At 36.6% G+C, this 72089-nt stretch overlaps 1 protein-coding gene and 1 long non-coding RNA gene across 7 annotated transcripts; one reads left to right on the plus strand and one right to left on the minus strand.

Moving 5' to 3' along the window:
• Window positions 1–13057: 13057 nt before the first annotated feature.
• LOC141621661 (uncharacterized) lies at window positions 13058–14125 on the minus strand. Its single transcript, XR_012532550.1, has 2 exons — window positions 14083–14125; window positions 13058–13345 (listed from the first exon to the last, which is right to left on the minus strand). It is a non-coding gene; the product is annotated as an uncharacterized LOC141621661 (long non-coding RNA).
• Window positions 14126–28923: 14798 nt separating this feature from the next.
• Window positions 28924–56868, plus strand: LOC141623732 (uncharacterized). Of its 6 annotated transcripts, none has more exons than XR_012533558.1 (5): window positions 28924–29259; window positions 29753–29871; window positions 31435–31490; window positions 39490–39579; window positions 56556–56868. XR_012533558.1 is itself a non-coding variant. In XM_074439881.1 (4 exons), the coding sequence occupies exons 1-3, from the start codon at window positions 29084–29086 to the stop codon at window positions 31455–31457; spliced, it is 318 nt and encodes a 105-aa protein (XP_074295982.1). In that variant the 5' UTR covers window positions 28924–29083; the 3' UTR covers window positions 31458–31490; window positions 39490–40198. The 6 variants fall into 6 exon arrangements, 2 of the variants coding, with proteins under 2 accessions (XP_074295982.1, XP_074295983.1); XR_012533557.1 differs by lacking the exon at window positions 56556–56868 and adding an exon at window positions 48664–49226; XR_012533560.1 differs by lacking the exon at window positions 31435–31490 and adding an exon at window positions 49613–49787 and having other exon boundaries at window positions 28925–29259.
• The last annotated feature ends 15221 nt before the right edge of the window (window positions 56869–72089 follow it).

Here is a 72089-nt window from a genome sequence, read left to right on the forward strand (position 1 = left end):
GATAGCGGGAGTATTGACATCAACATTATTGACATCAACATTAGTGACATCAACATGATCGTAAAGCGATGGTACCGATAATGTAGGAAACGGTTCCCTCATCCTCTTCCCTCCGACACACGATCTATTCTTTCCTCACCTTGTATGCTTTCCTCACCTAGTCCCTCTTCGTCGCTTTCGCACGGACCGGTGGTTTTATCACCGACAAACGGTTTCCATGACGACGATGAATGTACGGGTGAGTGACCAATGGTTTTTCGGCAATTGCTCGATTCTTCCACACACAGTTTCGGAGATGGTGGACGGACGATTTGGAATCATTGGAGTATCGGGTAAATCAATAACAATTGGGGTTTCGGCTAGTTCGACAACTGGTGTTGGTGTTGGCTGGGGACCGAGGATCAATAGACTGTCTTCTTGAGAAGACAAAAAATGATCGTCGTCGCTGACCTCCACCGTGGGCAATCGATGGGGTTGGCAATCTTGGTTTACTGACGTTTCGAATGGGTTTGCTTGTCACTTTGGGATCCGGTGCACGAATCGGTACAAAAGTGTCATCCATAATTTCCAATGCCGCACGTAAATCAGCGTCGGACCATCCACCCATCCTGTCCACATCGTCATTAACAACGTGATCATTCTCCACAACATTCGCTGAAATGGATAACGTGTTTCCAACGATATTATTGACCACGTTGTCCAAATTCAGTTCACCGTCCTCATCCTTATTAGCATCCTCATTATTACCCATCTCTATATTTTCCTCCTTATTCCCATCGGCATTTTCTTCATCCCCAACATTCTCATCAAACTCATCCTGTTGGGATGAAATATACCCGTCCGCAATACCATTAACAGTTGCCACCATAGTAGAGACCGCTGCTGAGGAAGGTAGCTTGATCGTAGCTTGAATAGCAAGAGATCTGTAGCTAGCGAAAGCTGCAGCCGCTACCTTTGCGGCTTCAGCAAGTTTGTGAACAATCTCACACTTACTGTCACTAAGGCCATCAGTTTCCTTGTCACCGCAATGTGGAATATCGGACCTATATCCGGTTTGCCTTCTTCAATGGTTGATTTGGGTGAACATGCTCAAGCTTTGGACCGGTGGCCGAGGTGCGGGTGCGAGTGTGTGGTAGCTCATGACAAGGGGAGGCTCCACAAAACCTTGACCGAAACCTTTTTGCCTTCAACTCTGTTTAATTCTTTTTGCAATTTTTTCTTTCGTCCAATTACAACAAGTTGGAAACTTTCTTACGACCAATCTTGATTTGTAGACGAAACGGTCCAAGTAAATGTACACGAGCACCATAATGGGTCCACCAAAAAAATTATCTCCTTTCAAGCGTTTGACATCTCTCCACTCCTCCTTTTGCCAAGACTCAACTTGGTCACCAACTTCATTTGTTGAAATTGCACCAATTGAATTCGGAATCGTGAAGTATCACCTAAACTTTTTAAAATCCTCAAACTTGCGCGATTCCCTTGCACACCACCCAACAGAGACGAGAATATGTAAACGATGAAATTTCGTTTAAAGTCATCTCCACCATCTTTCTGCATGGATAATTTGTTCAAGACGTGGTGATCATCGATATATTTGTGTGGATATTGCTTTCGGAAGTTTTCCAACGTAGCTAAATAAGCAGGACACTTATCCACATGTGACGGTTCCTCAACAGGTCTTGAACCCATTGGAATGCTCATGCAAAGATGGATGTCCTCCTCTAATACAGGGAGTTTTTTGTCAAATAACCATCCCTTTTCTTTGGGTTGTAATTTGACACTAGCCAATAAGCAAGGTCCCCGGGAACCTTGTCTGTTTCAATCATTAATGACCGCCAAAGCCCATGTCTTTTATAGCTTGAATCGTTGATCACTCGGTGGATTTTTCGTATCTTTCAGAAAGTTGTACAACCCTTTTGGCGACATTCGAGTCCTCACCGTAGGCGGTCCCTCCGTACGCACCCTTGTTTTTTTCTTTGGTGGAGGAGCGGCGGCTTGCTCAACAACCTTTGTGATGGTCGCTTCATCTTGTAGCCTGTTTCACAATAATCATCTTTAGTGTCACAAAATAAGCTGAAAGGATACACAAAAATAAGAACTAATATTTATATAGTCTATTTTGGGGGATAGGACTCGAGATTCACAAAATAACTCTCCAGTTTCACGAAATAACCTCAAGGATTCTTTTCAATAAGACATAAGATTTATATAGTCTGAATGTGAGGATAAGACCTGAGATTCACAAAATAACTCCCCAGTTTCACAAATTAACCTCTATGATTCACAAAATAAGGCATAAAATTTATATAGTCCGAATCCTGGGGATAAGACCGAGATGCACAAAATAAACCCCAGTCTCACAAAATAAGCTATAGGATTCAAAAATAAGCTATATGATTTATAGTCCAAACTGTTCTTGATCCAACGCCAAGACCAAAAGACACCCTAGGAGGGGACGGGTGAACCCTTTTTGGGGGACGGGGTTAAAGTAGGGGCCGGGTGCCCTAAAGCGGGACGGGGGAAAGGGTTTAGGGTTGGGTTAGGCGGATCCGCTACCACGGATCCGCCTAACCCAACCCTAAACCCTTTCCCTTGTACATAGTCATTCGACCAACGCCAATACCAAAAGACACCCTAGGAGGGGACGGGTGAACCCTTTTTGGAGGACGGGGTTATGATGGGGTAGGAAATGTCAACGGGCATGAAGTTATTATTGAAGTTATTATTGAAATTGTCATTTGAAGTTATTATGAAACAATAAGGAACGCAAGGATTCACAAAAAACAAAGAACACAAAGCAAACTTCATTAATAAAACATAGTAGTCATACATTATATTTATAAACTATCGACAATAGAACACGGCAAACAAGATAGCAAGTTCAATGCCGAAAATTACAAAGATAGTATTTTAGGAAAAGGGATACAAATGTAGGCTATAGGTCCATAATAGAAGGTAAATCAATAGAACATGCGTCTATACAATTGCGTAATAAGTTGACAGCAATAGCAATTGCAGTGGCTCGTTCGAGTAGACATCATCGGAGGTAAAGAACGTAAGTTCTCATAAATTGTAGCGCGATCAATAGCATTCAGAAGGTTCATGGCACTTGGATGGTTATATTGGTGAAAATGAAGGATGAATTTAGTGACATATTATCAAAGACAAACATTTGCACGTTTGGAATATTAGGTTAGCACCCCTATGAATAATTAGAATACCCTCCACATGGTTGATTTCAAGAGAAAGCCAATATGCAGCGGTTACACCGGGAGCATTGGGATGAATAAGAAATAATCGAGACCAATTCCGACACACAATAGCCATATTTGCCTTGTCTTCAAAGGCATCAAGTTTAGAAAATATATTATGCATAACTCCTTGAATATTGAAAACAGAATGTTGTGAGTGATAGCGAGGGGAAGATAATTTAACTTCGCCAAATCGCTTCCTTAAAAGACAAACCGATTGCGTTTTGTTTTTTTGACAGACATAAGTCTGCACGAAATGACGATTCGTCTTCTTCAAAAGCATTAACGACACACCCTTTGCACCAAGACTCCATAATTCACTAAAAATAATAATAGGAACGCATAGTAGGTTAGTAACTAAATGAATAAGTTTCACAATGGCAGATCTAGGTTTCACAACAACTACTCCAAGATTCACAAAATCAAGTATACGATTCACGTAATTATGAATCAACATTACAGCATCGAGAGACAGAACAGAATCTCATCAAGTGCATGCCAGCTAAATTATTATGAAAGTTGTATTCGAAGTTATTATGAAAGATAGATGCTCGAGGATTGACAAAATAAAAGGAAAATAAACTTGATTAATAGAACATAGTATTCATACATTATGTTGATACAACATCCGAAATATAAAACTACTGATTACATATTTATACAAGGGTGCCTTAGCAAGTATACAAACGTAAGATTAAATACTAACGGTGATAGACCTAAGTACACCGACCGACAACTAAACATAATAGGTTCATTTGAAATATAATTTAGTAGCTACATCCCTAACACGCAAGGGTACAACTTTAAGTCCTACAATTTGTGTTCATAAGGTATTCTTGTCCTCATATTCAGCTGCCAGATGCAATTCCTTGTGTTGTATTATAAGGGCATTGTAGGCAAGCTTTCTTTAGATGTACAAGAAAGCAAATATATCAAAGATGAAGATGAGGACGATGAAGATAATCGATCCCTCCAAAACAAGTCTTTCTCATGGCATATATGTTCTGCCATATCCCACAATTTGGTGTTGCTCATTTAGCCAGAAACATCACAACTAGAAGGCCGGGCTAAATGAGCAACACAAATGTCGGGATATGGCAGAAAATATAGGTCGTGAGAAAGGCTTGTTTGTAGGGATCGATCTTCATCGTTATCATCTTCATCTATGATACATATTCTTTCTACTAGTACATGGAAAGAAAGGTAACCTAAAATTCCGTTTTAATACAACCCAAGGAATTGTACGAGATGAGGCGAGTTTGAGCATAGTAATACCTTAAGAACACATTTGTAAGACTTAAAAGTGTACCCTTGCGTGATAGGGAATGTAGCTACTAAATTATATTTCAAATGACCGATAATAGTCCCTCAACAAGCCAAGTGTCCGGCAAGAAAGCATATCCATGTAATGAGCTCAAACTCTGCCTCTTCAAAGATATCGACTACCCGACCCGTACACCAAGTGTCCATAGTTGGCAACGTATACGTGACAGACAGAGCAATTGACCTAGGCATATAAATAACTAAAACAGTTGAGACAAAAATAAATGAAAATAACTAAAACATAATAAGTAATACATTTCATACACATACACAAAATGTCATGTTTCGTATAAGTACATTCCGGATAAGTAGGATTAAAAGCCATATCAAAACAAGGTAAAGCATTCAGATGAAGTTTTACAAATGACCAACTATGGACAAAGTGGTCTATAGGTTTCGCAAGATAAGGTCTATGCTTCAGACAAGCATTCACATAAACTCATCATAAAAAGATGACAATCATGAGGCAGGTTTGACTTCGCATTATAATGAGAATGATTCGCAAAATATTCCACCAGATTCACAAAATATTCCACCAGATTCACAAAAACGACTCCAAGATTCACAAAATTAACTCGGGTTTAACAACGACACATCAGTCCAATATTCACAATATCACCTCCAAGTTTCATGATACACAAACACAGGTTTAACTTCCTGCATTATAATGAGAATGATTCACAAAATATTCCACCAGATTCACAAAATATTCCACCAGATTCACAAAAACGACTCCAAAATTCACAAAATTAACTCAGGTTTAACAACACATCAGACCAATATTCACAATATCGCCTCCAAGTTTCATGATACACAAACACAGAACTATGTCGCCATTGCAGAATCAACAGAGCACCACAACAACAACAACAAAAAAGCACAATATTAACAAAAACGAAACATATTAAGCAATGAACAATGAGAAAAACCTAATAAACAAAAATTGACGAAGTAAGTATTGAAGAGAGCGAACATGACATACAAATAGTAGATCGAAAATGCTCCGAAATTGATTTTGTTGCGTTCGTACTGATTGGATAATTCTTCGAGGATGATTAAAACCTGCATTATAATGAAAATGATTTAGTAATACATTATCGAAAAAAATAGTAGATTGAAAAGCTTCTGAAAATAGTAGATCTACAATAATTGATCGAAAATGAAGAAAAATAGTGATACGAACGAGAATATCACATACCTAGATCCGAAAAAGGACGACCGAACAGAGATGATGATGATGATGACGATCGCGATCAAAATATCAGATGATGAACTGCGTGTGATTCAGACGATGATGAACGAAGTTAATCGAAAAACGGTAGTTGTTGAGTGTTGAGAGTTGAGTAAATGCGTGAAAGACAGAGACAGGGAGAGAGAGAGAGTAGAGAGAGAGAGAGAGCAAACTGTCGTAAATGAAGTTGTTGGCTGGCATTTGCTTTGAGTGTATGATTAAATAGGGACACGTGGCAGCATCTGGTGCGTCTATAGTTATTAGATCTGACGGTTTAGAAGGTGTCTAGCCGCCTCACCCTAAGAAGGGTGCCTCACATGATTCAATCTCTCTCTCTCTCTCTCTCTCTCTCTCTCTCTCTATATATATATATATATATATATATATATATATATATATATATATATATGTTATTTTTTTCTAAGTATATTATTTGTCCCACATTGAAAAATAATGTAGGTGTGGTGAATATACTACATATAAATAGTTGAATTGTCCCACATCAGATGATTATCAAGGTGGAGTTTCCTAAAAATTAATTTTGGAAAGTTTTATAAATAATATTTTTGGATGCAAAAAATAAAGTGTAGAATCTTTTAATTATTATAATTTATTATAGAGTAAATTACAAATAACTCCCTTATATAACCATCTTTTTTGAAATAACTCTCTTTTATAAATTTTAATCCAAATAACTCCCTTATAAAACTTGTTTTTCAACAAATCAATGCCTCTTCACCGAAACTAAATCTATTTTTTATAATTTGATTGATTTACCCTTCTTATAACATAATCCCTACATCACTACTACATTTTCATAACCTGTGAACAACTCCAAATCTCTCTTAAATATAATACACTCAAATCATACACTACGAACGAAGAAGAATCAAGCATAAATTCGTTGTTTTGTCTTATTTTAAAGAACAAATTAGTGAGTAAACGGGCAGAATTGTAATTTAATATCTCATATAAGTGAAAAATGAAGGAAAAACGAATTTTTGGCCGGAAAATTTAAAAATAAGTCTCATTCCGGTGAACAGGCATTGATTTGTATAAAAATATGTTTTAAAAGGGAGTTATTTGAACAAAAAATTATAAAAAGGAGTTATTTCAAAATAGTCGGTTGTATAAGGGAGTTATTTATAATCTACTCTTTATTATATTATATTATATTCAAGTGATGTTTCTAATTTTTATATAAAAACTTATACATTTTATTTGGTAAAAAAATATCGTTAAAAAATTATGAAAATAATATAATTTGATTTGTGGTAACAAATGCTATCATTAGAGTATAGATTTAATTTATTACTATAAAATATTGTGTACTTTTTAGTATGTCATATGTCCCACATTGAAACATAATCTAGTGTGATGAAATATACTACATATAAATAATAAAATTGTCCTACATCGAAAGATTAGCATAAGGTGGGATGATCCTATGATTATAAATAAGAGCCATCCTGGAACTTAGATTATATATAATGTATAAATATGTGCAAATGATAAGAAATCTATACTCTAATGGTAACATTTTTTTTACCAACGAATCTAATTATATAATTTTCGTAGTTTTTTTAAAGATACTTTTTGGTCAAATGAAATGTAAAAATTTTCAGAGCTTTTATATAAAAATTATAAACTATCACTTGAGTATAATATAGGAAATATGTGTTATAATAATTAAAAAAAATTCCATATTATTTTTAATATCATATTATAGAGAGAATGATATAAACTCTTAAGAACTCTCTAAGATAATATTTGAGAGACTCAAAAAATTTTGGATTGATATTTAAGTTCAAAGGATGCCTTCTATTTATAATCATAGGTTCACCCCACTTTTTGCTAATCTTTTGATATGGGACAATTTTATTATTTATACGTTCAATATGGGACATATAACATACTAACTAGTTTTTCTTACCCGTGCAATGCACGGTTTAGTTGATAAATGGAGCACTTTAGAAGGATCCCACTTCAAATATTAGTACTCAGTATCTAAAAATATTACTATATGAGTGAACTACTTATGATTATCAAGCTCATATGCAGTTTGACCAATTGAATCTAAATTATGATTATGTTCTACTCACTCTATATCGGCAAATTATTATAATTTTCATTTTACAGTGTATCCGTCGAAAAATGCTTAGGTATTTAAGGAGGATAATAAGTATGTACTCCATAATTAATAAGAACCTTTCATTTCTAATATTGTCCTTATATTTGGCTTTATATTTATATTTCTATTTTTTTAAATGGAGATGAGGTTTTATTAGATGACACATTAATTATTTTCGAGTGGACCTAAGAATTTGCGTATCCGTCAATAGTTAACCATTTACGATTTTGGTAATTTTTTGAATTTAAAACTGACATGTGTGTATAATCATTAGTATTTTCACATTATCTCTCATTTCCTTAAACTTTGTAAAAATCAATAGATAATTATATATACTCCATCCTATTCACAATTGACTTCCCCTTTCATTTTTACACAAAAATTAAGGAAACACACTACCCCACCATATTGATAAATTTGAACCACAAAAATACACTACCCCACCATACAATTAAATTTGGACCACATAAACACTTACCAAAAAAGGAAATAGAGAAGTTATTGTGAATAGACGGAAAAAGAAATAGGGAAGTTTATATTGAATAGGAGGGAATATTAAGAGCATTAGCAATGAAAGGTTTTTTTATCGGGTTTGTCAAAACAAACCTCTAAAATAAAGTTTGTCACATTGCAAACAAAAGTTTGTTCTTAAATTAACAAACTTGGTTTGAAAACAAAAACCAAGTTCTTTCAAACAAAAAAAAAAAAAAAAAAAAAAAAAAAAAAAAATTGTGAGTCCCAATGAAAAATTAACCAATCCTCCCTACTACTAAGAGAATAAAAATTCTCTTAGTTTTCCCTCCAAAAAGCATCTAAGCTAAATAAGGTAATAAATAAAATTTTCTTTCATTACATTATTATCTTTTCAATGAATATATTCTTATAAATAAATTCATAATTATGATTTTTTCATTAAAATAAAATAAAATTGATATTAATTTACAAAGTATAAGTTGCTAAATTTTTCAGTAATGCAATAATTATAGCTGTAGAGAATAACTTGACACATGCTTACTATTAATTTCGTGACAAAAAACATTCACTAAAAAAAATTCACAACTTAAATAAATTTTTTTATTAGTTTTCCATTTCAATTAATGAGGTGCAAATTTTCAAAGTATAAATCGTTCTATATACTATATAATAAGAAAATACAACTTCTCTAAAGTTTTCACTTCAAAGTGCTCAAACTTATATATGGAAACAAATTAGATTTTCATTTATTAAACTAATTTTCCATTTAAAATAATATATACATAAAAACTGTATCTCCTATTATTAACTTCGTGACGAAAAAAGATATTTTTAAAAAATTTGATGTAGTTAAAATATTTTCATAAAAAAACACAATTCATGGAATTATTCAATTCTTTTGATTAATTTTAATATTAATTATTTTTTATAAAAATTGTGAGATATAAATCTAAAATCTATAACTAATACACTAAAAATTAAAAGACCTATATTTACCGCGCATTTGCGCGGGATCTACACTAGTAATTATATTAACCAATTAGTTATGGAATAAAAAATGACTTTAATTTATTCAAAAAAAATTCCATTGTGATAAAAAATTTGAGATTATTGAGATTGTCAAAATATGACATTACAAAGGAAAGTTCTTCCATTGCACTTACTCTAAGGGGGCGAAGACGTACAATACTAATTAAAACATTGTAAAAGCATGTCACATATCCCTCCTAAAAAGTTGTAAAAAGTAAACAAATAAATGAGACGGAAAGAGTATTCCTTCAATATATGAGTAAAATTGAAATTAAATACAGAGTAGATAATAAGGCCACGGGTCATAAGAACCAGCCACTAATAATTCACTAATTTCTGTTTGAAAATGAAAACAGTAACTACATGGCTCTAGACTCCAGTGTGTTAAATCTCATGATGGTTGGATAACGGCCTAACGCGGGATAGAGGATTTGTCTTGGACGTGAACGCCACCCTTAGTAGATAGAGAGTTAAATCACTTAAGTGAGCTTTCATTATAAGTCTATAAGATCAATCAAAAATAACCATTTACATCACTAACTTCTATCAAAAAAACTTAATTACATGTGTGGATAAAAATCCAACTAAATCTTCTTTTTCATTGTATATTTCCTGATCTTGGCCTCTTTTATAAGCATCAATAATTCAAGATCATCTAGTTTTTCAGTGTTTCTCTAATTCTCTGGTTTCATATTAACTTCTTCTGATTTTTGAGCCCCTACTCCTTTGACCTTTTGCACCATTGCATTGTCTGAGTTGATGGTATCTTCAGGCTTACGCTGACACCACTGAAAAATATAAATGATCTTTATTTTCCTCCTTCACTGAAAAATATAGATGATCTTTATTTTCCTCCTCCATTTTTTTTACAGAGGGTTCAATTACATGCATAAACAGTACGTACAATATCTCTTGACGTGCTATTGTGAGTTACAAATGCTAATAAATACGTGATGAGGTAGATAAATAGTAGAGTCTGGTACGTGGATTGGTTTTAAAAAAAAAAAAAGAACAAAGTTGTTCGAAAGTTCTCACCACCTGCAAGTTGAAGATTGCCTACAAACACATGAGGTAAAGCCGGACTACACTACACTATGAATACTTAGATATAAATTAAATATATAATGAAATGCAAAATCAATTCGACTAATCAACTAATCGGAAATAAATATTAGAGAATGTATACGAGAATTATATCATGAAAATTGTATCTAGTGTGGATTAAAGGGTAGACATCATACCTCAAATTGTTGAAATCCACTGCAGGTTCAATACGGGGGAGAAATAAATAGGTTGTAATGCCCGTATTTATAATTTATATAGAAATTTCTAACATCGATCTCTTTGGACTTTGGATATTACTCCGTATTACGCATTGATTACAGCAGATCAATGGGCAAACAAACGGAAAATCAATTTATGTGAATCATTAATTAAATTAAATTTGGAAGATGGAAAGATGAGTACGTTACCCTTGACCGCGCATAATGTGAATTTGTTTATTTTTCTTTTCTTTTTTTCTTTAAATCTTAAAATAACATACCTATCAGACAATGATCAGAGACACAGAGTTTGGGATGAGGTTGGCTAGTGACACGTGGATAAGAAAATTGTTCAAAGTTACCCTTTTAATAATATTTTATAGATGGGTGTCTGGTTGGCTAGTTTGGAATGGAATGGAATGTATTGAATCTATTCAAGTGTTTGGTTGAGTGATTTTAGAGGAGTTAGATACTCAATAATATATTCTAACTCCATCTCAATCCCTTGGAAACTCACACCCACCTTCTCCCCTTCAATAAACTTCATTCATTCCCCTTACTTATTTACATTGAACCAAACAACTTTGAGATGGAATGAAGTTGGAATCTCATACATCTATGATATCATACTCCGTTCCATTTCATTCCTTCATCTCGAACCAAACGACCCCTAAAAAGTATATCATCTTTAATATATGCAAATAATATGAAATCTATACTCCAATAATAACATTTTTTTTACCATGAATCTAATTATATTATTTTCATAATTTTTTAAACCATATCATATAGGATCACCCCATCTTAGGGTAATTGTCCGATGCGAGACAATTTACTATTTATACATTATATATTAACAACACCTAAATTATGAATGTGGGACAAATAACATACTAAGAAGTAAAAGTACACCATATTTTTTCGCCCCTAGTTCAAAATCAAACCCGATTAATACTATACTATGTTCATACGTTTTTTTTAATCATAATTAAATATGTGCAAATGATAAGAAATTTATACTCTAATGATAGCATTTTTTTATCACGAATCTAATTATATAAATTTTATAATTTTTTTAACGATACTTTTGCAAGCGAAATGTAAAAGTTTTTATATAAAAATTATAAACATCACTAAATATAATATAGAAAATATATATTATACTAACTAAAACATCCTCCACATTATTTTTTATATCATATTATGGAGATAATGATGCAAACTCTTAACTTTTAAGAACTTTCTAAGACAATACTTGAGAGACTCAAAAGCTTTTGGGTCAATATCTGAGTTCCAAGGATGTCTTCTATTTATAATCATAGGATCAGCTCACCTTATGTTAATCTTTCGATGTGGGAGAATTCTAATATTTATACGTTCAATGTACAACTATAACATATTAAGAAGTACATCATCTTAAATATGTGCAAATTATATGAAATTTATACTCTAATGATAGCATTTCTTACCACGGATCTAATTATATTATTTGCATAATTTTTTTACCGACATTATTTTGCCAAATGAAATGTAAAAGTTTTTATATAAAAATTAGAAACATCACTTGACTATAAAATAGGAAATATATATTATTATAGTAATTAAAGATTGACCACTTTATTTTTTACATCAAAAATATTATTTATAAAACTTTACTAAATTAATTTGTGATGATGTGGACAGCTTAGAATCGCTCGAAAAAACTCTCTTTTATATATATACTAGATTTAATGCCCGTGCGATGCACGGGCCACTTGTAATATTCGGTGTTACTTAATACTAAAAACCGAAGATGTAATGGTTAAGACGGAAGGATTGTGGACAATAGCTATCAGGTTCGAATCCTCCCTCCCTTTTATTATAATGCGACTATTTGCGTGCTTCATGAGACAAAAAAAAAATCAATATAAAGCTAAAATAACTAAGGAAAGGCGAGTAGCGTATAATGTACTTGCAATACTGACGCGGAAGTCATATAACCAAATTGAGTTATTGATGATGAGAAATTGAGAATTACTATCATATTGTCACTACTACAAAAAATGCCTAAGAGACCGGTTAAAAATGGCCTAAGAAACCGTTTCATAACCGGTCTATATCTCATAGGTGTCTTAGCCTAAGAAACCGGTTTATTTGAATGGTTTCTTTGCTATATTTAAGAAACCTGTTATCATTTAAAACCGATCTCTTTGATTAGTGGGTAAGAAACTGGTTATTAGCCAAAACCAGTTTCTTTGATATCATAAGTTGAAACCTGTCATTGACCAGAACCGGTCTCTTTGATCTCATCATTGAAATCAGTTATTGACCAAAACCGGTCTCTTTGAAACTTTTGAAAAAACAAAAAAAAATATCAATAAAGAAAATTTACCCATTAATTTTATTTAAAATTACAATATTTAAAACTACACCGTCACCACTGCTTACATAGCCAATCTTATCACACCTCATAGTCAGTGTCTACACTCTACACTATCTGACTATCTACACATAGTTATGCACTCTATATAAAACCTTTAGTATCATATTAATTCACAGAAATATAATAAGCAGCCAAGTGACGACCATCAGCTCCATGACACACGTTCTGAATGTTCCAAATCCTTATCGCAATTGCTCGACAATGTAGTTTCTGACAAGTCTGCACAAGATGACCATATATACCAACAATATTATTTTGTCTGAAATTGCATGAAACGATGAACTAGGATCATAAATCAAAGGATGAACACACACAAACACACAGTCTATACAATTGACTACAATTCAAGAACTTTTAGACTATTAAGTTATAATATACAGAATTTCATAAGTAGAAGCCTCGTCAACAACCCTCTATTCATATTAACCAAAAATGAGAAATTAATCAAAAGTCAGTGGACCTGAATACTACTATTATTTATAAAGCACTTCAGCTCGTTCATTTAAGTTAAGCAAAATCCCTTTGTTACCATTTACCTCCTGAATAAGCCACGACTCAGTACAAGCGTATATAATATTTAGAGGCAACATGAGGAGCCTTGGGAGAAGTTTTCCTTTCCCAATGCCCGCATCAAATAATGAGGTTTATGACATTCTGCTTAAACTTCTGGTGTCTTCTTACTCTTCCTTAGCTCCAGAAATTTGAGAAATGAGGGTGGAATTTCGGGGATCCGACTTGGGTTTTAAAGTTAGGGTCGAAACGAACGAGATCAGGCTGTCCCTCAGGCTAAGCCTAAGAATAAGATATGAGCTAATAACCAAAATTTTGCAGAGGCACTTGTTCCTTAATAATTCATCAAAGCTTTTGTGTATAATAAAGAATAATGAATGTGCACTACACGTATTATAAAAGAAATTATGGAGCAACCATACGACATTACATAAGGCGATGCATACCTTTGTGTGGCAAAAAAAATGACTTGAGGCGTGTACAACTGTTGTCTGCGTGTATCCCCGCATGATCCGAAATGGGAGATTCAAGCTCTATTTGGGTCAAATTATATACGGAGTATCTTGTAAACATTAAAGAACCAAAGCTACATATGAACCAACTATATCCTTTTCCTAAACGGGGGATGAAAAGTAATCCACATTAAAGATTCGAGTTGTATCACTGTATGTAGGTCATATGATGCCAAAACCAAAAATACATCACTTACCTAGGTACACCTGTATTCGATGTTTTCCATGGTCACTGCAACAACAATAAATAACATATCTTAAGTTTACTTGAATCCAAGTTTGTTATTGTTTGGACAAGGAAAGAATCCAACCGAATAATAAAAATTTATCATGAACAATTACAAGATATTACTACCAAGAGTTGAATCTCATTAATTATCATTATAAAACTAATTTGAAGAGGGGCGTTTACTTCACTATCAGTTAACACCAAAAGTATAATCATGAAATGCACCCCTCAGATGAATAGAATCAACTGCTTCGCTTACAAAACATTAATCCCTCTGAACATCAACGTCTGAAAATGAAGCAACTCTAACACTACGTAACAACCGCTTATAAACCTGGCATACATAAGTACCGAAGACGTCTATGGAGGTTAGATGTAGGTAACCTTACCCATACCTACTGATATTCAAGAATTTGAAACCATTAACCAAGTCAATAAGACCAAACTACAAATACAACTTGAATCTTAAATCTGAATTATAGACACACCCTGTTGAACAAAGAAAAGAGGAATCAAAACTACGGTCGAACTATCTACATTAAAGACTCAGACTTCCACTAAGGTATGACATAGATGAATTTCGCAATCTCAAGGAAAAAGGAAAATATGCAAAATGAGTCCAGGAATTATCAAATCTTAACCCTAAATAATCACAATAATCAAAACTACCACATCCTAACCCTAAATAATCACAATAATCAAATCTTTCTCATATCATTAATCAAGTAATTAAACTAGTAATATCGTTTTCTATTCTATTGAAAAATTGAAAGATTTATGAAAAACGTTGTTACCAATACTCAGCATATTCATCGCCATCGAGGGCCTGGATGTTTAGTGGTCGGCGATAAGAGAACCACGGTAGTGACAACGAGAGAAAGACGAATATTGGTTGTGAACGGCGATGGGAGAACGGTGGTTGTGCCGCTGGAAACAGTGAGATGAATAGTGGATGCGGCCGCTCGCGTTTTATGTGCTAAAGAGTAAAGAGTTGAGAAGGTGAAGCTTAAAAGTTGAAACAAATAAATTGCATAACTTCTAAACAATACAGTACAAATATACTCCTAATAAAAAATTAAAATAGAAGTGAACTGCCGTTTAAAAATCAACAAAGTTAAGAAACCAGTTTTAGGCTCCACCCGTCTCTTACCTTTTATTAAGAAACCGGTTTTAGAAAATGAACGGTCTCTTAGGTTAAGAAACCGGTTTAAGAATTCAACCGGTTTCTTCGCAATGGTTCCTTAGAGGTTTTTTGTAGTAGTGTGTGTTAGTTCGTTTATTACCCAATGTGTATTAAACCTGAATTAACCACTTTATTTGCTACTACTCTTACTTAGTGTACGTATTAAACCTGAATTAGCCACTTCTTTTGCTCTAAATATTCCACTTCTCCCGCATTAACAATCAAGAATGAATCACTCCAAACATTGATTTAAAATCCCCTTCAATTTCCATTTTTGTTTTAGCGGCGAGTCGACAATTTATGATTTGTGTACAACTCTTAACATGGGTTTGCTAAAAATACAATTATCTGAGTTTTATAGTGTAGTTAGAATTGTAGTTGGATTCTTTTGTTGTTTGAGACTTGAGAGTAGTTTGTAAAGTTAGAGACCGTGAAAAAAATTTATGATCTTTCAAATTGTAATATGAAATAAAAAAACAAAATGATAAACTACTTTTACAAAATTAAAATTTTAAGCCACAATCTATAATAGGAGTACGAAAACATACATAAAAGGGTCAATATCTTAATGAACGACCATCACTCCAAAGGTTTTGTGTTATGGGAAATTGACATTAATCGTAGTTATAGGCAGTGTTAGGCACCAAACAATTAAAATAAGCAAACCGGCATTGAGAAAGTTAAATCACTTTGGTTATATTGTACTCCTTAATAGTCATAAAAAGGAAGCAATTAAAAGAAACAATATATTCTCAACAAAATCAGTTTACTCATCCACCATATTCGAAGAATTGGAGAAAGAGTTACTAAATATCCACCCAAAAGCAAAAAAAAAGTTCATTCTTGTATTAAGATTGCAATAATCTGACTTATTTGGACTTCTCACTTCTCGTATATCTCAAATAGTTCTCAAGATCGTAATTCCATTTCTTTACCTTGCATCATGATATTGAATGTTATTCCTTCCATCCTTCCATCCATCCAACATTCCAACCTAATAATAAAAATTGGATGTATCTAAAATAAGTACACAATTAGTCAATCCTGAAAAATAATTATTGTGTGAGACGGTGTCACCCGATAAGACGATCCATTGTGTAGAATAAAAACTCATTTATTAGTATTAAATGAATAGTGTTTTTTTTTACAAAAATAGACCGTCTTATCGTGTAAATTTCAGAAATACCTCTTTACTCATAGTTAGTACAATAATAATTCCAAAGCTAACATCACCGACTCACCGTATCAAAATATCGTTAAACCTGCAAATAATTTGGCACGATTAAATACAAGTGATGATCAATATCAATACTATTATAATAAAGTTGTACAATGAAAATATATACAAACAATAACAAATAATAAGATGCTAAAAAATTTCACAAATTTAAGAACAAAATTGTTAGCAGCCAAAAAAAATAGAAAAAAATAAAAACGTTTTATGTTTAGAAAGGATTGAGTGGGAAAGACGAAAATCGTTGACTATTTATAACAACTAGTTTTAAACCCGTGCAAAATTGCACGGGTATGTATATGGGCCAGTATTAATGTTTTTGGATATATATTTGTTTTTGCATTTCTATTATACTTATCTAGTTGGTCTATATTTACGATCTACATAATTTATGTTTAAATTTGTTAAAAACACGTGTTCACATACCCTGTTTTATAAGGAATAACGTAATCTACTCTTGTAAATAAAAATTGCATACATAAAAAACTTTACATCCGGATAAAAGAAATATAATCTAATAAAATCAACTTTAACATATGTATGTAATTCATTTGCGTTTTATGTTCGATCCCATATATAAATGTTATTCCTTCTTGAAATTATGTAATTTTATTATTATGTAATTTTGTTTTAAAAATTATTGTTCCGGGTGTAATTCCGAAGCAGTTATTTGTTACCACTCGTGGCTTGTAGAATGACGTCTTTGGTTGAATCCTTCTTTCGGCCTCTCCTGAAACAATGAACGAACTGAGGGCTCGGCTTTGCACCGAGCGTACTCACTCCGACGCTCAAGTCAGTGAACTTAAAGAGATAAGTTGTGTGTTACTTGGCGAAGTATATATTGTAGAGAGATAAGGAAGATATTACCAGATTATGAGGTGTTTTAGGTTAGATTGTGGATCCCTTCCTCAATGAGAGTTGAGGAGTATTTATAGACTTTCACCTTTTGTCACGTAGTGGCCAAGTGGCCAAGTGGCTAGCAGGTGGAAAGACTGATGTACCCTCGGCCGAGGGACCCATGGCAGGCCGGCGGGCCCTGTTGACTCCATGCCGAGGGGTCTTGGATATGAGTACGCGGATATGTGCCCTACCGGCTAGTTGTCCTAAGCCGAGGCACAAGAGACAGCCGGCTGTGTCGCGCTTTGTTAGGGTCGGTTCGATACGTACGTTGACTTGCTGTGGATATCTTTGACCTTGCTCAATATGTTGACTCGGTTAGCGGGTGCAGAATATGCCCCATCAATTTGCCCCCAGCGTAGTCTATGCCGTGGTATGGACCTTCGATGAGTGTTGAGCGTATTCTGCGCAAGTAAAAATTTTCTGCTCCGGCTTCTTCTACCTCGGCTTGGTTCTGCTTAGGCTGTACCGTATCATATCCCCCCTCCACATGGATGTGTAATGGACATCAGATGTGGAAAAGAAAGTGGCGCTGACCGAGACCGAGATTGTGAGTGTCGTGTGCTTTTGATTTCCCAGTAGGTCTTTTGCCAAGCTTGGTTGAATCGGGGCGGGTTTGGCAAGTAGATACCAAGGGGCGTGTTGAAGAAGATACGTCGATTGACATTCTGTCAAGGAGCGTGTTGAAGAAGTTTTGTAACTGTTTGTCGATTGATATTCCATGGCTGCATGCTTGACATGTGTCTCGTTGTTGATTGGTTGACGCTTCATGGGCTTTGCCCTGATTGGTCTGTCTTCGTGGGCTTTGCTCTATAAATAGAGCAGTATGCCCCTTAATTTTCGCACAAAGTTCAACTTCTCAAAAAAAAAATTTTCTTTCTTAGATTTTCAAGGGTTTCTTTCTCTTCTAATCTTCAGAATCGTTACTTCGGCGTAGCACTTTTTCTTCAAGGGAAACAAACAAATTTCCAACTTTTAATTGTTAAGTTTTTGTTGTGAACATGTCTTCTCGCGATGCTGGGACCTAGTAACCTTGCGCCGGGGGTTCCCCGTCGCGTCTTGATGAAGAGGAGGCACTAGCCGCCGTTCCGATAAGGTCTGGGGGCCCTAGGTCTCCTTCTCCTGAAGTTGATCCAAAAGCTCTGGAGGATTGGGAGGATGATGATGATGTTGATGATGACGGTGATGATGAGGAAATGGCTCATCCTAATGAGGAGAGGCCGTACATCATGGATCACGGCGACGCCCTGTAAGGTGCCGCCCCGACCGTGCTTGGACCCACAAGTTTGCGGTTGTTCCGGTCCCGACTTTTTCGAACGTCACTTCTCCTTCGGCAGGGATTATAGTATTGTTATTCCCGGGGAAGGTCGGGCGGTCTGTTGCCCTCCTCCGGGCGTATCGGGCGTGTACATCGACACCTGGAGTATGGGCTCCGGTTTCCTCGAATGAACACGTTATGGCCATAATTAGAGCCATGAACGTCGCCGTGGCCCAACTGCACCCGTTGGCCATTAGGACTATAGTCGGCTTTGTGTGGCTCTGCCTTTTCAAGGGGAGGTCCCAACGGTTAACTTATTCCGCAGCTTCATCACCTTGGCCGTCGCCCCTGGTCGCGTTGGGTGGTACGGCGTGCGCGACGGAGCCGGGTTACATCTCCGTTGATAACCTTTCTTCCCGCAAGGACCGGAAGGCGCGGTGGGTGTACGTTGAGGTTCCGGAGGATTATCCATCGCCCGGTCCTTCCAAAGACCAAGTCAAGTTTGCGGTGCGAGAGTAAGGCGGAGCATGACAAATGGGTCTCCTGGAGTAAGCTTAAGATGGACGCCAGCAAGGTCCCTCTTAATGCGGATGAGGAGCGGGCGATGAGGTCATTTGAGGTCGAGAAGAATGGGACGCCGAAGGGATGGATGCCCCGACGAGATCATTCTTGAGGATGATGAGCTCGTCACACGACACGTCGGCCTCATACCGGCCCTCGAATGGGGTGAGTGGGGTCGGTGTGAGGCCCATCTCTGCTTTTAATGTTTTTGTTATTTGAACTTTGATTTATTTCTTCTACTTAACCCTTGCTTCGTTTCCTTTGTAGACCATTTCGGCCCGGACACATTCGAAGATATCCTTAGGAGAATGGGACTTGCCAAGGACAAGACAGTTGTTAATTTGCATCCTAAGGCCGGACTCGTGATCGCACCGCCGCCGAATGATCTCATGGATCGGGTGAAGGCCCCGGATGTGAAGGCGGCCCGAGGCGAAGGTTGCGGTAACATGCCGCGCCGAACGCGGAAAACAAAGTCTTCGACGGCGACGGCGTCGACATCGATCCCACCTCCCATCCCTTCGATCCGAAATAGACGGTGGAGGTCGTTGATATTACCGCCGAGGAGGTGGTCACCTTGGCGATGGAATCTCTCTCTCTTCCGCAAGAGGAAAGAGCCTACTACCGCCGCCGATGCTTCGCTTCACCGCCGCTATCTCTGCATCGCCGAGGCGGCAAAGAAATGCGTCCTCCGACCAAGAAGGCCAAGCATGGTACGGATCTATCCTGTGGCTCGGACTTAGCCGGTTCATTAGGCGTTCACGATGACAGGCTCTCCGGGTATGTCCATGTATGTTGACACGGATGCTTTGATTGAATTTTTTGTAGATCAACCCGCCGTCTCCGGACACAATGTTGAACGGCGTCCGAGAAGCGATCTGCGCAGGCGGTGGTAATAATGACACCGTCGTCTCCTCCTTACCAAGCCTACCCCCGTCCGCATTAGGTCGGAGGGCCACGAGTTTGGCCAGATGAGGATCTTTGTCGAAGTGGGTTGATACGGCCGGTGCTCTTATTGTGGAGCAAGAAAAGGCCATGGTCGAAAGTCGTTCCACAGCTCGAGCGGCCAGATTGAACTCGACGCCGCAAAGAAGGAAGCCGAGAGGGCCAAGGCCGAGGTCAAGAGGCGGTCCGTCGAGAGAAAACTTAGGGAGGACGCTGAAAAGGCGATCCTCGATCCTCGAGAGAGCCAAGGCCGAGGCATGCGGAGGCCGATGCCGCTAAGCTCGCTGGAGGGGCGTGACCACCTTCGAGAAAGTCGCCGACTTTAATGCTAAGAAGAGGGACGAATGGAAGGGCATGTTTCGGGCCCGGGGAAGGTGGTTCGAATAAGGATGCTATCATCGCCCAAAGGGAGGAGGACATTGAGACGCTCCAAACCGTTATCCTCCCTAACATGTGCGCCCAACACGGGACCGGCCGAAGAAGCCGCCGGGTAAGTGATTGGGAGCTCTTTCCTCTTGATGGCTCCTTTCCGTGGCAAAAATTTGACGAGCTGCTTGATGACAAGCTCGAAGCTAAGGAGAAGGCCGCGGAGGCGAAGGCCGCTGAGGAGGCGAGGGTGAAGAAGGAGGAAGAGGAGGCCGCGGAGAAGGCGGCCCTTGCTGAGAAGGCTAAGGCGGCCAAGGAGGAAGCTGAGAGGATGAAGGCAGCTGAGGCTGCTGAGGCTGAGGCTGCCAAGATAGCTTCTGGGTCGTCTACCAAAGATGATATCGCTAACGTCGCCGATGGCGAAGCAGCAGCATAGGGAGACGGGCGGTCGTCACCGAGGCTCACCCGGCATCTCGGATAGCTTCACTGTTCGGGGCCAATTATTAAGCCTTTCCTCCCCGCCATCTTTTGGCGCTTCAAATGATATGTCTGTAACCTTTTGTTCTTCTTTTCCTTGTTTTTGTAAAACTTTGGTAGGTTGTGTTTTGGCTTATCCCTATGGGGACGGTCGCCGTCGTCGTATTCTCCTTACTTGTAATCATTTTTAATAAAGCTTGTTTATTGGCCCTCGGCTTGGCCGGGGTTTTGATCACAATCCTTCACTTGTCTTCTTACGTTATTAATTGAGCGCTTTTTCGTTTTACCTTCTGGCTGGCCGAGCGGTTAGAATGCGATCTCAACCGTGTTTAACGTTTTTTTTTTGAACATGTTGGCATGTTGGTCGCTTCCTCTTTCACTCTCGGTCTGGCTGAGGCGTCCGATTTGCGTTTTCCAACCGCCGCTGTGAACATGTTAGCGTATCGACCGTTGTGTCCCCTGCCAGGCCTTCGGTTGGCCGAGGCGGCTAGAGGTTACGGCTCGACGGCGTTCAGATCTGTAGACATATTGATCGCTTCCTCTCGCCAGGCCTTCGGTTGGCCGAGGCGGCTAGAATTGCGTCTCAACTGTACTTATACGTTCTTAAGGCATGTTGGTCGCTTTCGCGAGTATCAATCGCTTGTTGGTAGTGATCGCCGCGACGTCTACTTCTTGGGGTGTTGCCCGGCTTGGGCGTGGCGTCTACCTCGATATGACTACGGAGGGGATAAACACTTTGATGGAAAACTTGGATGATTCTTTATTAGATATAAACACGCGTCGGGGTGCCAACAATTGTCTTGGACACCTCCGCCGCTATACAAAGTATTTCCGGAGATTGTCATTGTTCCAATGGCTTATCAAAGGCACACCCTCCATGTCCTTCAGCCGGTATGTACCCGGCTTCATTTCTTCAACCACTTTGTAGGGACCTTCCCAGTTAGCCGTCAATTTACCATGAATGTTCCCTTTGTTGGTGGCGGCCGACTTTCTTAGGACTAGATCTCCTACTTTTAAGTCCCTTTTGTGGACCCTTCGGTTGTAGGCTCTTCTCATTCGGTTTTGGTATCTTTGCCAAGTTGAGGCGTCTTTGTATCTCGGCTTTCTTCGACCAGGTCTAGGAGGCTTTCGGACCTTCCTCATTTTCAACCGGGTTAAAGGTGGCCGTTCGAATGTCGCATCGCACCGCCGCTTCACCGGGCAGGATCGCCGGATCCGTAGACTAAGTGGAATGGACTACACCCGTTGCTTCTTTCTCCGTGGTCCGGAGGGACCACGGGATGCCGGGTAGTTCATCGGCCCATCTTCCCTTTAGGTCTTCAATTGTCTTCTTCAAACCGTTGAGGATTGTTTTATTGGCCCGCCTCACTTTGCCCGTTGCTCTGTGGGTGGCGAGACGGAGGAGTATGCAAATTTGATACCAAGTTCCTCCAACCAGTTCATTATTGTGTCACTCCAAAACTCTCGGCCGTGGTCAAATACCATGACTTGGGGTAACCCAAAACGAGTTATGACATTTTCCCAGTTACCTTTCTTACGGCCGCCGTCGTCTTGGGCATCGCTTTGCGACGGCTTCAACCCATTTGGTGAAGTAGTCAACGGCGACAATCAAGTACTTTCTTCCTCCGGATGCCGTTGGAAATGGCCCTAGTAGATCCATCCCCACTGTGCAAAAGGAAGGGGACTAAGTACCACTGCTGCGCAGTCTCGGGAAGGTGCATGTATCACCGGAGCGTGCATTTTGATTGTTGCACTTTTTGGTTTTGGCTGGAATCCTCAAGCATGGTGGGCCGTAGTAGCCGGCTCGGAGAGCTTTATGGGCTAGTGTTCTTGCCCCCATGTGATGACCACAGATGCCTTCGTGAATTTCTCGTCAAGATATTAGCTCGCGTCGGTACCGGGCCGACACATTTCAAGAGTGGCCTTATAACGGACCTCCTGTATAATTCTCCTTCAAACACCAAGTACCTTTCTGCGATCCTCTTTATCTTCTGTGAGAGACTGCGGTCCTCCAGTAATTCATTCATCAGTTTGTACTTCATTATCGGAGTCATCCACGTCGTCTCGGCCTCTATGTCGCCCACCATGCCGACGGTCTCGTAATACTTTTGGCATTCCCGATGTCCACCAAAGACGGTTCGATCGACATTCTTGATGGTTGAACTGCAAGCTTTGAGAGAGCGTCGGCTCGGTTGTTCTCGGACCTGGGAATGCATTGTATACGGAAAGATTTCAATTTTGAAGTGTCGCTTTTACCCTTTCCAGGTATCTTACCATCCCGTCGTCTCGAGTCTCGTACTCTCCTGACGATTTGATTAGCCACTAAAAGTGAATGCATTTTCAAAATGATGTGTTCGCCCCGGCGGCTCTAGCTAGTTCGACTCGGTTATCACCGCCTCGTATTCGGATTCGTTGTTCGAGGCCGAGAAGGTAAATTTCAAGGCGTACTCAAACTCGTCCCCGTTTGGACTGATGATAAGTATGCGGCTCCCGAGTGTTCGCCGTGGAGGACCCGTCGGTGTATACTTCCCATACTCAGGGGTTTTGCTCTTCTTGATATGTGCACTCGGCCGGGGAAGTCGCAAGTGCTTTGTCCCTTTATCGAGGGCCTCGGCTTGTATTGAATGCCGGCGGATAGCTCTCTTGCCCATTTGATGAGCTGCCGGATTGCTCAAATTTTTCCAATGCTTTCTCCAATGGTTGGTCGGTTAAGACCGTCACGGGATGTGCGTCGAAGTAAGGCTTCAGTTTCCTTGCGGTAACGACGACAAAGAAAGGCGCTTTTTCAATCGGTGGGTAATTTCTTTCGGCGGGCAACAATGTATGGCTGACAAAGTAGATTGGGTGTTCTTTGTTTGTCTTCTTCTCTCGATGATCACAAGATCGACCGTGGCCGAGGTAATCTGCTATGTATAGATATAGCGTCTCCCCAAAGATTGGCCTGGACAGGGTTGGGAGAGTTTGAAGATGAGCTTTCAGTTGCTTGAAAGCTGTGCTCTGTTCCTCCCCCCAGTGAAGTCCTTATTTCCCTTCAACACTTTGAATAATGGGGTGCTCTTGTCGGCTGACCGAGAGATAAAACGGGCTAGAGCCGCCATCCTTCCGGTCAACATCATAACCTCTTTTCGATTCCTCGGCTCCGCAGCAGTCCAGGATTGCTTGGACTTTCTCTCGGATTGGCATCAATTCCCCGGCGCCGACAAGTACGCCGAGGAACTTACCCGACCAGGACACCGAAGTTGCATTTCATTGGGTTAAGTTTCATTTTGTATTTCCTCAGTGAACAGAATGTCTCGTGTAAATCGGCTAAGTGCTCGCTGTCAGACTTGCTTTTTACAATAGCATCGTCGACGTAAGCCTCAATGTTTTGCCCTTTTTGATTTTGGAACACTTTGTCCACCAGTCTTGTGTAAGTTGCGCCGGCGTTTTTCAACCGAACGGCATCATTTTATACATGTATGTGCCGTTACCGGTGATGAATGCACATTTAGGCATGTCTTCTTCGACCATGAATACCTGATGATACCCTGAGAAGGCGTCCAGCAGGCTCATCATAGTGTAGCCTGCCGTGGCGTCGATTAAACTATCTATTCGAGACAAGGGATAGCAATCTTTGGGGCACGCTTTATTAAGATTGGTAAAATCTACACACATCCTCCACGCCCCCGATGATTTCTTCACCATTACAACATTAGCTAACCACTCAGGATAAGTACAAGGCATGATAAAGCCCGCCGCTAGTAACTTATCTACCTCGGCTTTGATGGCTTCGTCTTTCTCGGCTGAGGAGTTCCTCATCTTCTCGCTTGTGCGGGCGGCGGTGGAGAGTACGTTCGGCTTGTGAACAATTACCTCCCGCTCACGCCTGGCATCTCGGCCCGAGTAAGCGAAGACGTCTTTGTTCTTCCTCGGCAGTCAGGAGAGCGGCCCGAATTTTGGCTCCAGGTTGACACCAGAAGCGATTTACGGTGCGCCCGGGTCAATCTCCACTTCTTCGGTCTCCGCTCCTTCGACCATGCCGACAATGGCATCCATGAGGTCGCCCTCCCGTTGTAAGGATGGGCTTTTCCCCTTCTCTGACTTCTTCGCCACTTTGAGGGATTGCATGTTGCACCCTCCGGCGGATATCCGGACGTTGACTACTTCGTCTTTTTCGTCCTTTGAGACGAGCTTATACGCTTCCCCGGTCGAGACATACATCGTGTCGGGCCGGATGGACATTCTTGCATCGGCCTCGCTCGAGTGACTCGCCTATGAGAACGTTGTAGGCGGACGAGCCGTCAATGACCGCGAACTCGGCTAGGACATTCTTAGCCGCACTCCCCCTCGCCAAACATCACCGTGCAGTCTGATTGACCCTGGGGGTACCAGGCCGGCCTAAAAAATCGTACAATGGATTGGTGCGGGGCTCAAGTCTTCAATCTTCGACCGAGATTGAGAAAACACTCCCGAACATAATGTTTGTGTAGGCGCTGTGTCAATCAGGCACCTCTTGACCAGGTGGTTGGCTATGTCCAAGTGGACTACAAGTGGGTCATTGTGCGGGCGATGACTCCCTCGTAGTCCTTCTTCCCAATAGTCATATCGGGGATGTTGGAAGCGGGGATCGCTGTTTTGGGCACAAAGTTGATGGCCCGATATAGCTCGTTCAGGTGCCGTTTGTGCCCATGAGCGGACCCACCGTTCTCGTTGCCCCGATGACAACATGGATTACTCCTATCCGTTCAAAGACGGATTTTTATTTGAGCCGCCGGTATTAGTCTTTTGGCCTCCGGCAACATATTTCTTTGAGGCTCCCCTTCCGGATCGGCTCTTCAATGGCATTCTTGATGCGGCGGTTGTCGATTAAGTGGGCGGTGTGGACCGTGGTACTCACAAGATCGGCTTGTGTCACCGTCCCCCTCGCCTTGGGAGGCCTTTCCCACTTCTGACCCTCGTTCTTGCTCGGGGCAAAGACCTCGGCAGCAGATACGACCAAGGGGGTGTGACCATTGAACCGCTTTTGGTAGTACGGTCCGAACTCCCCGGCGCCCGCCGAGTTCATTTCCTGGCGGACTTGTCGGGACCGTGACCTATTATTGTCACGGCGTCCTTCATCCGGGTTGTCCTCCCGGCGGCTCTTTCTCTCGAGTGCCGGCCTCTGGGGCCTACCAGGTTTTGTGGTAGTCCTCCACCTTTATGGCTTGGTCGGCCATCTTCTGGCGGAGTTCAGGTTCGAGCCTCCGCACTTGATGAGCTCGTTTTTAAGTCTCCTCTCGGGAGGCCTTTCATCAATGCGAAGGCGCGGTTCACTGTTCACTCACGAATCTGCTTGAACCTTGGCGTCGAACCTCTTCACATAACCCGGAGAGACTCGCCTCCCTCTGTCGATAGTCGGGAGATCCGATGTCTCGACGGCCCTCCTCTTATGCAAGAATATGGGCCAAAAATGTGTCCCTTAGGTCGGCATAACAAAGATACCGACCCATCGGGTAGCCCTTGTACCAACTTTGTGCCATCCCATGCAGAGTCGTTGGGAAGACTCGGCACCAAACCTCATCGGGTTGCTCCCATACCGACATGTAAGACTCGAAAGCCTCGGCGTGGTCGGTTGGGTCGCCTTCTCCTTTGTATGATATGGGTGGCAGCTTTAGCTTAGTCGGCACCGGGACCTCTAGGACATAGGCATCGAGGGGGGGTCATCGACCACGTGTCGAATGACACGCGGCGATCGGCTCCTCGCATCCTTAGTCCGGCTCCTCTCCCCGTGGCGGGAAGGGCTTCTTCTCCGACTATGGTGAGTCGGACTCCTTCTCCGACTACGGTGAGTCGGACTTCTTTCACTCCTGCAGGGGCGAGGCCTCGTCGGTGCTGCGGCGACACTTGTCCTCCCGCGAGTGCGGGAGGGACTCAGTCTACCACTTGCACTCTGGGCTCCCCGCGTCTTGACATGGTCGACTTCCTCCAATGCTTCGTTTAAGTTTCTCGGAGTCACTTTTGGGACCCCGATCTCTGTGGGGGTGCCGCCGCTCTTGTCGTTGTGACGGTGTGAGTCGGCGTGCTACCCATTAGTTCCAGGAGTAGCTTCGGTTTTAGCCGCATCAACCACATGTCCCATGACGGTGACTTGGTCGGCGGGCAGCGGTGTATCTTGTTCCTTCGGCATCCCGTTCGTCGTATCGTGATACGGCGGTAGGTGGGATCGCCGATTTTGAGTTGTGGAATGTGTCATCTTGGTAGAGTTCGGTTTCCACAAGCACCGTTTCAGTTGTTTCGACATCTTCTTAGCTCGTTGGGTGGGTTTTGTTTTGTTTTTTTTTTTGTAAGGGATTTGACTAGCTTCTAGTATCTGTTTCCCCACAGACGGCGCCAATTGTTAGGGTGTAATTTGAAACGATTATTTGTTACCACTCGTGGCTTGTAGAATGACGTCTTTGGTTGAATCCTTCTTTCGGCCTCTCCTGAAACAATGAACAGGCGAGGGCTCGGCTTTGACCGAGCGTACTCACTCCGACGCTCAAGTCAGTGAACTTAAAGAGATAAGTTGTGTGTTACTTGGCGAAGTATATATTGTAGAGAGATAAGGAAGATATTACCAGATTATGAGGTGTTTTAGGTTAGATTGTGGATCCCTTCCTCAATGAGAGTTGAGGAGTATTTATAGACTTTCACCTTTTGTCACGTAGTGGCCAAGTGGCCAAGTGGCCAAGTGGCTAGCAGGTGGAAAGACTGATGTACCCTCGGCCGAGGGACCCATGGCAGGCCGGCGGGCCCTGTTGACTCCATGCCGAGGGGTCTTGGATATGAGTACGCGGATATGTGCCCCTACAAGCTAGTTGTCCTAAGCCGAGGCACAAGAGACAGCCGACAGTCGGTTTGCGTCGGTTAGGCTGTCTGATACGTTGACTTGCTGTGGATATCTTTGACCTTGCTCAATATGTTGACTCGGTCAGCGGGTGTAGAATATGCCCCATCAATTATGTAATTCAATTTCATTTACTCGCATTTGTAATTCATTTTGCGTATATGTTATTAATTTTATTTACACGGAATATATAAAATTATTTCATAACATTAATTCATAGAATTTTTTCATAATATTATTTCATAGAATTTGTTGTAAGACGGAATTTATCGCATGTTTGAAAATACGGAAATCTGAAGAAATAAATACATTGCACACTCACGGGTCCCACCATAACATAAATATCAAAAAAAAAAGCTTGCATTAATGACGTGCGCGCTGATGATTGAGTATTGTCTTTTGTATTAATATAGATAAGATATGCAAGGTAAGAGTTTAAATTAGACTCCACTTTGGTTTGTTGCTACATTTATCTAACATAGAATTTGATAGAAGGAAATACTCCCTATTATCTTGGATACATTTTTTCTTGTAAATCATCAATACTTTTGACTATCGGAATAAAATTCTCTTGTAAATTCTAGCTACAGTTGTAAACTATGATTTAATCTTATCATTATTTATAGTAAATTAATTAGGTAGTTCGTAAAAGTTGGAGACTCTATAATCGCTCAAAAAAAACACTTCCTTTACTAATATAGATAGATAGACTAGATTTATCTTTCCAAATATTCCCCTACTATCAACAATCCAGAACAATTAGCCAATGGCTCTACATAAATAAAAAGTTTAAAACCCGTACAATAATTTAACGTATTTAAAACTAATAAAAAGGTACAACGGACATGGGTGCCGATAAGTCGATGACCACGGCCAGCGTAGTTCCGAAAACCCAAGGAATAAAGTTAATAGAATACCCAGGGAAACAAAAAGAAGGTTGAGGAATGACGAGTGTTTGTGGAAGAGTACGACAAGCCCTACAATCGTGCACTAGAAAAAAAGCGGTGGTTTCGAAACTATGTGGCACTAAATCTACTTCGCCTGGAGGTGGAGCTTCTAAGCTTCCTGGTTTTGCAGCTTCTACTACACCCAAATCTTCCTTTCAATTCTCCTCCAATAGGTGAATTGTTCCACAAACCTGCTATTTTTATGAGTTTCTTTGATTTTAATGACTGCCCATTACAACCATTTCAATGTTATGATATGATAAATCATAAATGTCACATCTTTTTTCAGTTTGTTGAGTAATTAGCGATCTGGGTTACAATATAGAATTGCTCATTGTAATTGTTTTGGCTGTAGAAAATGACCTTTTTGGGGAACAAGTCTTGTCTTGGAGCTCGCTTATTGTTACTAGGGTAATAGAGCCTAAATGATTCCAGAGCACCCATTTTAACTCAATTTGAACTTGGTTTTGTTTATCTTTTGAGACTTAAATGAAAGTTGTCTTAATTCAAAATTGCTATTAATTGTAGCAATAATCTCACTTCTTACGCTTTTTTTCCCCTTTGTTTTGTTAGTTAGGGCCGTTTTTTATGTAGTAATAAGCGTGCATCCGTTGGATTAATGGTGAGTTTGATTTATTGTTTGATGAAATGATGATGCATATGTAGGCTTCCGGTGGAGTTGAGGTGCGTACAATCATTGATGCCTTTGCATAGTGCTACTGCTTCCGCCTTGTTCACTTCCTTGCTATCAGTTCCTGCTCAGAGCTGGGGTTCCCTTTCTCAAGGTAACTTTTTCAATTATGTGTTCAGCCAATACCATTATTAACTTGAAAGCATGATTTTGTTAATTTAGGAGGCGTAGACTGTAAAAATCATGGATGTTGATGTAAACATGAATGGCCACATTCTGCCTGTGTTTTTATGTTGATTTGCCTGTTGTGAGCTTCTCCACACAAGCGGAATGTGATGTAGTGGAGTTGTTTTTCTTCTAAATTGTACTCCCTCCATTTCAGCTAATATTCCCAAGGGCTCGATTGGAATAAATATAATTATTAGTACTTGAGTAATGGAGCCTAAAACAAGAAGAAATAAGAGAAGATTGGTGGTTAGTGGTGGTTCTGGAGGGTGAAAAGAGGCGGTGAGGTGGGGTGGGGGGGATTTGGTTAACATTTCCTCCCTTAATGATGTAACTATTACTCTATCTTTTTCATTTCTATCTTCCACCACCATCATTCTCCTCCATTTTCTAGGTCACTTAAGCTCTATTACCCCTTAACAATTACCTTCTTTCCAAGCAAGTCCGTTGTTTCTTTCTTGTGAGAGAAATTTTGAGCAATAGGGCTTATTGACTGAAATAAAGGGAGCGTAATTGAATATAAGGGGTTAACATCTTTAATTTTGTGATGAGTATACACTCTCCATCCTATTTATATGTCGACTTTGATTGATATTCTCTCACAGTATACAATAATTACAACTTTTTAAAATCGATGACGTTAGTATTTCGGTAAATTGAACATGTCAAAGTATCTTCATATATGTTTGTAAAAACTAATGGTCAAAGTTGACATTGGTTGACCATCAATGAGGAATAAGGACAATAAATTTCAAATGTACATAGTACTATCTAATTACCCTTGTTTTGACTGTCACTATTGTAAGTTTGAATTGTGATGATGCATTAATATGGAGAGCAAATCAACATGGTAGGATATTTAGCAATTTGGCCTATATAGCTATATTTTACGGGGTTACACTTTGTATGCCGAGCTATGAAATTGTATGCGTTTGAGGAATGACTTCCTGTGCCAGCTGCCAAGATTTGATTTAACATGTTGCTTGTGTATGGATTTGTCTCCTTTTTATTTTTTTTTATTTTTAACTTCTATACATGAAGCTACCTTCTGTGCAGTATGTTTTTTATATGTAAAAGGAACATAATAGAGTTATAAGGTTATGATTAGCTTTAGCTGTCTTATATGTTGGTTCCTTGTTCACTAAAAGGAAGTATTCATGTAAATCTAGCATAAATCAGTACCCAGGGTATTTGTCAGTAAGACAGAGAGAAAATTTTTGAAAGAACATTATGCTATGGTTTCGGAGCTTGATGGTTTCTTGAAGCTTATTTAATTCTTCAAATCAAGCTCGCGTTTTTGTCTTAATATTTTTAAAGAAGCTCATTTGCTTCTTCAAACCAATCACACATCTTAATAAAAGTAATAAACATTTTTTAGTTATCATCCCAGTTTTCTCCGGTTGACTGATTCAGTTACTTATGTCTCTTCTAAAAGAACCTTTCAGTATAGGCTAGCTTATATTTGTAATACGTTTCTCATGCTATTTGACAGGAACCATGCTGGATGATTCTTAATTACCATAAACTTTGTCTTTCCAACTATTCCAAGTACGATTCTTATAGCTGATTCATAATTTGAACTTCACCTTATGCATATTTAGCTCATTCGATTGTTTTTATTCCCACACTCTTTATATTAGCATTAAAATGATTCTCACAAATTAAGACACTAAATGCTCTGTTCTAATTGTGTACTGTACTTGTACGAATGAAAGCCCATTTTGTTATTAAGTTATTAACCCATAAGGTTCGCCGCCAATCTTTCAAAGCTTATGACCGACTCGTAAAGTGTGAGTGACCCTATTAGTTAGAGATGGAGGGTATTATACAATAGTTACTACTAGCGTAAAGATTGTACATTTGTTTAATTTTTATCGTGGAAGGATGTGTAGTAGCTTGGTTATGTTTGCATTGAGGTGTTAACATTCAGAGAAGAGAAGGACGTAAGTCAGGGTAACAGTAAGTATTGCTGATGTTTTGAATCTAGATTCTGAATTTTACGGAGTATCTGTTAAGCTCTCATATAACTTCTTCATGAAGCTAAACTTGATATTTTCAATAGAAGAGCCCATATTGACCATATATTCAAACCATAGAGTTCTTCATTTTGTTTTCGTTTTTGTTGGCATTGTAGTAATACTCCCTCCAAGTCGTTGTTTTGTTCCCTTTTCTTTTGGGCACAAGAATTAAGCAAATGAATTTAGACCACACAAAAGACTCTACCCCACATGGAACTGAATTTGGACCACACAAAGGTTTCCAAATAAGGAAAGAGGGAACAAAACCCGACTAGCGTGAAAAAGGAAAGAAGGAACAAAATAGCGACTTGGAGGGAGTATTAGAATATAGATATTACTCTTGTACTAGCTTCAACCCATTTATATCGTGCCAACTTGACTTCGTTGTTAATGTTGTTCAACTTTGATTACTAATTTCTGTTAACAAGCGTAAAAAACCTTGTAAATTTTTTCTAGTGTAATCAAAACAACAATTTGCGTGTAAGAATGTTGATAAAAATTATCAATTAACTGTCTTAGGTACATTAAGGAGTTAAGGACAATATAAGTGGGGATGGGATGGACTATGTTTTCATACAAACAGGCACATGTGTGGTATACTGCTATCGTGTAAGAGAGTTTTATGTGGTTGATAAAAGAAAATATTAGCCTGAAGAAATAATGGTGGTTGTACGGTATTTGCGGGCACGAGTTTATAGGCTATGGAAGTCTTAGGAGGTCTAGTAGTAAGTTGGGTGAAATTGATGAAAGAAACGTGTTATCCACATGAATATTTCTGGACTACTATGTGGTTTCCTCAACTCTGTGCAAAATTTCATGAACTTTTCTAAACTTGTATTGTTTCTTTAAATATTTTATGCAGACCATCGCAAAGTTTTTCACTTGTTTAGATATGAGATGAGATGAAAGGCTCCCTGATCGGGCCCTAGCCGTTTAATCCCACTTACCACCAGCAAAACTGAATTGTCTTTTGTTGTTTTTCTATACGATTGTTCTTTAATTGAGTAGCATTTTCTCGTTTATGTGGGAGATTGTTGGGAATTGGGATTGTTTATGTGGGAAAGTGGAGAGAAATAAGTTTGAGAGAAATAAATAGTTTTTGATTGAAATGTTTTAGTTTGATTGATATTGATTGATAATATAATTGATTGAATTGATTTGATTATATTACAATGCCTTAGTATTACATGGTATTTATAGGTGATACGCACCCTTTCATATTCTAGGTTCCCTTTCATATTCTAGGGTGTATGCATGAATCATCTAGATTCATAGTACATACATACATTGTACATGAATGATCTAGATTACATGAATCATCTTGATTCATTGTACATACATATGCCTGAATAATCTAGATTCATGGTATTAACTAAATGCATGAACCTAAATGAATCTGGAAAAGTCTCATTATTTTAACACTCCTCCTTGAGACTTTTGTCCATAACTCCGAGCTTGAGTCTTAGAAACTCAAATCTGTTTCTTGGTAGAGCTTTAGTAAAGATATCAGGAAGTTGATACTCGATAGGACAATAGATAAGCTTGACTTCTTTCTCTCCATCTCGAATGGCATGAAATTTGATCTTCATATGCTTTGTTTTGCTCTGACAAACTGGATTCTTAGCAATAGCGATCGCTGATTTGTTATCTATTAGAACCTCTGTTGAATCGTCTTGTGTGTGACCTATACCGGCAAGTATCTTCCTTAGCCAAATAGCCTGATTAACTGTAGCGCTTGCTGCCACGTACTCTGCTTCAACCGTAGACTTGGATACGAGGATCCGACACGGGTACGGATCCGAGTGTCGGATCCTTGAAATCTCAAAAACAAGGACTCGGATACGAGGATCCAAATTTAAATTTGGACTCTGCTAATTTTTATTTTTTTCTGAAAAAATTGATTATTAGTTAAAAAAAACAAAGAAAAGAAAGGAGAAGTAGTTTCTTCATGTTTAACATGAATGAAGACTTTATTACAGCATTAAATTCATGTCAAGATCACCCCTGATATAGGGCTGATATAGGGCTGCTGTACAAAACAGAGGGTAAGAACAAAATACTCTCACACCGATTTCTCATAGAAGGATCCGTCAAGGATCCATGTCCGGATCCTGTCCACCGGATCCCCATGGTCAAGTGAAGAGTCCGAGCATCACAGGATTCAGCCACAACACCACCTTGTTTCTTAGACATCCATGAGAACATCCCGGAACCAAGTGTGAAGGTATAGCCAGAAGTGCTTTTCATGTCGTGAACTGAACCGGCCCAATCGCTATCAGAATAGGCTGTCAATTTTGGCTCTACACCGGATTCAAACATAACTCCAAAATTTGAAGTCCCCCTTAGATATCTCAGGATTCTTTTCGCTATTCCCATATGAATGTCACTTGGTTCAGTCATGAACCTAGAAAGTAGGCTTGCCGCAAACATCAAGTCTGGTCTAGTTGCTGTGAGATAAAGCAAACTACCCACAATGCTTCTGTATTGTATCGCATCTGCCTTCTGGTTGCCATCAGATTTGGATATATGCTCATTAATAGCCAGTGGTGTTGCTACTGGTTTACAATGGTGCATCTTGAATTTTTTAAGAATATTCTGAGCATACTTAGCTTGAGAAATAAAGATCCCATCTTGAGATTGGTGAACCTCCATCCCAAGAAAATAGTTCATGAGACCCAAATCTGTCATCTCGAACATCTTCTTCATCTCCTCCTTGAAAGTAACAATCATGTTGTTGTTATTCCCAGTAACGAGGAGATCGTCAACATAGAGGGAGACTAAGAGAAATTCATTGTCTCCTCCCTTCTTCACATAAAGTGTGTGTTCATTTTTACTTCTCACAAAACCTTGCTCCATAAAATATGAGTCGATTTTTGTGTACCATGCTCTAGGCGCTTGTTTCAAACCGTAAAGAGCCTTCTTTAATTTGTACACACATTCTTCTTTTCCCTTGGCAACATAGCCTTCGGGTTGATGAACAAAAATTTCTTCTTCAAGCTCACCATTGAGGAAAACCGATTTGACATCAAGCTGATATATTTTCCAACTCTTATGTGCTGCCAAAGCAATAAGAGTTTTGACGGTGTCTAGTCTTGCTACCGGGGCAAAAGTATCTCCATAATCAACCCCGGCTTCTTGTGCATAGCTTTTGACAACCAATCTCGCTTTATATTTTTTGATCGTGCCATCGGGATTTAATTTGGTCTTATAAACCCATTTGACGCTGATCGCTTTCCTGTCTTGGAGTGGATCAACAAGCTCCCAAGTGTTATTTTTGATGATCATGTCAATCTCATTTTTCATTGCTTCCTGCCACTCTTTGGTCTTGGCGGCTTCTTCGTAGTTATTTGGTTCATTAGTTGCAAAATAGCATGATTCACACAACTCGGAACCCAAATGAACAATAGGACAATTTTGATAGATCTCAGATACAGATTTCTTTCCTCGCGGACTTGTAGCATTCTCATCACTGGAATAAGGGGATGATGGCTCCGGATCGCTATTTTGTGGTGTGGAAGATGAGGTAGGCGTGTTACCAGCGCTGCGAGGAGTGCTTGGTATACACTCTACTGGCTCTTCAGGAGATGAACCAGATTCTTCAAATATCACACTTCTTCGTTCAACTTTCTCTTCTGCTCAATTTCACATAGAATTTTCATCGAACTCCGCATCTCTACTGATGATAATTTTCTCAGTATTAATGTTGAAAATTCGGCAGCCCTTTGATTGTGTGCTATAACCAAGAAAAATTCCTTTCTCGGTTTTTTCATCCAACTTGGTCCTCGTTTGAGATGGAATGTGAACATAAGAGACAGATCCAAATACTCGAAGATGTTTGGCTGTTGGCTTAATTCCACTCCAAGCTTCAATTGGAGTCACTCCTTAAACTGCTTTAGTAGGGAGTCTGTTGAAGTATACACGGCTTCTGTTTTTTCTTTCTGAAACTCCATTTTGCTGAGGTGAATAGCCAACTGTGAGTTGATGCTAACACCCTCGTCTTCACAAAATTTATCAAACTTTCCTCTGTCCGATATGATTCTTTTCATCTTGCACTCTGTTTGTGTCTCCACTAGAGCTTTGAATTTCTTGAAAACGGGGAACACATCTTATTTCTCACGCATGAAATATACCTATGTCATACGAGTATAGTCATCAATGAACAAAATGAAGTACTTATTCTCGCTTAAAGAAGGAGTTCTGTGGGGACCACAAACATTGGTATGAACAAAATGATGTACTTTTTCCTTTGCTCTCCAGTTGCTTGTGTGAGGAAAAGGCTTGTGATGTTGCTTACCAAGTTGACATGCATCACACAGATTTTGGATAGGAGGCAAAGAGGGAATATCACGCACTATATTCTTCTGGTATAAGAAATTAAGCGCACCACTGTTGAAGTGCCCATATCTCTTGTGCGAAAGCCATGTTTCATCACTTTGGACTTTGTTAGCCTGCTCCAAAATGTATCTCAAAATAGAGAAAATGCCTTGTTTTGCATTTTGATTTTAGCAATTTCCCTTTTTTGTGGATCATAGATGATGCAATGTTCATCTTTGAAGATTACGGAATAGCCATGGAGCATCATTTGAGGTATACTCAACAGGTTTTCACTAAGATCAGGTACTAAGAGAACATCATTGATAAATTTAGTACCTTTCTTAGTTTGGACAGCAATGGTTCCCTTTCTTTGTGTCTCTAAGACGGCTCCATTTCCCACACGAACATGAGACTTGTTTGAAGTATCAAGTTGAGTGAAAATCTTCTTATCATGAGTCATATGGCTTGTACAACCACTATCGATAAGCCATTTTTGCTTGTTGCCAGAGTTTTCACTTTGACAAACTTAAAATAGATGATCCTCAATTGCTTGGTGGGTGGACTGATCTTGTGAGTTTTGTTTGGCTTTAATTTTACAATTTTTCTCAAAATGGCCAAACTTCTTGCAAAATCTACATTGTAGTTTGGGTTTCCCCTTAAACCAACAATTTTGTTCCGAATGATTGTTTTTGCCGCAAGTGCCAGATGGAGGAAATTTTCCAGGTGTGGATGAGCTATTGTTACCCTCCACATGTTTACCATTACCTTCTTTTGGATAAGGTAACTTTGATTTGTGCTTAGTTTGGAAAACACCTTTAGTTGGGCTTTCATTGCTTTTGATGAATTTTTTCTCGTGTGCCAACAGTGAACCAAACAACTCGGTAGTGCCTAAATTCTTCAATCATAGAGGCAATAGTATTGAACTTACTATTGAGAGTTACTAGCACCTTTGGAACGATTGTGTCATCCCTTGTACTTTCTCCATAAATTTGCATCTGATTTACAAGTTCCATGAATCTTGACGAATATTCTTTAATGTTTTCGTCGTCTCTCATCTTTATATTTGCATAATCTCTTCTTAGTTTATTGTAAACTTTCTCGGACCCATGAAATTCCTCCAAAAGAGTGTTCCAGGCTTCTTTTGCTGATGATGCCCGGATGATTTTTGGTGTTATGTTGTACTATGGATATATAAAAGTGCCCTCGCATCTTTCATTTCATCAGTTTTTAGTTGTTGTAGTTCTGGAGCGGAATATTCACTTCCTTCTGCTCTTGCTTCAAAACCCTTTTCCACAATCTCCCATAAATCACAAGACTTTAAAAATAGTTTCATTTTGACACTCCAATAATCGTAACTTTCTCCTGTAAAGTTTGGATTGCAGGGAGAGAAACACTTGAACTTGAAGCCATATTTCAAGAGGCCCTTTAAGATCCTTAATGTCTCTGATGCCAAATGTTGGGAATTGGGATTGTTTATGTGGGAAAGTGGAGAGAAATAAGTTTGAGAGAAATAAATAGTTTTTGATTGAAATGTTTTAGTTTGATTGATATTGATTGATAATAGAATTGATTGAATTGATTTGATTCTATTACAATGCCTTAGTATTACATGGTATTTATAGGTGATTTTTTTTTTTTTTTTTTTTTTTTTTGATTAGGTAAGAAAACTAGGTTGATCCTCTAGGATAGGACCAACCTATCTCATCCTTTCGAATGAGGAAGGTAAGTTGAAGCCACCGGCTATCAAACCACCTCGAAAGAGTTGGACATGAATGTCCAAAATGGTATTTATAGGTGATACGCACCCTTTCATATTCTAGGTTCCCTTTCATATTTTAGGGTGTATGCATGAATCATTTAGATTTATAGTATATACATACATTGTACATGAATGATCTAGATTGCATGAATCATTTTGATTCATTGTACATACATATGCCTGAATAATCTAGATTCATGGTATTAACTAAATGCATGAACCTAAATGAATCTGAAAAAGTCTCATTATTTTAACAGAGATCAGGCAGGCATGGCATTTAAGTGGTGTAGGTTTTCAAATATCTAGCTACCTTTTTTAATGAGTAGAGGCTAAGTTAAGGACCTAAACTTTCCATTTTATTCCAGTTAAGGACCTATACTATTAAATTTTCCGGTTAAGGAACTCAACATTCAATTCTGTTAACCCTCCCCTCCGTTAGTTTTGAGCTCATATTTCATTTTTTACTGCCGATATCGATTTGCCCGTCTTCTTCAATCATATTCAACCTTCCTCAATTTATCAACTTGGTCTCCCTTTTTTCCAGTTCTTTTCGTTACCAATGTCTCTTCTTCAACATATTTTCAAAATTGCACTTTTTTTGGGTTCTAATCCTTGATCCTTGAAGGATGCTCCCAAAAACCAAAATTATCTCTTATATATAAGACCATAGCCATCGATCATCACCCAAAAACACCACCTCTATGGCAGGGATAGGATTTTTTTAAACAGATCCTATAAAATTGGTGGATAATTCCAAAACAATATTAGGTATGCTTAGTCAGAATATTATATGGTGAAGTTAGCTATATAATTGTAGGGTCAGATTGTATGTGACTATGTGTGCTTAATTCAAATATTAATCCGTATAATTTTAGAGTAATAAGCTTGCATACTTTGCGGAGGAATAAAGGGACAACGCAAAGTTTTTTAAAAAGAGGAAAAAGTTCAAAGATGATTAGTGACAAACCAGTAGATGTTCAGTAAAAATTAAAAAGCAAAAGAAAAGTAACGGAATTGCTAACAGAAAGCACGTCGAGTCCCTTAACTGGAAATTTCAGAAGTACAAGTCCTTAACTGGAAAATAATTAAAAGTTTAGGTCCTTGTCTTATGCTTAACTCCTTTTTTAATTCTAATGGGGCTGGAAACTCGCTGTTATTTGGCTTTGGGATATGATGCAAATCATGCAACAAAGCAAAATGTTCAACTAAACTGCATGCACTTTTGTTTATGAGAAACAAGTCAAACAATCATTAATCAATTCATTTCGCGGGATGGGATGGGGTCATTTGGAAACAATTTGTCGACATTCTGAATGTCCAAGTAAATTTGCATACATTCTACTCGTCTTTAATTCGCTATAGGCTGGACCATTGATGGCTAGATGTTATATTTAGATGTTAATTGTCTCTTTCAAATATAGAGTTTGGTTTAAACACTGACTCATTTTGGTGACAGGATTTGCTACTCCAACGTAACGAGGCCTGGTATCGTGCCAATTCAAAAGGCACAAGCAGTACCTATTTATAAACAGAGTACTTTTTTGAGGTATGAACTTACTATAGGTTATGTTTCCCGAGTGACTATCGGAACTCGTTTCTGGAGGTTATATCACATTCATTTAGAGATTTTCATTCAACTTGAAGTTGTTTCTTTTCATCAATGCTATACTGCTCTCGTAGTGTTCATGGAACACAAACTCATTTGCTACTCTCGAAGTCCGATTGTCATTTGTGACACGCTGAGTTCTAAATGGCCGTGAGATTACTATGGGATACTGTCTATTAGGTCATTTGTCATTAATGCATACACTATTATGGAAAGAAGATAATATACGACCTTACTGATAGATTCAGGACGAATCTATTATGAATCTATGCATATATACAAAGGCGTGGTCCATTGTACACTACTAATGCAACTTGATTTGAAAAATCCATGAAAATCTTACTATCTTGTAGAGTCCTAGACTCCTAGCACAGCTTCCTTTCTTGCATAGATGCGTCCCATTTAATCATTTATAAAGTTCTTTGTACAAAAGGTTTGTTGGTGTGAATGATACGGACTCTCATCTGTTAAATACTTGGTCAGGGTCCGTTTTGTAACTAAACCTAAAGATAGAAAAAGTGTTGTGAGTGTGAACTTATTGGTTTGCCTTTAATACCTAGAAGAAGATTGTCTTAGTCAAGTCTTAGTTATGGTGTCTTAAGCTCTCACTTAATAAAGTCAATATCGTGGTAAAATGTATTCTCCATGTCTCATTTGTTTACATTTGATTATAATACCTCTTACAAAGAATATAAATGGTAAACAAATGATTGAGATAAAGGGAATAACTTGCTAATCAGTATAAGACAGTTGTGTTCTGTTGTCGTGGCTATGGTGTAATACCATCATCTTCACTTCTTTCCCTCCATTTCTTCTAATACAAGAATATTAAGTCATTATTCATTTTTCACCTCAACAAATAATTAACCAACATTTCTGGACAAGATCTAGACAACTGAGAGGTAATGAAAGGAAATAGAGATGGGAAGAAATGGAGAGAATTCCAATTGCTTCTTAAATAACTACCCAAAAAAAAGGTTTTCTTAATCTAGTGGATGATAGATAGATTTGACATATTAATTTACCACGAAAGCAATATTTGGGGTGGCAAAAAATGAAATTGGGGGAGGGTGATGCCCCTCTTACCTTTCCAACGTGTATAGTTTGGTTGATTAGTTAGTATAGTCTCAAACAAAACATGTGCATTTATCCTACCAAAAGTGATGATACTTAGTCGATTTGTGCGAGTAGGGTTGATTGATGTTTTGCTATATTGAGGCCTTGAGGGTGTCGATCATAAGCTTTTTGTGGTTCATTGAGTTATAATGCCAATTGACTCCGTCCCAGTCAATTGTTGTCTTTTGGTTTTGGCACAAAGACCAAAGAAGAAGGAGGAGCCAATTATAAGATGATAAGTGGACCAAATTGAGTGTAAATGAACAAATTGCTCATCAATACAATTCTAAAATAGAAATGATAACAATTGACTGAGACATCCCAAAATAAAATAGGACTACAAATAACCGGGACGGAGGTAATATTTAACTTAAATTGTACTCCGTATCAATATAATACGAGTGTGTTGGTTGAGATAAAACACTATTGGTAATAATAGGAGTAATAATAGGAGCATGTATACTGATTAGTCTAACACTAAGGTTTTGTTTGAATACCAAAATAGAAGGAAATAGAAGGAAAGGGAAGGGAAGGGAAGGGAAGGGAAGGGAAAGGGGTAGTGGATGTTTGAATATAATTTGTCAATTTTCCTCCAAATCTTTTCTTTGATGGAAGGATTTTGATTTGCTTTTGAGCAGGGAAAATAGATCCCTCCAAGTACCTCCAGTAAGTAGATTATACATCTGTTGTACTACCACCAGCCGTATAGTTTCTTAGTATTATAATAAAGTTTTTGAGTTTTGTTTTAAAAATTATGAATTTTATTAAATTTTCCGAGTTCATTCACTTAAACATTAAGCTAAAAAAATTCAATAAAACTCAAAAAGATTATATATATATATATATATATATATATATATATATATATAGAGAGAGAGAGAGAGAGAGAGAGAGAGAGAGAGAGAGAGAGAGAGAGAGAGAGAGAGAGAGAGAGAGAGAGAGAGAGAGAGAGAGAGAGAGAGAGGTTCTCATAAGGTCCTTACATCTTATAAGTCCCTAAGTCCTTATAAGGACCTTAGGATGGAAGGGATGGAGGGATGAGATTACATCTCATTCAAGGGTCACAAATGAACCTCCCTAATCTCCCTTCCTAATTCTGTATAACTCCTCCTAATTTTGTATAACTATTCCACCATTCTAATCTCCCAACTCACTTCCTCATTCACTCATCCTCTCTCATTTCTCACATTCACTCTTTCTCTCTCATTTTCTTCCCACCCTCTCTAAACAAAAAAAAAACCAAACTGATACAAAAAAAAAAACCCAAACTAAAACAAAACAAAAACAAATAAAAAAAAAAACCAAAACAACTCCCACATCCCTCCACCACGACCCTCCCTCAACCACCCCGCACACACGCCGCCACCTCCTCCCCCTCCTTCACAGCACCGCCGCCACCTCCTCCCCTCCTTCATGCCTCACCGCGCGCCGCCGTCTTCTTCTCCTACATTTTTTTTTTTTTTTTTTTTTCACAGATCCGCCGCCACCTCCTCCCTCCTTCATGCCTCACTGCCCCCACCACCATTCACGACCCACGTCCCCACCCCACACCGAAACCACCGCACGCCCACCACACGACTGCCTCCCTCCTCTCCAACCCAACACCACCGACCTAACCGCGCCATCACCCCTCTTCTCCTTTTCTTTTTAGTCACCAGGATTCGGATCCGGTTTTGATTTTTTTTAATTTTTTTTCCTTCAAATTTGTTGGTTTGTGTCATTGTGTGTTTTTCTGGTTTTTGTTTTGTGTCTTTTCGTTTTATTCGTCTTTTTATTACCTTTTGTTTTGTTTTTTGTCTTTTCGTTCTTGTTGCTTTACTTTTTTTTTTTTTTACAGATTTACTTTACTTTTTGTTGATTTTGTTGAGAAATCACGGTTTTTTATTTTTCAGATTTTTTTTATTGGTTAAATTTTTTAATCTCGTATTGTTTAAATATGTGTTGTTATACTATTTACGACTAAAGTTATACCCTTAAAACATTAAAGTTATACTATTTACGACTAAAGTTATACCCTTAAAACATTAAAGTTATACTATTTACGACTAAAGTTATACCCTTAAAACATTAAACTTATTTTTTATTGTCTTTTTTTTTTTTTTTTTTTTCAGATTTACTTTGGTTTATTTTTGATTTTTTGTATGGACTTTTGTTTTTTGTATGGGTTTTTGATTTACTTTGGACGTTTTTTTTTCTTTGTGTTTTTTTGTTGTTTAATTGAATACCAATGTTGTTTTTGGGTTGGTTATTTTTTTATTTTCTCAGATATCGTCTTTTTCAAATCTCGTCTTTTTGGTTTTTTCTTTTTGATTTGTTGGGTTGTTCTTTTGTTTTCATTTGGTTTTTTTGCCTTTATTTTTTTATTTTTATTTATTTCATATTTTGTATATATTGTTTTTGGTTTTTTTTTTTTTTTGTTTTTTCTGTTTTTTTTTGTTTTTTTTTTATTTTTAGTTAAGGGTTGTTTTTTAAGGGTTTATTTTTGACTTGTTTTTGTTTTTTGTTTTTTGTTTTTTTATAAAAGTTCACTATTTGCGCTTAAAGTTATACCCCTAAAACATTAAAGTTATACTATTTACGACTAAAGTTATATCATTAAAACATTAAAGTTATACTATTTACGACTAAAGTTATACACTTTTTACATTAAAGTTACACTATTAACATCCAAAGTTATACATTGTATAAATTGAAGTTATACAACCATTCAAGTTTGTTTTGTTGGTTTTTTTTGTTTGGTTTGGTTTTTTTTTTTTTTTTGTTATTTGTTTTTTTTTTTACTTATTGGTTAATTTTTTATTATTGTTATTGAAGTTTTTTTATTGTACTTTTTTGACTTATTGGTTTATTTTTATTCACAATTTATGATATGTAACTGACAATATGTGTAACTTTACTATCATCTTCTTATGTGTTGGTTCAAATCTTAATTTATATTCCAAAAGTTATACAATTTTGAACTAAAGTTATACAAATTTGGACTAAAGTTATACAAAAAATGACTGAAGTTATACTATTATGGAATAAAGTTATACAATTTTGGACTAAAGTTACACAAATTTGGACTAAAGTTATACAAAAAATGACAGAAATTATACAAATAAGGACTAAAGTTATACAAAAACGGACTAAAATTGTACAAAAACGGACTAAAGTTATACAAATATGGACTAAAGTTATACAAATAAAGACTAAAGTTATACAAAAATTGACTAAAGTTATACAAACAGTACTTATATCAATTCAAATTTGGACTAATGTTATACAAAAAATTGGACTAAAGTTACATAAAATTATATAAATTCCAACAAATTTATCGAAATGAGTAAAAGTTATACAAAAATAGACTAAAGTTATACAAATGTGGACTAAAGTTATACAAATAAGGACTAAAGTTATACAAAAATGGTATAACTTTAGTCCTTTTCTCTATAACTTTAACCCAAAATTGTGTAACTTTAGTCAATAATAGTATAACTTTAGTCCTTTTTTGTATAATTTTAGTCCATAATAGTATAAATTTATTCCTTTTTTGTATAACTTGAGTCCAAAATTGTGTAACTTTAGTCCATAATAGTATAACTTCAGTCATTTTCTGTATAACTTTAGTCCATAATATCGGTGAAGTTGCACACAATATCATTGAAGTTGTACATAATATAAATTAAAGTTATACATAATGTCAGTGAAGTTATACATAATGTTGATTGAAGTTATACATAATTTTGAATAATTTTATAAAAAAAGAGATTGGAGTTATAAACATTGAAATTTGAGAAAAAAATAAAATAAATATATACATTTAAATTTAAAGACTAAAACTGAAAAATTTATATAACAAGACGAATTTTAAAGAAACGACATTTGTAAAAATAAAAAGTATATCACAAAAAAAACGGTATTTAAAACCCGAAATTTAAAACAAAACAAAAGTATAACATGAAGAGATTTGAAAAGAATAAGTAACAACAAAAACCAACAAAAATTAACAAAAAAAAATAAACCGACCCCAAACAACAAATTTAACACAAAATCTGAAAAAAAAAAAAGTGACGAAAAAAACCGAGACGCAAAAAAAAAAAAAAACCAGTTTATAGAATTTACCGACGGCGGTGGTGGAGGTGGGTGGCGGTGGGTGGTGTCGGGTAGGATAGTGGTGGGTGGTGGTGAATGAGGAAGAGAGGAATGAATGATTTATTTGGGTTTTTTGATTTATTTGGATTTTTTGAGTTTTTTGATTTATTTGGATTTTTTGGGTTTTATTTATTTATTTAGGTTTTTGGGGTTTTTTATTTATTTGGATTTTTTGGGTTTTTATTTTTTGGGGTTTGTGAGAGGAGATGAGTTGTGTGATATGTGAGAGAAGTGGATGAGAGGAAAAGAAGTTAAAGTGAATTAGTGACTAATTAGAAGGATTAGTGAAGGAGGAGAGAATGAGTGATATTAGTCCATAAACACACTTTTTGGAGGTTGATCTTGGCCATTCATTTTCACCATCCAATGGCCCTTAATAGAACTTATGGACTCAAATACATATGTTGGGCCTTAGTTGATCTCTTCTCTCTTCACCATCCAAGGGCCCTTAATATATATATATATATATATATATATATATATATATATATATATATATATATATATATATATATATATAGTCCTCCTCTCAAATTGAGTCCATAAGTCCCTCTAAGGGCCTTTGGATGGACTCAATGAATGGTTGAGATGCATTTGATTAAGGGCTATTAAAAAGAAAAGGAAAAAAATGTGGATGGTTGGATTGAAATGGGTGGTTAAGATTGAAAATTAACAAAAAAAAATTACCACTAATCAAATTTCTATACATTAATTAATTTTTCTTTCTCTCTCTAGCCCCTAATTAATCAGTTTTGAGTTTAAGATTTCAGAAGTGTAAATGTAATGTTGTATGAGTTTTACAAGTGTAAATGTGAGGTTTTACGAGTGTAAATGTAACATTTTAAGAGTGTAAATTTGATTTTTTTGTGACGGAAATTTTGAATTTATATAATTTTAACATATTACAAGTGTAAATTTGATGTTTTACGAGTGTAAATGTAACATTTTAAGAGTGTACATTTGATTTTTTGTGACAGAAATTTTGAATTTATATAATTTTAACATATTACAAGTGTAAATGTGATGTTTTCCGAGTGTAAATGTAACATTTTAAGAGTCTAAATTTGATTTTTTGTGACGGAAATTTTGAATTTATATAATTTTAACATTTTACAAGTGTAAATGTGATGTTTTCCGAGTGTAAATGTAGTATTTTAAGTGTAAATTTGAAGGTTTAAGAGTGTAAATTTGGTCCTTTGAGTGTGACTTTGGTCCTTTATAAGTGTAACTTTGGTCCTTTTAAGATTAAAACTTTAGTCCGACTCCCAACAAACACCACCAACGCCGTCCTCCACCACCAACTCATATCCACGAAAATATGAGTCCAAATATATATAAATTTAACGAGTGTAAATGTTCAGATATACGAGTGTAAATGTAAATAAATATGAGTGTAAATGTTAAGAAATATGAGTGTAAATGTACACAAATACAAGTGTAAATGTTAAGATTTATGAGTGTAAATGTAAAGAAATATGAGTGTAAATGTTAAGAAATATGAGTGTAAATCTGAAAAATGCGTGTAAATGTAAAGAAATACGAGTGTAAATGTACAGAAATATGAGTGCACATATGAAGAAAAACCAGTGTAAATGTAAAAAAATCTACTATATATTTATCAGATCTAAAAGTGTAAATACTAAAACTAAATCTGAAAAAACCGACTGCAAATACGAGTGTAAATGTGAAGAAAAACCGAGTGTAAATGTAAAGAAATAAAAGTGTAAATGTAAGTAAATACGAGTGTAAATGTAAAGTGATACGGGTGTAAATGTAAAGAAATATGGGTGTAACATTAAAAAAAAATATGAGTATCTATTTTATAGATCTAAGAATAAAAGTAGATCTAAAATTTTTTAACTGACCAAACATAAACCATTGAAAACGTAGATCTAAGAACAAAAGACCATTGAAAACGTGTTAACTGACCAAACAAAAACAAAAACTGACCAAACCAAAACCATGTTAACAAAACCATAAACGAACAAAACCATAAACCATTGAAAACATCGTCCTCTTTCTCACCAAACGCCATCAAATCTCGATTTTTTATTGATTTATTTTGGATGTTGTTGTTGGTTGTTGTTGACGACGGTGTTGGAGGAGGCGAGAAGGGTGGTGGTGGTGTGAAGGTGTGCGTGGTGGTGGCGGATGTGTGGTGGTGTTGTTGTTGCAGATCTGGGTGACGGGTAAGTGGTGGTGTGTTGGATGGTGTCGGGTGCGGTGGGAGGTTGTCGTGGTGGTGGCAGGTTGTGTAGTTGTGGGAGGTGGCGAGGTCGTGTTTTCAGATCTAAAGAAAAAAAAAAGATGGCGAGGGTGGAAGTGGCGGCTGATGGCGTGTGGTGGTGTGCGTGGTGGTGGCGGATGTGTGGTGTGATGGTGTGCGTGGAGGTCGTTGTGGGAGGTGGCGAGAATGTCGGTTTGGTGGAGGGAGGTGGCGAGGGTGGTGGGCGTGGATGTGGGTGGCGGTGTCGGTGTCGGTGGCGGGTGTGTGAGTGGTGGGTGGTGGCGGGTGTGTGAGTGGTGGGTGGTGCGTCGTGGTGGTGGCGGGTGGTGTATGGTGATGACGGATGAGGATAATGAGAGAATGAGGGGGACATTTTTTTTGATTTTTTTGAATTATTTGGTTTTTGATTTTTGTTGGATTTTTGAGAGGAATTGAGTTGTTTTGATTTTTAGAGAGATGAGAGGAATGATAATTGTGAAAGATGAGAGAGAAGTGAGTGAAAAATAAATGATATATAGTAAAATTAGTGGTTGATTAGTGAAGGTAGTGAGGGAAAGTATTTTATTAGCATTAATCCCCTAATTTTTGGACTAATCCTTCATTTTTCTCCTTCAATCTCAGCCCCCCATCCTATCTTTTTAAGGGTCCTAAAGAGGACTTATGGACTCAATGGATTTTGGTGGACTCACTTGATATATATATATATATAGAGGCGGGATCTCGTGAGTTTGGTTCTTATGGTGAGTTGTGAGTTTGGAAAATCTCAGCCATTGAATTAAGAAAACCAACGGCTTAGATTAGATATCTTAACATTAACAATAGGTCTTGGTATAGACGGATGAGGCGTATAGACGGGTGAAGACCTCTAATAAAATGGGTAGGGGGAACAAGGTGGGGCACCCCCATGTGCTTCCCACTTTATGGCAAATGGGTATTTTGTGAGGGGAAATGGTATCCGTCTATACGTATAGACGGATAGTGTCCGTCTATAATGAGAATTTGTGTAACATTAAAAAAAAAAAAAAACAACATCCAGCCAAAAAAAAGGATCAGACTTTAAAACACATCCCCCGCCTCTCATGTTCACCCACACAATCAACCGCACCTACCACCACGACTACAGTCAGCCGTCGTCCACAACCACCATGACGAACGCCAATGGCATCATCATCCACCCCAGTCACTGACGACGTCGCCAACCAACCTAAACGACGCTGTCAATATCATGAGGTTTTGTTTCGGGTATTTGTAATCTTACGATTTCTGCTGTTTTCCGAACGATTTTTTTTCAGATCTCTTACTTTTGATTCAATATTTTTCGTTGAAAGAATTTATTTCAATTTGTTGATAACATTTTATGATTTTTATAGATTGGTTTTGAATATTTTAGTCGTAATTGACTATTTTCGATTTAGTTGATTATTTTGATTTAATTTAAGGTTTAATTTTCGTTGATTTGTAATCTTGTGATTACTGTTGTGGTTACATAAGTACGGGTTGGTGACCTGCTTGGTGTTTGTTGTCGGATTTGATTCGCATCGGGGCAGCAGCAAGAATGAAGGTGAGTTCATGGTGGTGGTCTTGAAAAGGAGTTGAAAGGTAATGGAGGATTGAAGTCGCTTGCTTGCTGGTTGTTGTCGGGTTGAATTGTTGATGACGAAGTCCGGTTCGGCATCGTGGTTGCTGCCGATGTGGAGGGTCGCCTAAGCTACTGCCGATGTTGAATTGTTGAATTGTTGATGACGAGGTCGGGTTCGGCATCGTGGTGAGTTGGTGATAGCAGGAACGAAATCAAAGGATTTTTACTTCTGCCTGTCGAACAACTTCTGATTTGCTCATCTCTTAAATCAAATTTGCTGGTGATAGGCAGTTTGTACGAAAGCACTTCACAAACTAAGACCGAGATAGGCAGTTTGTACGAAAGCAACCTTTCACTAAAATACTGAAAATATAAATACAACAGCTTGTTTTATGGTGATCCGTGATGAAAATTGCATCACGAAGTATGTCAATTGATTGCTACCTTGATACCTAGAAAGGCAAGACTCTTCAGTCAGCCAAAGAATAGAGAACATTGTGACTACTTTAGATAATAAAGTAATAACTGAGCTTATACATGTTGACATAAATTAATAAAAGAATAAGAAAACGAGAGGACAGTACTTCCTTCATCCCAGTCAATTGTTTGCCTTTGTTGTTTTTTTGAGAGGAAGATGTAAGTAAAGTAAACAAATGACTCGAACGAAGGGAGTATAAAATAAAGATTTCAACAGAACTAAGCAACTGCTTCCAAGACAAGTATCAATTTACTTGTGCCAGTGGTAAAGGTAGATCCAAGGATTCAGTTAACAAGAGGAGAAAGGTTGACTTCAGTGGTCCCAGTTTTTACATCATCCTAAACATCTTCGCACTCTACACCTTTCTTAACAACCAAATAACTAGTAAGCCATGTTTCGGTTTCTGCAACCATTTTCAAATTGCATCTTTGTTAAACAGGTCACTGGATTTGTGGTAAGGTCGGATGTTGTCAAGGTAAAGCTTATTTCAGTTGGCCATCACATCAGATGCTAAACAAGTCACACAACTCTCTTTTGTTTTTCAATTCAAGCAAAAGGTTGCCTGTACCAAACACCATTTACATCGCCATAAGTGGGAGCTTTGAGGCAACGGGGTAATGTAGTTACTGCTTTTGTTCAATTTCATTTAAATACATTTTGGCTACAAGACACATCGGTTTGGTAGGATAAAGACGGAGAATCAGTTCTACTCTCTTACTACTGGCGACTTGGTGTCTTTTGTCATTTATTTGGCAGGAATAACATCACAATAACACCAGAATAATAGCACAATAACATGCGGTATTAAAAAGAGTAAAAAAATCAAAGTAGTAAAAAAAAATCAAAGTGATACCGGAATAACATCAAAATAACAGTAGAATAACAATAGAATAACAACACAATAACACTTGGTAAAAAAAAAAATCAAAGTGGCACCGGAATAACATCACAATAACATGCGGTAAAAAAAAAAAGAGAAAAAAATCAAAGTAGTAAAAAAAATCAAAGTAGTAAAAAAGTCAAAGTGACACCAGAATAACATCACAATAACAGCAGACTAACAGTAGAATAATAGCACAATAACACGAGGTAAAAAAAATCAAAATCATAAAAAAAATCAAAGTGGCACCGGAATAACATCACAATAACACCAGAATAACAGCACAATAACATGCGGTAAAAAAAAAGTAAAAAATTAAAGTAATAAAAAAAATCAAAGTAGTAAAAAAAATCAAAGTGGCAACGGAATAACAGCACAATAACACGTGGTAAAAAAAGAAAAAAAATCAAAGTCGTAAAAAAAATCAAAGTAACAGCAGAATAACATCACAATAACAGCGGAATAACAATAACGGCAAAATAACAGCACAATAACATGTGGTAAAAAAAAAAGAGAAAAAATCAAAGTCGTAAAAAAAATCAAAATAAAAAAAAGGCACAATAACAACATAATAACACAAGGTAAAAAAAATAAGAGTAAAAAAAATTGAAGTAAAAAAAAACCGGTACAAAAAGAAAAAGAAAAAAAGGTAGATATATATATATATATATATATATATATAGAGAGAGAGAGAGAGAGAGATAGGATCTTGTGAGTTTGGTTTCTTACGGTGAGTTGTGAGTTTTGGCTTTGAAATCTCAGCCACTAGATTATATTAGAGATGAATGGCCAAGATCTAATCTTACCTGTCATATATAACCACTGTCATTTATTTATTTTCTCTTTTTCCTAGTATTACTTTTTTTTTACTTTAATTTTTTTTAATCTCTTTTTTTTAACTCGTGTTATTGTGCTACTCTTTTTTTTTTTACTTTAATTTTTTTTCTCTCTTTTTTTTTACCTCGCGTTATTACGCTTTTTTTTACAACTTTGACTTTTTTTTTTCCTCTTATGTTTTTCTCTAATTTTCTCATTATATATATATATATATATATATATATATATATATATATATATATATATATATATATATATATATATATATATATATATATATATATATAAGCTTAGTTAGTTTTGAGTTTTGACGGGGAAAAAAAAATTAAAATCTAACTTATAAATTTTAATAAGCTCAGAAAATACACATATGCTCGAAATAAATAAAGTTTGAGGTAATAAGCTCAGGAAAAATACACATATGCTCAAAAACGAGGTAGTACATCTGATGTATATTCCATTTTTTCCAAATCTCTACTCCTCCATTTCCCTTCAAACTTATTTGCTATCTAGACAATCATATCATATAATATATTAATCTTCTAAGTCACTGTTTATAGAGTCCATTTTTGAAATAATGGTCAAAAATAAAATATTTGTCGTTTCGGGTCGGTTTTGAAAATATTTGTCAAAATGGTGTCCACGTAGGCTCGGGATTTCTAGACCTGAAACACGCCACTACTAATGGCGTGTTTTGTGAAGAAAACACGCCATTAGTAGTGGCGTGTCTTTACAACAATTTTTTTCCTCAACTGACTGAACTTTAAAAAAAAAAAAAAAAATACATAAGACACGCCATAGGGGATGACGTGTTTCCCCTCCGAAACCCGCTATGGCGTGTTTGTTTTAGTCTATTTTTTAATGAAGTTTCTTTCCCTACTCATTATAAACACGCCATTGGTAATGGCGTGTTTTAGGTCCAGAAATCTCAAGCTTACGTGGACACCATTTTGACAAATATTTTCAAAACCGACTCAAAACGACAAATATTTTATTTTTGACCATTATTTCAAAAATGGATTCCTGTTTACATAACATCATACAATTCCACCTAATATGACATGACATTTCATGAGAGCATCTTCTAACTTTATCGCTGATATGACATCATATAATTTCACCAAATATGACATGTCTTTTTATGGGTAAATAAGAACATCTTAAAGCAAAAAAGTGATATACTGTTAACATTCTTTCCTAATTTAATGACATTGATTGTGTATATTAATTACGTTGTATGATATCAAACTTTTTATAAATTGAGATTTTATCTAGAGAAAAAAACGTTATTCTAACAAAAAAATAAAAACCATTCTATTCCTAACTAAGATCTCTTTGAAACCACTATATAAAAAAAAGTTGATGTAAAATAATTTTTTTTGGGAATAAATACATGTAATAAAATATTTTTTTTTTTTAAAGTAACTTTTGTTATTTGGAGAAGACCAACCCTAATTAATATTGTCAAATAAATGCCTCTTATTTTATTGAAATTATGATTCACCCGGCAAATCACGGGTATTATGATCACTTTAAATTAATTTTAGGTGCATTAATAAATATTTTTCACTAATCTTTTTATATAAGGTTGAGCTCACATGTCGTATGGAGTTGGTAGACCTGTCAAACTGGTCGAACGAGTGGGAACGTAAGCCAGATCATACTGGTCGGGTCAGAATACAGGTCGGGTCATTAGGGTTACGGGTTGGATTATAGTCAAAATACGGTGTCGAACGCCTTTTTTTAACACTATTTTTAAATCGAGAAAATAAAAAAAAAATAAAAACATATTTAATATTCATATTTTAATCATATTAAATAGTTATAGAAGTATTAATTTATATTGTCACAATTATAGAAATTCAGTTATTTTAATTATTATTTATTATTAAGTTACAAAAATTTATAATATTATTTTTTTATTTTTTTACGTAATTAAAAGTATAAAAACTAATTTATTATTATTATTATTATTATTATTATTATTATTATTTTAAATCATCTTCAAAAGTATAAAAACTAATATAGATTATTAATATTTTAATAAAATTCTTAAATCATCTTTAATCTAATAGGTCGATTTATTCGGGTTGGGTTTTGACCCTAAATTAACGGGTCATTTCTGGTTTGGATTAAACAGGTTATTTCGGGTGGGGTTTCGACCCTAAATTAACGGGTTATTTCAGGTTTGGGTTAAACGGGTCCCGTGTTGAGATTTTATGGGTCTTGACCTTGGAAAAAGTAGATCAGGCGGATCAGGTTTACAGGTCGGGTTAGAATTTAACACCTCTAAGGGCTCGCCTGGAATGAAGGAAATAATTAATGGAGTAATGTTTTAAGGGAAATAATTAATGGGGAATTTAGTCCAGGAAGTAATATGTTCCTCGTTTTTAAGTTTGGAATGTTAAGAGAATTATTACTGGAGTAATCTATTTTCAGGTTTGATAAAAGTGTAATTTGTGCCTCCCCCTTATACTAAAAGAATAAGAGATCTCCAAAATTTTCCCGCCTAAATGAATTTGGCTGTAATTGGGCTTTCATTATATCATATATGTAACTGGGCTTTTATCATATCGTATATGTAATTGGGCTTTTATCATATCATATCTGTAATTAGGCTTTCATTATATTATATCTACAACTGGATTATAATGAACTTCCCTTTTCCACCGATTAATACAAAACATTAATAATAATAATAAATTTTACAATTAAATTTCAAATTGAGTTAAATACCAGTTGTATAATTGTTATTTTCTTTAATATTCCTATCTAAAAAACCGTGCATTAGTGCGGGATCTATACTAGTTATGTATAAAATGATTTCATATTTGTTCAATATAGAGAGTAATGCACTACTCCCGTAATAGTTACCCATGGGGGAGGGTGGGTAATACAACCCTTGGATGGAAGTAATGAGTTGCCTAGATGAATAATCACTCTCATATACCAAACTCGCTAAAATGACCCCAAATTATTACTCCCTTATTTTTTCCACCCTTTTCTCCTCAATTCAAGCAAGCCCTGTGTGTTGGTCCTAAATTAGCAAGTTGTTTTGTTGTAACTTATTCTTGGGTAGCGTTTCAAGATTTAAGGGTTTATAACCATGAAAAAGGGTTTAGGTTCAGACATATTTGTAATTTTGGTCAATTTGACAAATCTACATAATACTATGTAGACCAATAACGTTTAATTTGTTAATGGGGAAGATCAAACTTTAAATTCTATTTTTCTCTAATTATTGTACAAAGTACAACATTAATTGTAAAAATGTTATCCGCGTTATTTAATACTTCCTCCATTTTTTTATCTTCTCATTTGTATTATTATGGTCTCTAAAACAGAACTTTGACCATATCTTCCGACTTCTATTTTGTTTTTCTTTTGTCGAAAAAATTATTAAACAAAAGATATTTTGATAATAAATAAATATTTTATTTTCAACATATTTACGAGTAAAGTTCAAAAACTTTGGCTTTCAAAAAGCAGATGAGAAGATAAAAAAAAAAGAGAAAATATAAACAAATTTTAAAACAGACCGTGAATTTCACGGGTTTAAAACTAGTTTAATACATTAATCCTCTAAGAGCATCTTAAAACAGAAAAAAAAAAGATAGATACACTAAATCATGGGTATTAAGATCTCTCTCCTAATTTAATACAATACTCCTTTAAGAGCATCTTAAAATAGAAAAAAAAATATACTACTAAAATTATTTCCTAATTTAAGGATATGATTGTGTATAATAATTACGTTGTATGATATCAATCTTTTAATAAATGTAGATGTAGATTTTATTTAGGGAAAAAAATGTTATTCTAACAAAAGAACAAAAACCAAATTTGTTCCTAACTAAGATCTCTTTGAAACCAGTATACTTGAAAGTCGATGTAAAATAAAATACCATTTTTTTTGGGAATAAATACATGTAATAAAATAATTTTTTATTTTTTTTAAAGTAACTTTTGTTATTTGGGGAATACCAATCCTAATTAATATTGTCAAAGAAATGCATTTTATTTTATTGAAATTATCATTCACCAAGCAAATCACGGGTATTATGATCACTTTAAATTAATTTTATGTGCGTCAAATAAATATTTTTCATTAATTTTTTTTATATAAGGTTGAGCTCACTTGCCGTACGGGTGTTGGTAATCACGGGTATTAAGATCTCTTTCCTAATTTAATTCATTAATCCTCTAAGAGCATCTTAAAATAGCAAAAAAAAGATATACTACTAAAATTCTTTCCTAATTTAATGATATTGATTGTGTATAATAATTACGTTGTATGATATCAATCTTTTAATAAATGTAGATGTGGATTTTATTTAGGGAAAAAAACGTTATTGTAACAAAAAAACAAAAACCAATTTGTTCCTAACTAAGATCTCTTTGAAACCAGTAAACAAGAAACTCGATGTAAAATAAAATATATTTTTTTTGGAAATAAATACATGTAATAAAATAATTTTTTATTTTTTTAAAGTAACTTTTGTTATTTGGGGAAGACCAACCCTAATTAATATTGTCAAAGGAATGCTTTTATTTTATTGAAATTATGATTCACCAGGCAAATCACGGGTATTATGATCACTTTAAATTAATTTTATGTGCGTCAAATAAATATTTTTCATTAATCTTTTTATATAAGGTGGAGCTCACATGCCGCATGGGTGTTGGTAGACCTGTCAAACTGGTCGGACGAGTGGGGTCGCAAGTCAGGTCATACGGGTCGGGTCAGAATACAGGTCGGGTCATATAGGTTACGGGTTGGATTATGGTCATAATACGGGGGAAAAAATAGTGTCAAACGCCTTTTTTTTACATTATTATTAAATCGAGAAAATATTTTTTATTTTTTTAAAAGTAATAAAAAACCATTTTTCATCTATGTGAATCACATTACTTTGATCATTGAAAATAAACTGTTTGGTATGTTTATCATATTGAAGGTGTGAAAGATAATACATTAATCTATCAAGAATGTTCTTATCTGTCAAAAGTGACTTGATTGCACTTGTATGCGAATCTATGAGATCTGCCTTCACCCATCTGCTTATTGTTGATTGGCTAACACCCATCCTTTTACTAACTTCATGCTGAGTTGGCCTCTTAGCAAAGTCCAAACTCTCTAGGTTAGAAGTGTCAAACTCCTTTCTTTTTGGCATCTTTCTACCTTTGAGCTTGCTATTGACATTGATATCCCGATCTGCAACATGTTGAATCTTAGCTTTATTTCAAAGTTTGGTTACTGTTTTTCTGCATACCCCAAATTGTGCTGCAACTTCTGCCATTCCACCATACTTTAGTTTTCCCTCAATGCTTTTTTCTAGTAAAAGATCACAAATTCTCTCTTTCCAAGTTATCTAGATTTGGCTTCTTCATTTATTGAGAATTTATTGAGAATGTTTTTTGTTTGATTTATGTAATGGTAAGCAATGATTGTTTTGGCTCTACTCAAATAAATGAGGCTAAGTGATCACAACCTCTCTATTTATATACCCTTTGAACTTTGCACAATGTTTGAAAACTATTTGGGCGCAAAAACTGAAATGTTTGTGATATTTGGCTCCTAATTTGAATTTGGTGCTAAATTTTCATATTTAAGGCAACTTGCTTTGATGGATTTAGACTTTGACACTTTGATTTTTGGTTCAAGGACAACCAATTTGGCTGACAAGATAGGAGAAACCCATAATGAAAACTGAAGTCCTCTGATCACCTTTGATCTTCCGTTTTTTTAAATGTAGATTAATTTGCTGTAATTTGTATACTAATCAGCTACTAATCTTATGTAATTTTATTTAATTAACATTGTATTATTGGTAAATGGAGGCATGTCTCCATATGTAATGGTTGTTAAACAACCAAGTTTTGTATACTTAGCTATAATCCGGCCTAATTTTCAAAGTTGAAGGCTGTTAATCTTAATATAAATAGAACGGTTTAGCAACATTATTAAGCATGTCAAATTTGGTGTTTAACTTTTGGAGGGAACAATTACCAAAAGCTATTATATTATTTAACTACTAACTATTCTTCCCCATCTCCAACCAACAAACCCCACCTTTGTCCTTTATTCATTTATATTCTTTTTTCTTAAGTATTGTGCCCAATGCAAAGGGGAACATCAATACTATATATTAATTCCAGAAACCAAGGGACTTCCATGTAATTAAATAAATCTATACAAATTAATTATACTATATAGTTTTAAATCAATAGCACCGTGCGATGGACCTGAACAAGAGACTTTAATGTAAATATTATATAGTTTTGGTTGAAATATAAATTTAGAGAACGATTTTCCTTAAAATAAACATGTCCAACTTATGGTATTAATTAGTATAAAGATGTTAATTATTTTAACATAAACAAATATGATATACATATATTATATTTTGGAAACTATTAAAAAGTAAATAAATCAAGCTAGATTTTCAAAAAATATAATATTCCATAATTATTTCGACTTATTAATTTAATGCATATATGTAATATATTTAATGCATATATGTAAATCACTCATTGGATACTTAAAGAGTAATAGTAATTATATTAGTAGTGAAAAAAATTGTAGTAACATCAGATATAGTAATATGATAGTAATCACTCATTTGAATAGTCAAAGTAACAATATTAGCAGCGAGCGGGAATAGTGAAAGTAACAGAAGTGACAACGGGAGTAGTGAAATTATCAATATTAATGTACAAGTAGTGAAAGTAACAGTAATTACGACGGGTAGAGGGTAGAGGGTCAAGATTTAAGGGTTTATATGGAGGTTTGCTATATTCCGCCTCTAAAATTACTCATTCCGCCCTTAAAAAATACCGTTTTGCCTTGAGTAATTAAAACCCCACATTTTGGTAACATTGATTTTAGTATATTATTAAACGATAATTAATAACAACGATAATTAATAATAAAAAACGATTAAATTAGAAACAAAATTGACGATTAGAAACAAAAAAAAAAACTTCAAACGACCGCAACTTTGTACTCGGGTGTCCGATTTTTACGATTTTTTTTTAAATCGCTTAACACGACGAGACGAACACAATGATAAAAAAAAATTGATAGTGGGCCCATTCGTGTGAAAAACACGAACTGACCTAGGTCGGTTCATGTGATTTACACGAACCAGCCAGGGCCAGTTCGTGTAAATCACACAAATGAGCCTAGGCTAGTTCATATGGATTACATGAACTGGCCTTGGTTGGTTCTTGTAAACGCACATGAACCGGCCTAGGCCAATTCGTGTGTTTTACACGAATGGACCAATTCACAATTTTTTGTTTCCATGGCGTTCGTCTCGTCAAAATAAGCGATTTGAAAAAAAAAATCGTCGAAAACAGACACTCGAGCACAAAGTTATGGCCGTTTAAAGTTTTTCGTTCTTAATCGTCAATTTTTGTCTCGGTTTAAATTGTTCATTTCATCAATCATCGTCTAACATAGGTAAAAAGTTCATTAATTCATTAGTTCAATATTTTTTTTTGTTAATTCATCGGTAATTAATACGGTAATTCATATCTAATTTAAGTTACCGTCACCCATTTCCGATTAGTCGATAAAAAATATTGCTTGAAATATTATTTAGAGGGCAAAGGGCAAAGTTGGAAAGTTAAACAAATAATAGGGGCGAAATGAGTAATATAGGGGCAGAATATAGCAATTTTGTTTATATGACCATGAAAAAACATGGATTGGATATATTATTTGGATAAGCAGGAGTGTCCAGCAGAACGGGTGGTTAGGTTCTTAGCTACGATTTGGTGTCTTTGGAGCATCCGAAATCGTGTTCTTTTTCGAGAAATCACTTTTCACCCAAATACTCCCTCCTATTCTAAATAACTCTCCCTATTTCCTTTTTCGTCTATTCACAATACTCTCCCTATTTCCTTATTTGGCAAACTTTTATACTTATTTTAATCACCCCACCCCACAACAATACCCCACAATACTCATATTTTATCTTATTTTAATCACCTTACCACACAACAATACTTATTTTAATCACCTTACCCCCACAACAATACTTATTTTAATCATACAATACATTCCCTCTCTCTAATCTCCTGCCCCACTACAATACTTTATCATATAATACTCCCTTCCCTTAATTCCCGTGCCCTCCATAAAAGGGGAGGGTTATTAAGAATAGGAGGGAGTATGTTTTTCAACCAATGGAATCATATTGTTGCAATGGCTGACAAGGTTTTGGAAATGAAGACATCTGGGAGTACAATGAATGAATTGTCTGATATGGGTTCGCAGGATGATCAAGTAGTATGGATTCGAGAAAGTAAACCTTTTTGTGTGGTTGGGTCAATCAGTAACTGTGATCATGTTCGGATTATGGTTGATGCTGGGTGGAAAACAGTAGAAAATGCAGGAATTGGGTGGGTGGTTTTGTCAAGTACAGGTGAGGTGATCTTCACGGCTAGGAGGGGTATTACAGCTGAATCTGCTTTACAGGCGGAAGGATTAAGGATTTATGAAGCGCTGAAATGGGTTGTGGATCAGGGGTTGCGTCACTTGGAAGTATCGTTGGATTGTCTTTCGCTTATTTGTTCTCTTGCAGGGATTCAGAGAGCTCATCATTGCCTTGCGGATATTCTAGCTGATGTTGATGATATTGTCTCTTTTTTCCACTGTTTAACTTTTAGTTATATTCCTAGATCTTATAATAAATTTGCTCATGACCTCGCATGTGAGGTCATGTATAGTTAGGTATGTCTTTCTTTACAGCTGCCAAAAAAAAAAAAAAGACCTTGAAAAAACGGTTTAGGTTCGGACAGATTTGCAATTTTGGTCAATTTGACAGATCTACATACTATGTAGACCAATAATGTTTAATTTTTTTTGTTAATAGGGGAAGAACAAACTTTAAAATTTTATTTATTTATCTCTTTATTGTACAAAGTACAACATTAATTGCAAAACTGTTATTTACGTTATTTAATACTTCTCCATCTTTTTACCTTCTTATTTGTTTTTCGAAAGTCAAATTTTCTGAACTTTAATCATAAACATGTTGAAATAAAATATTTACTTATTATCAAAATTTAAGTATCAACAAATTTTAAAATAGACCGTGAATTTCACGAGTTTAAAACTAGTGGATTTTAAATCCTCTAATCTCCCTCATTTCCTTTCCCTCCAAATCTTTTCATCCAAACACGGCCTAAGTTAGCGTCTTTAACCGTTTTAGACACTTGATCTGTTGCATCATTACAATACTTTTTTTTTTTTTTTTTTTTTTTTTTTTTTTTTTTGACAGTGGATTACAATACTTGACCATGCTAAGTTATGGGATGAAATATTAGTAAACCTGCCCTTAGTAGAAACCATTCTAAGGCTATTAGTATTGCTATTAATGGCACATGTTCAGTTCTGAATATTAGGCTCAGGAATACATCACATGTAATGTAATAACACCGAGCAATCAAAGGAACCAAGCAGCACACATGGCTCATCTTATATACTCTTAAATGTGGGTTGCTAAAACTTCTCAAGTATCATACATCGCAATTGAATTGCCTTATATTATATTAGGTCTGACAAGTCAATAGCTATGTGCATATCTATAATAATCAAACCTAGATGCACGGCACGACCATGGAGTCGATATAGGCCGTAACACCTTCAACGGAGTTGGAGCAACTTTAATGGTAAGCTAAATGATGAATCATACGCTCATACTCTGTAAAAGTTTTAGGCTGTGTTTGGATTGGGGTATTTGGAGGGAAAAGAAAGGGAGGGAGATTAGGAGATTTAAAATCTCTTGTTTGGATAGCAAATGAGGGTGTGGAGAAATGGAGGGGGAGAGATTTGAATGGATTCAATTTCTCTCCTCCACGCTTAATAAAAATCTCTCCACAATAGGCATGATTTGGAGGAAAATTATATCCAAACACCCACCTTCCCTTCTCTCCCCTCCCTTTCCCTTCTCTCCCTTTCCCTTCCCTCCTTCGTCCTCCCCTCCCTTTCCCTCCACTTTTGCTAGCCAAACACACCCTTGGATAGCAAAAGTGGAGGGAAAAGAAGGGGAGGGGGAAGGAGGGAAGGGAAAGGGAGAGAAGGGAAGGGGAGGGGAAAAGGAGTGTGGGTGTTTGGATCAATTTCCTCCAAATCTCGCTGTGTGGAGAGATTTTGATTGAAACTGGAAGAGAGAAATTGAATCCCTCCAAATCTCTCCCCCTTCATTTCCCTCCACCCTCATTTGCTATCCAAACAAAGGATTTTAAATCCTCTACTCTCCCTCCCTCTCTTTTCTCTCCAAATCCCTCAATCCAAACACACCCTTAAAGTTGTCTGAAGTCATAAGTGCAATTTGATATGGTAGCATTTAGAATGTTAGGACTAGGATTAGGTGCGATAATTTTGTGAATATTTTTCATGTTTTGGCCTAAAATAATTTGTCGAGTGTCGTATCAAAACACAAGACAGGAAAAACAATGTGTCAACGTATTGTAAAAGCATTTTTGCCTGATCGGAGAATTTATTGAGATTATCTCACTCGATTGTCGGGATTCGAGAAGAATGATATGGAGTATGTTGTAAGAACACATTCAAAAGCGAACAACTGTTAGCTGTCAAAGAAATCAAGTTTGTACGTACACTTGAAAATGTTACAGTGGATGGCATTTGTGATTCGCGAGTTCATATCAAGTGATTTCCAGATGAAAAATATAGACACGAAATTGAAGTAAAGAAAGTGAAAATTGGAAACGAAAAACACTAGAACAAGAAGTGGGGGCACTTATAGCTGGCATGTCTTGGAGTTACTTACAAATCACAAGCCAAATTACTTTGAGTTGGTTCGACGATTCTAGGGTACCACTTTGGACATTTCTCCCCCTACTCAAGATCACATGCTTTTGTACATTTCCATATTATCATATATCATCATATTATCATATCATATCATATCATATCATATATCATATCATATATTATATTAAAGCAACAACCAGCTACCCCATTTTACGCCACGTGTCATAACATCTTTAAATACCATGTGTCATACTCTATAATTAAAAAAAAAATTAGAAAAAGATGTGCAATCACGTTAACATGAAAAAAAAAGGAAGTTGCTAATTTTAAGTTGATTTGGGCGCAATTTTAGGAGATATTTTTGGTATAATATTTTAACAAATCAACTTTAAAAAAATTTAGGAGATATTTTCGGTATAATTTTTAACATACCAAACCAATCTTGCTAATTTAAAGTTGATTTGTGCGCTAATTTAGGAAAGAATTTGGGTACAATATTAACGTATCAAGAATAATATTCTCAATGTAAATAAATATTCCAATCAATATGATCTTTCTTTCAGCTGTGATGGAATATACCGCAAAAATGGCAAATACGAAAATTAGTTTTATAACACTACACTTATTCGGAGTATATTACTAATATAATCATTATAAAATATAAGTTACTAAATAAATTACTAATTACTAAATTATTATAAAATATAAATTACTAATATAATCACCTAAATTAAGTCCTATAATTTTGCTGCCTTATTGTAAAAAAGGCAACATCATTAACTTATGGTAATCAATATTTCCGAGATTTGATATCTAAAAAAACTGTTTTCTAAACAATAAAAAAATGAAAAGATTTTCTACACAATATAAAAAACTTTCCTGTTAATCTGTTATCTTTATGTAAGTCAATCAAGTAATTATGTAAGGTGAAATCAATCACCACAAAATCATATTAGTATTATCCAAAAATACAATTGCAATATATTTTGAGTAATTCAATTTATGTTTGGCAAATGAATTTCCAATCCATTATGAAAATTTTTGAATAATTAGAAAAAATCATGTACGGCTATTATAATTCATTTGGGTTACATTATATAGGCATGAATGAATGAAATCAACCCAAAATCTCGCTATAAATACACATAATTTCTACATTTCTACATAAAATCTTGAAATAGTAACCAATATTAAGGTCACATACATAGTTTTAATCCTCAATGCACTTTATCTACTAAAAATCCTAATAGCAACAAATTTGAAGGTGGCGTGATGTTAGGAAGACATAATAAGGGAGTACAACATTGTGATTTTTTAAAACAAATAATCGACCAACATAGATTGATAAAATGGGAGTAGAAAAGATGATAGTGAAAACTAACTGTGAAAGGGGTTGGAAAATTTAAACAGTTGGTAACAGTGAATGAAAATTATTTACCTATATGTACCCAACAAAAAAATTACCTTTGATTTTAGTACTCCTCACAAATAATAAAAATGTAAATATTTTCTTAAGTCAGAGAGAGTACTACGTACTTCCACCATTCTCATATGATGTACCCATTTTATTAAAATACTCCACTCATATATTCAACAAATGGGTACATCATATAAAAACGGAGGAAGTATCGTATATTATATTAAAGCTGAAATTGGATCGGTAGTTCATACGAGTGTCGAGTGTCATAATCATGAGAAATTGACATATTTAAAGTTTCATTTAGAACTAATTGGAGTCATGTTATTATCATATATTATAGTAAAACTGAAATCCGTTAGTCATCATATATTATTATATTAAAGCTGAAATCAGACCGGTAATTCATACGAGTGTCAAGTGTCATAATCATAAGAAATTGACGTATTTAAAATTTCATTTAGAACTAATTGTAGTCATGTTATTATCATATATTATAGTAAAACAGAAATCCGTTAGTCATACAAGTGTCAGGTGTTATAAGAATGAGAAATTGACATATTTAATATTTGAGTTAGTAATAATCGTTGTCATAGTATTAATTTTAATATTAAAATACTTAAGTTTTAAATCAAGATTGTTTTTACAAAAAATACAACCAGTCTTTCCTTACAAATTAATGAGCCACTGTCAAAATTGCATATCATAAACTACTACAACAGGTAAGTTTGTTACTAATCACAAATTTTGAATCTTTTTAAATTAAAGTGTGTCATTTAACGAAACAAGCGGAGGACAATATTTCATTACCTTGAAAATATCTTAGTTTATTCTGCTATTAGGTTTAGGAAAAATATAAGTAACTCCATAAAACATCTCAGATCACGAATAATAGATAATATATGCGTTATAAAAAAAAATTAATTTAGATACTTAGTACTCCCTCCTATTCATAATAACTCTCCCCTTTCAAAAGGGCACGCAAATTAAGGGAAGAGTTATTTTATTGTAAAGTATTGTGGTGGTGTAAGGTAATTGGAGAGAGAGAAGATATTATTGTGGGGTAAGATGATTAAAATAAGTATTGTTGTGGGGTAAGGTGATTAAAATAAGATAAAGTATGAGTATTGAGGGGTATTGTTGTGGGGTGAGGTAATTAAAATAAGTATAAAACTTTATTAAATAAAGAAATGAGGAGAGTTATACGAATAGATGAAAAAAGAAAGGGGGAGAGTTATTATGAATAGGAGGGAGTATTATTTTCAATTTGTATAAGTTAGAGTGACTTTAGAAAAATTTCTAACAACTAATGCATAACACTATGATATTGAAAGATAATAAATAAATAAGGTGTTAGCAACAAAAATACTTTATCCATTTTAATTTTATTGCTCAATTTCTCATTTTATATTCCAAATTAAATGTTTTGTATGATAAATGATATACAATGTTGAGAGGCAAGTGATAACATGACTCCATAAACAAAAGAAATAAAAAAAGTTATTCTTTGGCGACTTGAAAGGCGAACGAATGGACAGTGTTGATGGTGAGAGGTCGTGATAGGGGAGGGGTCGCGCTGGGTAGGTAATGATGGGGTAGTGGGAAGTCACATAAGGTTACGAGAAGGGTTAAGAGTCATACACGAGCGGGGTCGGGATGGTGGTTATGCTCGAGGTACGGAGGGGGGGGGGGGGGGGAGGGGTGGATGGTGGCCTAGGCAAGAGGGAGAAGGGTAGTTGAAGGACGTAGGATATGAATTGCAGAGTGGCGAATAATTGTGGGGATGGGAGGCGGTTGAGAGAGATGTCGTGGTCTAAGGTGCAGTCACCACTGCGTCAGAGGATCTGTTGGTGGGTCTCGAGGTAGTCGGTCAGTGATGCTGAACGTTGCTTCCAAACGACCAGGCTATGGTGGGTGGGAGAAGAAATGAGAGAAAAGGTTGGGAGAAGAACAAACAAGAGGGGTATTATGACAAAAATGTACCACAATTTGTAAAATTAAATGCATACTGTGTAAATAAACATGGTATGAAACATGGTATGAAATATCCAATAATTTTATTTCTACTTTTCATATTTCACATTTCATAAGCTAAAAAGTCGAGGGAAAAAAAAAAGCAAAGTACTTCAAATAAAATTAAGCAATAACTTATCAAAAGTGTATGGGTAGATCATTTTCTAAAATTTAGTAATTTACGAAATCCAAAAAAACACGTAAGTTTTTACTTTTAATAATAATTTTCGTTACCACCCGTACAGTGCACGGGTTCAAAACTAGTTTGCTTTATTATCCTTTACATATTGTTCCGCCACCCTTGGCTCAAATGGTATAGAAATAAATTATAATAATTTATTACTCACAAAATCTTGTTATGTTGTTCAGTGAAAGAGATTAATGGATGATGATTAATGGATGATCTTTATTGAATGAATAATCACGTTATAAGTACAAGATGTCAGTCTATAAACAAGACAACTAATCCCTACAAATCAGTAATTAATAGGCAAATTTAACAAAAATAACCCAACCTTTGTCAAGTATTCTGAAAATAACCCAACCTTTTGATTTTAACGAATAATCCAACATTTGCTTTTATGTTACAAATATATCCCAACATCTTACTTATATACATATTTCCTAAATGATAATTTCCTCATATATTAATTAATTCATTAACTTATTGACCATATATTAAGTAATTATATAAAATTATGAAAAAAAAATTACAAAATGGAAAAAAAGTTGAAAAATATTTCTAGTACTGTTCAAAATCCTAAAAGACGTAAATTATATGGTTTTAAAAAATTTCGGATTCCTCAAAATTGTGGGTTTATTAAAAAATATTATATCTCTCATAAGTATTTCTACTAATTTAAAATCTATCTTATTTCTTTTCAAAAAATTATATATTTGTCTTATTAATGAATTTTTCATTGTTTAATTAAGAAAATTATAATTTTTCCAGTTTTTTTGTTATCAATTTTTTTGTATTTATAATCACAAAATAGACTTTACAGATGTATGAAACTATTTTACAAAATATCCTTTCTCAATATTTGGTAAAAAATTGTGTAAGTGAGGTTTTGGGATATTTTTGTGACAAAAATGCAAAGGTTGGATTATTAATGTTTAAGTTAAAAAGTTGGGCTATTTTTTGAAGACTTGTCAAAGGTTGGATTATTTTTGTTAAATTCGCCAAAGCCTAACTAATATCGACATACTAGGAAACAAATAACAAGTAAATCAATTACATATATTTACTATTATTTTATCACTCCCCCGCAGTGGAAACGGGAGGTAGTCGAACGTTGAGACTGTCACGAAAATCATCAAAAAGAACCAGAGGTAATCCCTTAGTGAAGATATCCGCAATTTGATACCGAGAAGAGGTATGACGAACTCGAACTTCCCCACGCTCAACTTTCTCACGTACAAAATGAATGTCCATCTCAATGTGTTTTGTACGTTGATGTTGAATCGGATTGCCCGATAAATAAATAGCGCTGACATTGTCACAATAAACGAGTGTAGCTTTATGCATTGGAACGTGTAGCTCGAGAAGAAGATTGCGTAGCCAACACGATTCTGACACGACATTAGCTACCCCACGATACTCCGCTTCAGCACTAGAACCCGAGAGAGTGGGCTGGCGCTTTGAAACCCAAGAAATTAAATTATCACCGAGGAAGACACAATAATTGGATGTAGACCGTCGCGTGTCAGGACAACCACCCCAATCGGCATCGGTATAAGCCGCGGGATGTGTAGGTACTGATTTATGTAGCCAAATCCCTTGATCAACTGTACCACGCAAATAACAAATGACACGTTTCAGAGCATTCATATGGTCTTCCATTGGATTATGCATGAACAAACACACTACGATAAAGTGTAGGATCAGCAAAAGGCACGGAAGAGGAGGCACTAAGCTTCGGCTTAGTATCAACGGGAGTGGCGGCTGGTTTACAAGAGGACATTCCAGCACGGTTAATAATGTCCTTGGCATACTTCTTTTGAGAAAGAAATAGGCCGTCCTTGGAGTGTTGAACGAAGATGCCCAAGAAATAGCCGATTGACCCAAGATCTTTCATAGCAAACTCCTTATGAAGACAACCCAAAATGGAGGCACGAAGAGACTCGGTAGAGCAGGTGAGAATTATATCATCAACATACAATAAGAGGTAGGCTAGATGAGTACCTTGTTGATAAATAAAAAGCGAGTGATCAACCTTGCTATGCGTGAAACCAATGAGTAACATAGTCGGCAACCGTTTATACCAAGCACGGGGCGCTTGTTTGAGACCGTAAATAGATTTCTTTAGAAGACATACATGATCCGGTCGGCTTTTATCCCTGTAGCCAAGCGGTTGATGCATATATACCGTTTCATTTAAGGTGCCATGAAGAAAGGCATTTTTGACGTCAAGTTGATTGATGGACCAAGGCTTTGATAAAGCAAGGCAAAGAACCGTACGAATTATGGACGTTTCACCACCGGACTGAAAGTTTCCCCACAATCGACACCAACTTGCGGCGTTTTGCCATCACCTACAAGACGAGCTTTATACCTTTCAAACGAACCATCAGAATTAAATTTATGTCTAAAAATCCACATAGACCGTATAACGTTGACATTCGGCGGACGAGGGACCAAAACCCAAGTCTTATTGGTAATAAGAGCATTATATTCATCATCCATGGCCATTTTCCAATTTAAGTCACTAATAGCTGACACGGGGTTTCGGGGAACCGGTGAGATAGCTACTGTGTGACTAAGATTATGTTGGGTAGTGGGTTTTGAATATTTGGGGTTAGGTTTGTAAATGCCGTGGTCAGCACGGGTGGTTGGTTTAGAGACACAAGGTTGTGAGGTCGTGGCAGGTAACGAGTTTGTACCAGGTGGCGGGTTGGGGTCAGGGATTTGGACAGAGTCGGGTCGAGGTGGGGCAGGGACACCAGGGGAGACACTAGCACCAATAGGGGAAGGGGTAGGGTCAGGCGAGGACGATTGAGGTGTTGAGTTTGGCATAGGACGGGATTCGGGTAAGGTCATGTGTCGAAGGACATATGGAGAGGGACCGTCATCTAAAAAATCATAGGCGTGATTGGTAGGACTATGGGTCTTAGCAAATGGAAAAACAGTCTCATCAAATAAAACATGACGACTTATAAATATTTTATTAGATGAAATGTCGAGACATTTGTAACCACAGTGATTTTTTGGATAGCCAAGAAAAACACAAGGGGTAGAACGGGGTTGCAATTTATGTATAGTAGTAGCTGGAATTAGCGGAAAACATAAGCAACCAAAAACTCGAAGATGACTATATAACGGGGTAAGGTGATATAGCATCGTGAGGGGTATGTCATAGGCAAGAGGTTTACTTGGTAAGATGTTCATGAGATAGGTGGCCATATTTAAAGCATAATGCCAAAATTTAACGGGTATTGAAGCGTGAAACAAAAGTGTTCGAATCATGTTATTAACAGAACGTATTTTGTGCAAGGCCTTGCCATTTTGAGAGGATGTGTGTGGACACGAGAGGCGAAAAATCAACCCCTGATCCGCGCAAAAATGTTTAAAGAGACCATTCACAAATTCCGTACCATTGTCACATTGAATAGGTTTTATTTGACTCTCAAATTGAGTTTTTATAAAGGCATGAAAATGGAGTAGAATTGCACTAACTTGACATTTTTTAGCAACAGGAAAAGTCCATTAAAAGTTACTATAATCGTCTAAAATTAATAGGTAATATTTATGGCCAGACGAGCTAAGAACAGGAGACGTCCAAAGATCACAATGTAAAATATCAAAAGGCATGTAAGTGCGAGAATTAGATGTGGCAAACGGTAACCGAACATATTTTCCAAGAGGACAGGATTGACAAAATGAATTACGAGAATTCAATTACAATCAATAAAATTATTATGCCAAAGAGTTGACAAAACAGGAGCTCCGGGATGACCTAAACGGTCATGCCAAAGAGAAGAAGCTAAAGCTGCAAAAGTAGACGATGATGCGACTGACTTGGCATTGGAAATGGGATAAAGGTCTCCCTGACTATCACACTTCATTAGACGCGTCCCCGTCCGTATATTCTTCACACAAAAGCCAAAAGGATCAAATTCAACAGTGACCATGTTATCGGTAGTGAATTTTCTAACAGAGACCAAATTTTTGACCAATTGAGGGGCATACAGGACGTTTTTAAGGACAAAAGAGGGATGTGGTTTGGGTAAGGCAGTGTGACCGTGACCGTGACATTTAATTGGAATAGAATGACCATTTCGGACAACGATACCATTATTAATGCTCGAATTAACAAAAGACGAGAGATTACCTTGATCTGATGTCATATGGGAAGTAGCGCCAGTGTCCATGACCGACGGCTCCGGTGTCCCAAGACCAATAGTATACATTGAAGCAGCGATGTCCATCAGAGACGGAGAAGTACCATCAGAAACATATGCCTGGGCTGGTCGAGGACCAAGAATACCCTGTTGCGATCGACCCATCATCGAAGGACGAGCCCACGACCCAGTTGGATAGGGGCACGGTGGATAGCCCCATGGAGAAGGGGACCACTGCCACGGCCTCTATCCAGTTGGCCATTGCATCTGGGGAGTAGCAACAGGAGGAGGAGCAGAGACGAAAACAGGTGCAGGGGACGTTGGCGACTGGTGTTGTTTGCCATGGTGTCCTTTGCCGCCCTTATTACCATTGCCTTTATTCTTCCCCTTGTTACCAGTTCCACAACCGCCCTTGCCAGCACCAGGAGCCTGGTTTTTAGAGGAGGAACCACCTCCGTCACCATCAACCGTTCCACGAGCATACATAGCAGAGGAACCACCATTTGCAGCCGATTTAGCCAAGCCTGCCTCCTCGAGCGTTAGCATAGATCGAGCGTGATAGAAAGCAGGAAGCGGGTCAGCCTGATGAATAATCGTCCCGACCCCGTGATAGGGTTCGGATAGACCCGAAACTAACTGAAGAACCAGCCGACTATTAGAGAAAGGAGAGCCGACGTTCTTCAATTGATCCGCTAAAGACTTAAGGCGTTGACAGTAGGCCGATACGGATGTGAAATCCGATATCTCAACATGAGAAAACTCTTGTTCGAGAGTCACCGCTCGAGAGTTTTTATTGTCTTGAAAAATATCAGCGAGACGGTTCCATGTTTCCATGGCAGTGGTGTCTGTCTCGAAAATGGTTTCCAAGAGGTCAGTGGTGACGGTGGAGTAGATCCACTGAAAAACCGTTGCATCAAGGGTTTCCCACAATTCTTTTTCTTCGTCAGTAGAAGGAGGCTTAGGATGCGGATCCTTCGGTATGATAATATGATGAAGCACGCGATTGTATTTCACGTGATTCGAGAAAAGGGAAACCCACAACGGGTATTGATCGTTATCCATACCAAGTTTGACTGTGATATGGTTCGAGATATTATTGATGGCAAAAGCCGGGTGAAAAGTCGTTTTGCCTTCAGGTGTAATACTACGGTTTTATGAGCCTCTGGGTACTCTATCGAGTGGGCCTTACTCTGTCGAGTAAGAGTGTTTTGGATTTTAAAACAGTGTTCTGCCTTTAGGGTACTCGATCGAGTAGTCTGGGCACTCGATCGAGTTAGCGGCACTCGATCGAGTACGTTAGTTACTCGATCGAGTAGCTCGGTTTACTGGTAATGTTTTGTTGGGTTTTGTTAATAATGCGAATTGGTATATAAAGCTTTCCGTCATCAACACTAAACACTTTTATCAAACCTAATTACTTCAAAAGAGATTTCAACCTACGTACTTCGCATCTTTCGCATTATTGACAAATCTCGGAGCTTGAGAGGTCGGAATTCATCATCCTTTACATTCTTGTGATCCTTGCGTCGAGGGTAAGATCCACGTACCGATTTTATAGTATTTTATTAAGTTTGTTTAAACCCTAATTTGGGGGTTTGGGGGTTTTGTTGTCTTTTATGATTGTTAGTAATTGTATGATCATATGTTAGGAGGAGGATCCGTAGAAGACGAGTTTTGATAACAGTTGTTGAGACTGTCTGATTGTATTGCATTCCAGGTAGGGTTTCCCTACTCAGTATTAGTCACATGATGTGTTGGTTGTGATTTGTGATTGTTGAATATTATCGTACGAGTATTGTGACGGTTGTTGGGTTTGATTGCTGATTAGTAGTTGTGATTGATTGTATCTGTCTGTGTTCTTCGGGGTGCATCATTGGCTGAGTGGAGTCAGTTGCGGGAGTGGCTTCACTTCCATGATTCGCCTTCTGTGGAACCCGCCACAGAAGGGATGTGCACATTAATGGACTTGGGTTTATCGCTAGATGGAGATGAGCGGGGCTTAGGTGGGAACGGCTGCGGTCCCCCACTGGCGGCAAGGAGTAACCTGTTGCGATGGGTACTCTGGCAGGGCTACACACTTTAGTGTGTAGTCTGTATTGTGGAGTTGGTGATGGAGTTCGGGGTATATCTGTGACGATTGAGCTGTGTTGTGTGTTATTTTGTTGAGTTATGTAAATTGTGTGAGTAGTATTGACCCCGTTTAATTGTTTTGAAAACTGTGGTGATCCATTTGGGGATGGTGAGCAGTTTTTGAGCAGGTATGAGTCGAGATACAAGGGATAGCTGGGATGTGTCGCCATCAGATGATAGAGTCTTCCGCTGTATTTTTGATAGTTTTTAAACAGTTGTTTTGAGATCATGTAAACCATATTTTGGCAGTTGGTTTTGGATTGTATTTACTTACTTAAACATTATGCTATTTAAATGTTGTTTCTTCATTGTATTTTGATTATCATTGCCTAGGGGAACCGAGATGGTGACATCTTTATACCTGAGTGGTCCTGGTAAGGCACTTGGAGTATGGGGGTGTCACAAAGTGGTATCAGAGAGACGGTCCTGAAACCTGTAACTAATGAATCTAATAAACATAGGGAGTCAATTAAAATGAACCCGGGGTAAAGGTTGTAGGAGCTAATGCAAAG

The sequence above is a fragment of the Silene latifolia genome, chromosome X (genome assembly GCF_048544455.1).
Source record: "Silene latifolia isolate original U9 population chromosome X, ASM4854445v1, whole genome shotgun sequence".
Taxonomy (NCBI): domain Eukaryota; kingdom Viridiplantae; phylum Streptophyta; class Magnoliopsida; order Caryophyllales; family Caryophyllaceae; genus Silene; species Silene latifolia.

What these genes read in the sequence shown, in the direction of transcription:
- LOC141623732 (XM_074439881.1), top strand. Translation starts at nt 29,084, where the DNA reads ATGACGAGTGTTTGTGGAAGAGTACGACAAGCCCTACAATCGTGCACT. An exon ending in TTTCAATTCTCCTCCAATAG is followed by an intron (nt 29,260 to 29,752) that starts GTGAATTGTTCC and finishes ATGCATATGTAG; the next exon opens with GCTTCCGGTGGAGTTGAGGT. An exon ending in CTGGGGTTCCCTTTCTCAAG is followed by an intron (nt 29,872 to 31,434) that starts GTAACTTTTTCA and finishes GCTATTTGACAG; the next exon opens with GAACCATGCTGGATGATTCT.